This window comes from Bos indicus, chromosome 29 (assembly GCF_029378745.1).
Source record: "Bos indicus isolate NIAB-ARS_2022 breed Sahiwal x Tharparkar chromosome 29, NIAB-ARS_B.indTharparkar_mat_pri_1.0, whole genome shotgun sequence".
Classification (NCBI taxonomy): domain Eukaryota; kingdom Metazoa; phylum Chordata; class Mammalia; order Artiodactyla; family Bovidae; genus Bos; species Bos indicus.
In genome coordinates this window covers 27,299,896-27,371,984 of record NC_091788.1, presented here as the reverse complement: position 1 = coordinate 27,371,984, position 72,089 = coordinate 27,299,896, and the positions used below count along the sequence as shown (strand labels likewise).

Below are 72,089 nucleotides of genomic sequence, written 5' to 3'. Positions count from 1 at the left end.
CAGGCATCACTTACTAAAGTATATCCAATTCAATATTAAAAATAGTGATAGACTTTCAGCTGTGCTCAGACTCTGTGCTGAACCACTGCATGGGACACAAAGATGGGCTTAGTGGTACAAGATATATGAGACAATACAGTACCTATTCTCAGAGAATTCACCAGCTACGAGGTGGAGAAGACAAGTATAAAGATAACTATAAAAACTATGGAGGAGGATTCAGGAGAACACATGTATGCCTATGGCCAATTCATGTCACTCTATGGCAAAAACCCATCACAATATTGTAAAGTAATTATCCTCCAATTAAAAGAAATAAATAAAATTTTTAAAACTTATTCTAAACAGACAAACTCAGTATAAGATTTAGATCCTAATTTAGATACCAATCCATCCTTTTAAGTGAAGCTGCATTGGAGAACAGAGTCCCTAACTTTTTTCTCACTTGTTCCATGTTATTTTATGTATGTTGTTTGGGCTCTCTGGATTCAGTTGCCTCATTATATATATAAAATGAAATCACTGTTTTCATTTTATATTGAAACTTTCATTTATATTGGTTAAATTATAAAATTCATTTATAATTATAAAATTCATTTATAATTATAAAATTCATTTATAAAATGAATTTATAAAATGAAATTTATAAAATGAAATTATAAAATTCATTTATATTGGTTAAATTAATTTATAATTTATAAATTTATATAATTTATAAATTATATGAATTTATAAAATGAAATTATAAAATTCATTTATATTGGTTAAATTAATTTATAATTCATAAATTATATATAATTTTCATTTATATTGGTATGATCTTTAAGGTCTCATAAATTTCTATCTTCCTATGTCTTACAGGACTTAAGAATGTAGCTCTTTGTTTTCATAGAAATGGTTTGTTTATTGGCATCCCTAAAGGACTTTTATATTCACTTTAAAATAATGAATTTCATTCTGTTGGTATATTATCAGAATTATTGTCAGTTCCATTGATTGTATCACGTGTGTGTGTGCATGGGTTTTGTGTGTGTGTGTTTAAGGAAATTAAATATTCCTTAGCTCTCTCAAAATAACTAAGAATGTAAAATACTTCTAAATTTTGGGTATCAAAACTGCAGGCAATAACATGAGATACAAATTTTCATAGCAGCTACTGATGGAAAGAACTAGCAAGTATCGGATTGATTTAAGCCATGAGAACTGTCAGGGCTGATAAACTGAACCTTCTGCATTCCATCTTAAAATTCACTCTGAGTGTCAGATTGCTCACCCTGGCCCTGCTCTTTGGTCTAACTGCCTTGCTTTAATTCTGCTTTTTATTAGGTGCTGGGCAAAGCCAGCTCTGAGCCCTGGAATGTGATTGAAAGATTCCAATAGTGCTTCTTTGAGATAAGAAGATTCCATGCTCAGAATATGTAGCCATTTGAAACTCTGAATTATTTTAACTGCTTTGTCTAGACCATATAATTGCATCATAACTGGCAAGTGACATTTTTATCACTAACTCTCACAAAAAGGTAATATCATAGAATCTCTCTCTTTTAATGCAATAATTTAGGAAGAAATCAGTCTCACCTTAGAAATGCTAGAAAAACTGAGGTGAATGAAATTTTGCCTGAACGTGTGTGGAAAGTAGGCTGTATGTTGTGTGTGTTTGTGTGTGTGTGTATACACATACGCATATACACATGTATGTTACACTCACACTTAGTTCTTCCCTGGAATACTAATTGCAGAGAAAACCCAGACCATAAAACTAACAAGCCTTCTTGTACTTCCAGTATCAATTCCCAATCTTATTAATCCACTTGGCCCTGATATGCAGCTCTGAAGTGAGAACTAAAAATTAGAGGGCAAAAATAAAAGCCAAAGTCATAATGAGCAGGAGAAGCATCTCATAAGAGTGAGTACCTTTGAGATTAATTAACTAGAGAATTCTCTTCACAATGATTCCCTTAGAGAAATCTTACAGCTTGGCGTAAGTGGTAAGAAAAGTTTTATAAATGTGTTTCTTATCTGGAACTTTCCATTACCTCCTTTGGGAAACAAAGATCATTTCTGAGTCTCAAACAGTGATGTTAATAGGAATGAATATAGAAAGAGCATGCTGTTATCAGCAGCACAAATCATACGCTGGATATGGGAGGCATTAGAACAGATCTGGGCTTGGAAGTCTCAGTTTTCTAGGACTATGGGGACAAAATACTGAACCACAAATTGGGTGGCATAAAAAACAGACATTTATTTTCTCACAGTTCTGGAGTCTAGGAGTCTAAGATCAAGGAGACAGAAGGGTTGGTTTCCTCTGGGAGGACAAGGGACCCATTTCAGGCTCTGTCCTTGATGACTTGCCGATGGCCACCCTCTTGCACATCCTCATGCCGACATTCCTCCAACTGTATCCCTGGTGTCTCTTTGTATCTGCATATTACCTTTCTCATAAGGACATCAGTCATGTTGAATTGGGGTCCACCCTAAGAGCCTCATTTTAATTTAATTACTGCTTTAAAGGTCCTATCTCCAAATTACAGCCACATTCTGAGGTATGGGGTCTGGCAGGGGACAGTTAAGACTCCAACATGTGAATCTGGGGGGAAAACACAATTCAGTCTATAACAGAGAGTAAGCCAAACATGAAGAAGGCAATGGCACCCCACTCCAGTACTCTTGCCTGGAAAATCCCATGGATGGAGGAGCCTGGTGGGCTGTAGTCCATGGGGTAGCTAAGAGTCGGACACGACTGAGCAACTTCACTTTCACTTTTCACTTTCATGCATCAGAGAAGGAAATGGCAACCCACTCCAGTGTTCTTGCCTGGAGAATCCCAGGGACGGGGGAGCCTGATGGGCTGCTGTCTCTGGGGTCGCACAGAGTCGGACACGACTGAAGCGACTTAGCAGTAGTAGCAGCAGCAAGACAAACATAGGGCTGTACGGCAGCCAAGGTACACGTGACATGTATGGTTTTGAACAAGTTTCCCATGCTCAATCTCATATTTCTAAACTGTAAAATACAAAAATACAGTAATAACAAGTATTTAGCTCATAGGGTCATTGAGTGAGTGAAAGTCGCTCAGTCATGTCTGACTCTTTGTGACCCCATGGACTATAGAGTCCATGGAATTCTCTAGGCCAGAGTAGTGGAGTGGGTAGCCTTTCCCTTCTCCAGGGGATATTCCCAACCCAGGGATCGAACCCAGGTATCCCACATTGCAGGTGGATTCTTTACCAACTGAGCCACTAGGGAAGCCCAAGAATACTGGAGTGGGTAGCCTATCCCTTTTCCAGGGGATCTTCCCGACTCAGGAACTGAACCAGGGTCTCCTGCATTGCAGGCAGATAGGATCATTACAAAAATAAAATGATATAATAATGCAAATAAACTAGTATAGTGCTTAGTACATGATAAATGCTCTATAAATCTCCATTTATCACATTTTCTTGGTCTCTCCATTCCTGGTGTAGCTTCAGTGTATCTTTTTCTGTCTACAGTTATAATTTAACTATTGTATGTCTGTTTTCTCCAGCAGGCTATGACATCATTTAGGTAAGATCATCTGTGTCTTCTTTATCTTTGCCTTGCCCACTCCTAGCAGAGTTATCTATCAGATGACATCTGAATGAGTGAAAATGAATAGGAATTTGATTCCATCTTTTATTATTACAAATTGTGCTAGGTTGACCCTCTGAGCTGTTACAACCAGGAAACTGAGGAATGGGAAGAGATCATGTAGACTCAGAGAGGCTTAGAAGGGTTTGTGTATGCATGTGTGTGTGCTTAGTCGTGTCCAACTCTTTGTGATCCTCTGGACTATAGTCCACCAGGCTCCACTGTCCATGGAATTCTCCAGACAAGAATACTGGAGTGGGTTGCCATTTCCTCCTCCAGGGGATCTTCCTGACCCACGGGCGAACCCACATCTCTTATGTCTCCTGCATTGGAAGGCAGATTGTTTACCACTGCACCACCTAGAAAAATTTGGGATATATTAAATTTAGAGCCATTTGAAGTGTATTTGAACCTTCCCCTTTAGACTCTTGTTTACTGAGCAGCAAAAAAATAAAAAGGTTTTTAAGAGTTTAAGAGAAGAGACCAACAAGAGTTTGTCTCTGATCCAGGAGTGATTGCTAGCTCACACCAGTGCCTGGAGGTACAGACACAACAGTGCTAGTCTGGTCTGGAAGTTTCCATGGCTGCTGTCTGATTTTGAGAAGTACAGAGGCAGGAATAAAGACTCCTCTCTATCTCTGCCCCCTTCTCATTTATCACCCTCTTTCCAGTGTCCTTCCATCCCTGCGTCTCCGTTAGAATGTTTATTCTAGTCACTAGATTCCCCAAGTGTGATAGTAATGCTCAATCAGTTCAGCTGTGAAAACAAACTGTATTGAAATAGCACATTTTTCAACCTTCCCATATTTCAGCCAAAGCAAAAAGAAATGTGGGCATGGGGACCAAACTCAAATTCTTTCCATAAACAGAGAAGTCAAAGGTACAAAACAATGACATCTAGGGTGCCACATTGCCTCCTGGCTGTGCTGAGGAATACAAAACCAAGTCCAGATTTTCTGAAACAGCATCACAGTGCAGTCACGGCTCTGTGGATTCTCCCCATCTCCCCATTCCCCTTCACATGCTGCACATTTCCAGCCAGGACTGCTTCCCAGCTGAGCCCGGCAGACAGGGTTTGTAGAAAAGAAGTTCACTAGTCCCTCTGCCTCACTCGTGAGAGACCTGCCTCAGGTCCCAGCTACTTGGGCTTCCCTGGTAGCTCAGGTGGTAAAGAATCCACCTACATTATAGGAAACCTGGGTTCAATTCCTGGATTAGGAAGATACCCTGGAGAAGGGAATGGCTACCCACTCCAGTATTCTTGTCTGGAGAACTTCATGGACAGAGGAGCCTGGTGAGCTATAGTCCACGGGGTCACAAAGAATCTGACACGACTGAGTGACTAACACTATACACTATACTTGTAACCTTGGGGATGTAAGTCTTTCTTTTTTTTTCAACAACTCCTAGACCAATAAAATGAGGACTTATTCAATGAAGACACTGGCGGAATCAAACACTGCGGCCAAGGTGAAGAAGCACCAGGGCAAAGGGGGAAAGAAGAGGAGGAGGGGCTGCAAGAGGATGACAGAAACAGATCTTGAGAAGCTGAAGAAGCAAAAAGTGGTCTCCCTCCTTCCCTTATCAGCAGCATGATAACACACACGTCCCAGGGTCAGAAAGCCAGCCCTCGAGTCTTCTTTCTGCCATTCACTCCTTATGTGTCCTTGCACACACGCGTGCGTGCTAAGTCACTTCAGTTTGTCCAACTCTTTATGAGCCCATGGACTGTAACCCACCAGGCTTCTCTGTCCATGGGATTCTCCAGGCAAGAATACTTGAGAGAGTTGCGGTGCCCTCCTTCAGGGGATCTTCCTGACCCAAGGATTGAACTCCCGTGTCTTATATCCCCTGTATAGACTGGCAGGTTCTTTACCACTACTGCCACCTGGAAACCCTGTGTGTCCTTAACAAGCCATTTTATCGCTTCCAGTCTTAGTCCACACATCACAAAATGGATGTAATCATAGTAGTATCTGTCCTCTCAAAGATGTTTGTGAATATTACCATACAGTAATATTCCATAAACTATGAAGTACAGTTGAGGTAGTAGCTACTGATTTCTCTACCTCTGCTCAGGAAGGAAGTCCAGCTGATAAAGGACCTTCCTCAGAGATGACTTCACCTCTTTATTCCTGAGGCTGTAGATCAGAGGGTTGAGCATGGGGGTGACCAGGTTATTCAGGATCTGAACAGTTGCATCCATCCAAGGGCTTGGGGTTGGCCATAGGTAGATGAGGACCACTGGCATGTAGAAAAGCAGGATGGCAGTGAGGTGGGCGCTGCAGGTGGAGAAGGCGCGCTTTCGGCCGTCTGCAGAGCGGATCTGCAGGATGGAGCAGACGATGCGGCTGTAGGAGGTGAGGATGAGAAGGAAGCAGCTGAGGGGCATGAGGCCCACACTGATGAACCCCACCATCTCCAGGGCTGAGGTGTCTGCACAAGCCAGCTTCAGCATGACTGGGATATCACAGAAGAAATAATCCACTTCATTGGGGCCACAGTAGGGCAACTGGAAGGTGAGTGTAGTTAGAAATGTGGCCTGAATACAGCCAAAAAATGAGGTGCCCGTGGCCAGGATGGCACACGCTCTGTGACTCATGATTATTGTGTAGCGCAGAGGGTAACATATGGCAACAAAGCGATCATAGGCCATTACCGTGTACAGGAAACACTCGGTACAACCCAGGAAGTGGTAGAAGAAGAGCTGGGACACGCAGCCTGCGTAGGAGATGGCTCGGCTGTTCCCTGCGAGGTAGAAGAGCATCTTTGGGGAACTCACAGAGGGGAAAAACATGTCACACACAGACAGTTTACACAGGAAGAAGTACATGGGAGTGTGCAGCGGAGCGGAGGAGACAATTGCCAGTAGGATGAGCAGGTTCCCCATAAGGGTGAAGATGTAGAAGGACAGAAACAGGACAAAGAGCATGGTCTCCAGGTCCTCTGTGTGCGGGATGCCCAGCAGAATAAACTCAGTCACCACCGAGGCGTTCCTCATAGCTGTGATGAAATCAGACCTTGAAAAGGGATCAGGAACACTGAGGTCTAAACACCAATATCAAATTATTAAGCTTTTTGCCAATGAGCACATTGGCTGTTTTTAACAAGCAACAACCTGCCTTCCTATGAATGGCAGGTTAAAAATATCATGTATTAAATATATCATATATTAAAAATATCATGTATTAAGAAAAGGCTATTTTACAGCCAGTTTATCAATCTCTTGGAAGGAATGTCTTGAGAGGCTGATGGTTGTTTATGACAAGACCAGAAGTTCCGAGATATATTCAAATCATTTTCCAGTCAAGTTAGAAACCACTTTACAGTTGTTTAATTCATGGATTCACTCTTTTCAGGAATACTTATATTTTGAAATCTCAAAATATCTTCGAGAGGCAAACTCCCACTATGCATTACCCTCTGAAAAATAATCAGGAAAAAATTGTGTTAGGAATCAGAACATTTAATTTTAATTCTGGCTTTGCCACTTATTAGCTATAGTAGTTCAAATAATTTATACAATATCTTCCATACATATACTTTTTTCATATACAAAATGAAAATAATAATTACCTTAGCAAAAACATCAACAACAAAGATACTCTGGTGCCATAATAAAGTTAATGCAATTTCTATGAAAGTATCTGGGAAAAACATAAATCCTAATGAAAAGCATATTTTTATGTTTCTTAAATATATGTTTAAATATCTTTCTTCAATGTTGGCATTCTAAAATTATTTGCAAATACATGTTCTATGAAATAATATTATTAAATAGACTTACATCACATCCTCTTCAGATTACATCCTTCCAGACTTGGGAGGTACAATGTCCCCAACTCTATCAGGAGATGCTGCTCTGGTTCTTCTAGTCCTTTTAGCGTTTTCTGAGTGGACTTAGAAATATTAAGTCCCAAGGTGAATTTGGAATATTAAGTAAAAGAAAGAATAGCAGCAAGTAGTGTACCAAATACTACAATAACTTATGGTTCTATAATACTATTTGATTTTTAAAGTCCATTTCAGGAAAAAGAAGCCTCAAGGACCAGGAAGGTCCCTTTATGTGGTCCCCAAGTGTGGGGGGTGGCGGCAGAAGTTAATGGTAAGACATGGGCATGGGCAGAGGTTGAAACACTCACATAGTCCATCTGAGAATGGAGTCACATTCTCCAGTGTTATAACAGGACCACATGTTTACTGCCTCTGAGCAGAGAACAGAGTGCTCCAGCCAAACACACTTTAGTTCTCCTACTTATAAGGAATTGAATCTCTTAGGGTTTGTGCATTCGAGACCTATACACACTCCTGCTTCCAGGAGTGCTTCCTTGGAAGTTGATTCAGATCCCCTGAAGCTTTATTTGGGAATGAGTGATAGCTCTGAGGGAGCAATTAGTCCGTTGATCTTATTCATCATCCAGCTGTGAAATAATAGTAGTGTGATCATCAGAAAGGAATTCTCTGAAGTGGGAAATGTCTGTGTTCCTCCAGGAGTATTTGCATGGTAGCATGAGTTCCAATTCTAAGCTTAGATCACCTGCAATGCTATCTCTTTTTTGGTTGTCTTTTACACCTTCAAACTTTTCCTTGTGATATCCTTTGTCTACTGTTTTTGAAATTATCTATATATCCATGCAACTACGTGGTTATCTCTAATAAACATCACTTTTCCAGGTAGAAACTTCATCAGTTATTATTTGCTTTATATATACTATTATTATTTGTCCTTCAGGTCAATATTCCTAAAGAAAAATATACATTCATGGAGGGTGATCAGTGTAAATAAAGGGGTTGGCTGAAAACCTTCTCCCCCCAAAAATGATTGACTAAATAGCTAGTGTTCAGTTAAAAATTCACAGTAAGCATTTGCCACATGCTAAAGAAAAGTGAAAGTGTTAGTTGTTCAGTCGTGTCTAACTCTTTGCAACCCCATGAACTGTAGCCTGCCAGGCTCCTCTGTGCATGGAATTCTCCAGGCAAGAAGACTGGAGTGCGCTGCCATTTCCTTCTCCAGGAGGTCTTTCTGACCTAGGGATTGAACCCCGGTAAGTGTTACACTAATTCTTAAAATTTATTATTACATTTAATCTCCCAAAGAAACCACATAACAAAGAAACTGAAAAGCAGGTTAAATAACTGATCACACAACTAAAAACTGACTGCACTGAGACTGTAATCTTAAAGCCAGTGTTTTTAAGCTCAACACTATGATGAACTCCAGAGATTTGAATTTTGTACCCAGACAGATTTGGGAGAACGGCATTGAAACATATATAATATTATATAAGAAATGAATTGCCAGTCCAGGTTCGATGCAGGATACAGGATGCTTGGGGTTGGTGCACTGGGATGACCCAGAGGGATGGTACGGGGAGGGAGGTGGGAGGGCGGTTCAGAATGGGGAATACATGTACACCCATGGCAGATCCATGTTGATGTAGACATTACTTTGCCAACAAAGGTCCGTTTAGTCAAGGCTATGGTTTTTCCTGTGGTCATGTATGGATGCAAGAGTTGGACTGTGAAGAAAGCCAAGCGCCAAAGAATTGATGCTTTTGAACTGTGGTGTTGGAGAAGACACTTGAGAGTCCCTTGGACTGCAAAGAGATCCAACCAGTCCATTGTAAAGGAGATCAGCCCTGGGATTTCTTTGGAAGGAATTATGCTAAAGCTGAAATTCCAGTATTTTGGCCACCTCATGCAAAGAGTTGACTCATTGGAAAAAACTCTGTTGCTGGGAGGGATTGGGGGCAGGAGAAAAAGGGGACAACAGAGGATGAGATGGCTGGATGGCATCACCTACTCAATGGACATGAGTTTGAGTGAACTCCGGGAGATGGTGATGGACAGGGAGGCCTGGCGTGCTGCGGTTCATGGGGTCGGGAAGAGTCGGACACGACTGAGCGACTGAACTGAACTGACTGATGGCAAAACCAATACAATATTGTAAAGTAATTAGCCTCTAATTAAAATAAATAAATTTAAATTTTTTAAAAAGGCTTCCAGGGCTGATAGATAAACATTGTATGCACTCTTCTATGTGATGATTCAGGAATCATGGGTATATCTGGTAGAAAGACAGATTTATTTTCAATGCCAAAAATTTAATTACTAGAAATTATACATCAATGAAGTAAACAATCCTTATGATATAGTTGTTTCCTTGTCTGGAAATATCCAAGAAAAATGTAAAACAAATCATCCTTCAGGTATGCCATTAAGGCTTTTCTCAATTTGAATGAATCAGTCACTTCAGTCACTCAGTCGTGTCCGACTCTTTGCGACCCCATCGCAGCACGCCAGGCCTCCCTGTCCATCACTAACTCCTGGAGTTCACTCAGACTCACATCCATTGAGTCAGTGATGCCATCCAGCCATCTCATCCTCTGTCGTCCCCTTTTCCTCCTGACCCCAATCCCTCCCAGCATCAGAGTCTTTTCCAATGAGTCAACTCTTCACATGAGGTGGCCTAAGTACTGCAGTTTCAGCTTTAGCATCATTCCTTCCAAAGAAATCCCAGGGCTGATCTCCTTCAGAATGGACTGGTTGGATCTCCTTGCAGTCCAAGGGACTCTCAAGAGTCTTCTCCAACACCACAGTTCAAAAGCATCAATTCTTTGGCGCTCAGCTTTCTTCACAGTCCAACTCTCACATCTATACATGACCACTGGAATTACTTTTAAAGAAATCTGGAACTATCTTAAAAAAAAAAAAAAACTTTATTAATCTTATACATGACCACTGGAAAAACCATAGCCTTGACTGGATGGACCTTTGTTGGCAATTGAGTTCAAGTTCTTACTAATTTTGAAATTATTTTATTTATACTGGAAAGTTTATGTCCATTGAATTGGTGATGTTATCTAACCATCTCATCCTCTGCTGCCCTCCTTTCTTTTTGTCTTCAATCTTTTCCAGCATCAGGGTCTTTTACAATGAGTCAACTCTTCACATCAGTAGCCAAAGTATTGGAGCTTCAATTTCAGAATCCATCCTTCCAATGAATATTCAGAGTTGATTTCCTTTAGGAAGGACTGGTTAGAAATCCTTGCTGTCCAAGGGACTCTCAAGAGTCTTCTCCAGCACCACATTTCAAAATCATCAATTCTTTGGCACTCAGCCATCTTGATGATCCAACTCTCATATCCATACGTGACTACTGAAAAGACCATAGCTTTGACTATGTGGACTTTTATCAGCAAAATAATGTCTCTGCTTTTTAATATGCTGTCTAGGTTTGCCATGGCTTTCCTTTCAAGAATCAATAATCTTCTAATTTCATGGCTGCAGTCACCAGCCATGATTTTGGAGCTTCCACACCCTGAGAAAAGAAAATCTGTCACTGCTTCAACATTTTCCCCTTCTATTTGTCATGAAGTGATGAGACTGGAGGCCCTGATCTTAGTTTTCCGAATGTTGAGTTTTAAGCCAGCTTTTCACTCTCCTCTTTCACTCTCATCGAGACTCTTTAGTTCCTTTGTGAATATACCACAGTCTTAATAATAACTTATATTTATTGTGCACTTCCTGTATGCCAGAATTCTGCTGAGTGCTCTCCATTAAGTAAACACTATTATTTCCCTCATTTCTAGTAGAAAATTTAGTCTCAAAGAGTTTAAGTGACTTATCTAATGTAATCGAGTCGATTAATGGATCCAGAATGATATGACTCTTCCCTTTGAGTTATAAAGAAAAAAATAATTCAATCTTAAAAGAAATCAGTCCTGAATATTCATTGGAAGGACTAATGCTGTTGAAGCTCCAGTACTTTGGCCACCTGATGCAAAGAGCCAACTCATTAGAAAAGACCCTGATGCTGGAAAAGATTGAAGGCAGGAGGACAAGGGGATGATAGAGGATGAGATGATTGGATGGCATCACCAACTCGATGGACATGAGCTGAAACAAGCTCCGGGAGATGGTGAAGGACATCACCATCTCCTCGCATGCTGCAGTCCATGGTGTCGCAGAGAGTTGGACAGGACTGAGCGACTGAACAACAGCAATTCTGATTTTCATAACTAATATCACCTTACATTTGTGGTGGGTGAGTTTTTCAATGCAATTTCATGTTTTTAAAGTTAATTTTCTCAATAACTATGTAAGGTAGTTCTTATTAACTGCATTTTACAAGTAAAGCCATTGGACTCAGAGCACCTGTGACTTTCCTAAAATAAAGTTAGACAGCAGAACACAGTCATGTCCAAGCTTAGCCCTCTTTCACTGCATTATCACTGCTTCTCAAGACGACCCCGTGCAGAAAGCAGCTGGCCCTGTGCGAGAGAATTAATAGATTCACTCGAGGGTTTTGGAGGAGTGTTGTGTATGCTCTTAGTGTATGCCTTATTACCATTTTTATCGTGTATTCCATGGCAAGATGATATGAGAGAGAGAAAGAGAAGAAAACCTGTTCAGAATATGTCTTGTTTCATAGGAATCAAGTCTCAGAAATTTCAGTAGGTATTTCTCAAGGGAGCTGTCTTGCTACAATTTATTTGTAGGAAATCTTGCCTTATTTGGATCACTCTTGTTTTAATCAGAAAAAAGGCCCTGCCTTGTTTAATGCCTTTTTTCCTCTACTCCAAAACTCAAGTAAGTCACTAGCACATTCTTGCAACAACTGATTTCTCAACTAATCACTCAGCAGAACTTTCTGATTATAAATAGCAGGGCTAAGTCCAGGCATTCTCGGTCCAGTGACAGGTGCTTTATTGTTTGTTGGTAGGGATGGGGTCTGGCATGAGTAACCAAGTGAAAGTTCCTTCTTTCATCTGCAAAAACTCAGCAGTGAAGAAGTGGACTGTGAGCCAAAATGGAAGAGTAAGATATGGCTACTTACTTGGTCATAAATTTCTTAATCTGTTTTCCCCCTCCTTTCTTTTTCTTTTTTTCCTTCTGGTAAGAAAGTGTTCATTTGCTTTACTGGGCTTCCTAACAATTTAATGGTTTCTATGAAAGAAGTGGAACCCAGTTAATGGAGGAATTAAGTTAATAAATATAGGAATGAAACATACTTTCTGCATTTTTGTTGGGGAGAGATGGGTATGACAGAAATATCAGGGACTTGAATCCCAGGAAACTCTCTTGAGTGGCTTGGCATCCTTAGTTATTACCAGTTCTTAAGCGATTCCTTGCATTTCTTTGTGGTCCCCATTCCCATGATGAGAGCCGGTCAACTGCTGGGATATGGTTCAGGTACCCTCAGCAGGCTACAGTACTGAAACAGCCCCTGTGTGTGATGGAGCAGACCAGGTGCTCGCAGAAAGATGACTGACCTAGCAGGTTTGAGATATAGCCCAGTCTGTCAAGCAAACTGCAGTATCCAGTTTCCATGGAACAAGCAGACAAGTAGGCCATGGTTCAGAAAGAACAAAACTTTTAGTAACAGCTACCCTGAAAGATACAGGTTCAGGATGGGGAACACATGTATACCTGTGGCGGATTCATTTTGATATTTGGCAAAACTAATACAATTATGTAAAGTTTAAAAATTAAATAAAATTTAAAAAAAAAGAAAAAAATATGGATAAAAAAGATGCATCTTTGTGTCACATATATGTAAATATATGTGTGTGTAACTATATATATTCAGGGTTTAATTGCTTAGCTTTTTATGTTTATATTCATTCCTGTTTTGCTCTCATTCATTCTAACAATATTAAATCCTGTCTTCATTCACATATTTATATTTCTAGTCCAGTTTCCCCCCTTGAATTCTAGACTTGTTATTCAATATCTCCGTGTAGGGGTCTGGATGTTAGGCATCTCAAACTCACTGTAACCAAAGAGGTACTCTTGTTTTTCCATTCCAAGCTTTCCCACAACTATCTCTAGCTTAGTAAATAAAATGCTACAAAAAACAAAAACAGAGAAAATCTTGAAAAAAGTCAGAGTCAAGCAAAACACTTTATCCACTAAGGAAAAAGGATAAGAATTACAACACATTTCTTGCCAAAAATTATACAACCAAGGAAAAAGTGGAGTGAAATGTTTAAAGTGTTGAAATAGTTAAGCACAGCATATTGAATTCAATAGCCAGTAAAACTATCCTTCAGAAGTGAAGGAGAAATAAATACTCTCAGACAAACAAAATCTGAGGAAATCTATTTCCAGGATAACTATTCTGCAAGAAATGTTAAAAGGAATTCTTCAGAAAGAAGGAAAATAATGTAGGTCAGAAACTCAGATCTACATAAAGAGAGAGTGTCAGAGAAGGAATAAATAAAGGTGAAATAAATCTTTTATTTTTCTTAATCTAAAAGATAACTTTTTAAAGTAATACTAATGCATTGGATAATTATAAAGAAATGAAAAACAATGCCACAATGAATGAGATGAAAGAATTATGAAAACTCTCTAACTCATCAAGGTACCTGAACTACATGTAAAGTAAGATAGTGCTATTTGAAGGTGGACCTGATTTGTTTTAAATATATATTGCAAATTCTAAGGAAACAACTAAAAATACATATAAAGAAATATAATCGATATGTTGAGAATGGGGATAAAATGAAATCACATATAATGCTTAATTAAAACCAAAAGAAGTGGGAAAATGTTTAAAAACAGATGTAAGAAATAGAAAGCAAACTTAGTAAATATTAAGCCAATTATATCACTGATTACAAAATGCGCTAACTAAAACTCAAAGATGGTCAGAGTAGCTAAAAACACGAGTGAAGTGAAGTCACTCAGTCTTGTCTGACTCTTTGCGACCCCATGGACTGTAGCATACCAGGCTCCTCCGCCCATGGGATTTTCCAGGCAAGAGTACTGGAGTGGGGTGCCATTGCCTTATCCAAGAGGATCTTCCTGACCCAGGGATCCATCCCAGGTCTCCTGCATTGGCAGGAGGATTCTTATGAATCTGAGCCACCAGGGAAGCCCTTGGTGAAAATAGCAATGGGTTTACTAATAAGTCTCTGTAGAACAGCGTACCCTGCCCTGAAGGCACTGGACTCAGTCTGAGTAGAAGAATCTTGAGGCCATGTTATCTGCCTTCCTTCTGGCCAAGTCTGCAGCAGCCAGGAAACAACTAGAGGAACAGGGTAAGGAAAACCAGTATGAGAGCAGCTTCCTTCCCAGGCTCCTTGCCCAGATCATCAGTTCCTGACAGCACAGATGGTGTTTGATATTTTTCTAAAACACGAAGCACCAGCCTTGAAAGTGGGCTTCGGTGCAGGTGATAAAATATCTTTGTTGGTTCTGAAGATAGACACTTGTTTAGATCTGAGGAACTGATAGTTGGTACAACATTCCATAACACAAGAGCACAACTAGAAAAATAAAAGCATGGGCGTTTATAGTTTATACTTTAAAATGGGAGTTGATTCTGCAATTTAAAGAAGACGTAAGTAAGATTATCCTTTGTTTTGTTTTTTGGTTTTTGCTCAGTTGCTCAGTCCTGGCTGACTCATTGCAACCCCGTGGACTATAGCCCAGCAGGCTCCTCTATCCATGGGATCTTTCAGACAAGAATACTGGAGTGGGTTGCCATATCCTTCTTCTGTTTTTTGTTTTAGAAGTTCCTAAGTCTCAAGTCTGGAAGCTGAGGGTGACAAAGGAGAGACGAACAATGAATGGAATAGTCAACGTCCCACACAATAAATGTAAAGGACTGTCATTTTGTGGAAGAGGGTAATTGTGCAAGAGTCATGGTCCTTAAGAACCTGTCTTTTCTCTCATTACATTGATAGGGACTATCTAGATCATGGGTCTCCAGCTTCTGGGATCTAATGCTTGATGATCTGAGGTGGAGCTGATATAATAATAATAGAAATAAAGTGCACAATACATGTGCTTGAATTATCCTGAAACCAACTATCCCCGTCCCCATCACCCCAGGTCCATGGAAAAATTCTTCCACAAAACTGGTCCTTGGTGCCCAAAAGTTGGGGGACCTCTGATCTAGATGACAAACTTAATGCAAGCCTATTTTATGAAAAGACTAAGCCCTTATTTCTCTAAGTTCAATGTGTGTACAAATCACCTGGTGAACTTGTGAAAATGCAGATTTTGATACTGTAGTTTTGGGGGTTGCCTAAAATTCTGCATCTCTAGCAAGCTTCTCGGTGATGTCAGAGCCATATTGTGTGGGTTGCACTCAGCCATAGTAAACTTGGAAGAAAGTCTTGGGAGGTGAGTCACCACTGGCAAATCTTCCCAATGCCAGTTCATGCAAGAGCCAAACAGGACTCAGCTCTAGGTCATTCTCCACCTAAGTGAACAGACATTGTAGTCTTGCTCAGAATGCTTGACTATTCAAGATGAAAGTAATAATAGAATTCTAGTTTAATCCCTTAGTTGTAGGATGGGAATTCTAAGATCCTGAAGGTAAAATCATTTGTCCCTCCTCACATGACTAAATGTATGGTCAGGATTCCAACAGTGGTTTTCTGGCCAGTGCTCTTTACCTGCCTCATATAAGATAGGAAGCCAGGGACTCCCCTCGTGGTCCAGTGGTTAAGAATCCACTTGTGGTGCAGGGGACTCAGGTTCAATCCCTGGTCAGAGAACTAAGATCCCATATGCCTCAGGGCCACTGAGCCCATGCACCATGACTAGAAAGTCTATGTGCTGGAACAAAGATTACACATGATACAGTAAAGACATACACACCACAACTAACACCCAATGCAACCAAAAAAAAAAAAAATATATATATATATATGTGTGTGTGTGTGTATATATTTCTCATTAAAAAAAAGATAGGAAACCAGCCTACAACAGAAGATAGGAGGGAAGGACATAGCATGAACAGTAGAGGCACCAGAAAAGTTGGCTGGAAAAAACAAGGGATAATAAAAACTGATGCAGGTTCAGTGAGTAACTCTATAAATAAAGACCAAATACAACAAAGTGCAGGGTAGAGATGGCCATTTTAATATTGATATGATAGCATTTTAGAAGGCAACACATCAAAAAGGGTCATTTCCACCAGGATAGAGTATATGGGACGTAAGTTTCAGAAACACAAGGAGCTTCTTTCTTCCTCATGGGGTGAGTGTTCTAGGTTGAGGTCTCAGAGAAAATTGCCCTTCAACTTGTTTTTTCCTATATTATATGGGGTCAGATCTGGACTTAGAAGCCTCAGGAGTTCAGACTAGGACTAAGGAGTCCATTAGTGCTTTCTTACTAAGATGTTTAAGGATTAAAGAAAGACAGGTCTCTAACAGACATAACTCAACCCAAGTCACCAAGGCAGTGGGAGGAAAGACATGTAGCAGAGGCGAGCAAAGCCCAAGCAGGATCAATCAAGAAAGTCCCCAAGAAATAAAGGGTGGGATGAACTGGGATAGTAGCGTTAAAACATACATATTACAATATGTAAAGCCAATAGCTAGTGGGAAGTTGCTGTATAATGCACGCAGCTCATCTCGGTACTCTGGGATAAGCTAGAGGGGTAGGATGGGGTGGAGGGTGGGAGGGAGGTTCAAGAGGGAGAGAGGCCTTATGTATACTATGGCTGATTCACATTGTTGTATGGCAGAAACCAACACAACACTGTAAAGCAATTATTCTCCAAATTAAAAAAAAAAAATTTTTTTTTAAAAAGAAGCTCCCCAAGTGCCAGACCTCACAGTGGACCCCTGAGTCTCCCTCTTTGTGATCTTAAGCTTATATTCATCCCAGTGTTGGCTTTCTACCTCCCCTCCAACTCTTCTTCCTATCTAAAAATAGAAAACTGCAAAGTCCTGGTCCAGTCTAGTCCTGATGAGTACCTAAGAACAAAAATAAACAGGAAAAAAGTGCAGAGAATTCTCTAATTCAAGCGTTCCCTGAACATCATTGCTTCAATCTTTAGTCTGGAGTCTACATCACCTGTGTTCCATGTGGTCATTCTGGAAAGTTGAGAAGGAACGTTATAGCCTGGGAATGCTTTGAATTCCTCCAAGAAAGGGAACAGATTCTGGGACCCGTGACACTCAGCTGAGAGTATGAGCTGGGGAAGGAAAAGCACATTCGAAGAGAATCTGGCACTGAGAGGCAAGAGGGTGTGGCCGCCCACTATTCGTGTGATAAGAAGCTGCCAGGATAGGTGTAAACTACAGAAACATCAGAGCAGAAGAGACGGTGAAGGCAAGGACTGTAGCAAAGCAGAGGCACTTATTCTTCTGGATGGTCTCTTCAGGGGCCAAAGATGGCAGGATCCGCAGAAGATTTCATGAAAGCAACTGCAGCTTTCACAAGCTCGTGCCTGACGGACCCTGGTAGAAGGAGGAAACAAAAATGAGGGCTGAGGGACAGCGATGAGAGGACAGGCTCTCCTCCCAGGCTCCCCTAAACTCTTCAGCATCTTCTCTGAGCCCTACTTAGCTGTCTTCAATACCCCTGACTTTTTTCTCCCTACTGCCCAGGCTCCCTTTACTCTTCTCTGGCCCCAGAAATATTCAGCAGCATTGAAACGATAAATACCCAAGGAATAAGGGCTCCACAGCCAGTCCTGCACTCAGTACAGCACACTCTCACTTCACGTCCTTCTCACAGCTCACACTCCCCACCCATGTCCCCTTCCCTCTGCACCTACCTCCTCCACTCCCCCAATTTCAGACTGCACCCTCATCCAACCAGTTCGGGCATCAGGAAAGGTCTGAACCAGGATGGTTGGGAAGGGAAATATGGGAACCCTATCTTGGTAACCCTCTATCAGGCTTGGAGGCTCAATGCCTGGGATGATGGCTAGCTTCCTAAACACGGGGAAAGATGGGGTCTTAGGACTGGGTTCCTACCTGCGTGGATGTGAATCCAGGCCACTGCCTTCCTTTCCAGAAGTTCCCACTCACAAGCCATGTCCTTAGCATTGTCATGCAGCCAGAGTACTGCCAGGACTGTGGCCCAGCTTGAAGAATTCGCATCCTGTACCATAGAGAGAGATTTCCCTGAGGCCCCCACGTTAAGTTCAGGGACTCCCCTCAAGGCCCAGTGGTTAAGAACCTGCCTGCCAATGCAGGGCATTTGGGTTCGATTCCTGGTCAGGGAACTAAGATCCCATGTGCTGCAAATCAACTAAGCCCGTGCACCCTGCAGCTAGAGTCTGTGTACTGCAATGAAAGATCCCTCATAATGCAACTAAGACCTGACACAGTCAAATAAATAAGTATTTTTTAAAAATTCAGATTCCTCATTGAAGGACTCTTTATTCCCCTGATTTATTGATCCAGTTACCACGAGAAGGAAGGAAATGTTAGTCAGACATGTCTTGTTCTCAATGAAACCAAGTTAGAACTTCATGATTCTCATATCTTCTTCCACTTATTTGTAAATTATCCCTTTAATTATTTGTTTTAGAATAGTTATTTCAAGAGAAATATAATGCTAGACACATATATAACTTTAAATGCCCAAGCAGCCACATGTAAAAATAAAGACATAGAATTATTTAATATATTACATTTAACTTAATATATTCAAAATATTATTTTAACATGTAATCAATTTAAAAATAATTATCAAGAATGGTTTACATTTTTATGTTGTCTTTGAAATCAGTTTGTCTTTCACAACTATAGTACATTTCAGTTCAATGGAAAATTTAATTTCTCACTTGCAATTGTCACATTTCAAGCTCTTAGAGGCCACAGGTGACTAGTGGATACTATATTAGATGAGGCAATTATAGCATATTTAAAATTTATTTAATCACCTTCCACATTTTGAAAATTCAGAATGATGGGTGTCCTTTAAGTTTTTGGCATTTGTCTCATATGCCTCATTTGGCATATATCTCAATATTCAACAATTTCTCAATTAGAGGATTCAGTAAGTTACCTTGAAATTCTTGAACATAATTTGTCCTCATCAGCATACTTGAACACATTTGAAATAACTAAGTTGTCCCTATTAATACTTCACCTATCCTAACTTTGGTTAAGATAACTTCACCTATCCTAAGTTCTAGACCACTCTGTTTAGAAGAAAGAACATAGATTCTGAAAACAGATAGTCCTAGATTGAATCCAGCTCTGCCACTGACTAGCTGAGTACACTCAAAGATATTGTCATACTTCTTTGAACCCTGGTTTATTCATCTATTAAGCACAGCATGAGTAGGATTTACCATATTTAATTGATTGATGAATAAATAAGGTCATGAAGGGCAGTGCAATGCACAGGGGCTGGCATAGAGTAATTGCTCAATAAATGTAAGTAATTATAACTAAGATGACTGGCAGAAAATGTAATTAAAGAGGATTTTTGCTTTCCCTCTGTCATCCATCAACTCTAAACCGTCAACTTCTACTAGCAGACTAATTCCTTGTTCTTTCTGCTCCAACACAGCCAGAAAAATCTTCAACTGCTATTTCTCAGAAGTTAATTTAGTCTATGACTTCTTGTATTCTCCTTCCTCAGGTGAGTCATGATTCACCCCAATTCTCAGTACTCACCTCAACCTCACAAAAATATACACACTCTCTTTTCTTCTCTAAACCTCACCTTGTCAGGAAGTGCAGCCTGTATGTCTTCCAACTTCATACCCAGGACCAAAGCCAGACCTTCATTCAGATCCCAGGAACCATCTGCCTTTTGAAGGGAAATCAACTCTACAAGACGATTATCTTCAACAACTGTAGGGGAGAAGAAAAGAGAGGATGAGAAATTATGGCGCTAGTGGCCCCTGAGCATCCTGAGAGACAGGTCTGAATTCAGAGACAGGATGCAGTGAGAGCCCAGCACTAAACAGATACCACAAGATCCTCATTTCAGTCGTGTCCCCTAGGACGCATGCCCTCTCTCTGTGACAATGCAGGCCACTCAGGTGACATACTGACTGCACTGAAACATTCAGTAACAAGGGAAAGATACAGGCCACTAAAGACCCACAAGACGGTGCTGTTTAGGTCTTACCCAGTCCCGTTTATTTTATTTTTATTTTTTAAATTAATTTTTATTAGCATGTGTTTGCTTTACAATGTCATGTTAGTTTCTACTCTACAATAAAATAAACAGGACTGGGTAAGACTTAAACAGCACCATCATGTGGGTTCTTTAACGACCTGTATCTTTCCCTTGTTGAATTTTGAATTTCCTTCCCATTTAGGTCACTAGAAAGCATTGAGTAGAGTTCCTTGGGCTACACATTCGGTTCTCACTAGTTATCTATTTTATACACAGCATCAGTCATGTTTAAATGGGTTTAACTTTAGGTATATTAAAAAAATTCTAGACAAATGTAGCTTGGGTTTCAATTATCAAAATTTCCAAAGAAAGCAGATATAATGGAAGCTGTCAACAGTCTATCTCAAAGAATAGCCTGGTGTCCAATCCTGGTGGTATGAAAATTGCTTAAAGGCCACAAAATTTTCATAGAAAGTATCTCACATCTGGCTATTAATCCTATGAGATGATGTACTTACAGCATCTTGGAAAATTAGTAGGTAAGAAAAACTGTAACCAGAGAAACAGTTCCACTTCAATGGAAAAAGAAAAAAATACCTAAGGCTCTGATTTCAACAGTCTTAGTTTGAAACTCAGCACTGTTAACACTCAAAATGTAACAGTTCTTTAACAGGAATCTCAGCCTTCTCTGTAAATTCAAGACAATAAAGCCTAACACATGACAAAGAATGTAAAGTACTTGGAAGGCCACTAATTAGCTCTCTACAAATAGTAATTGCTAATTAATTCATAAAAACCAGTACCTTATTTTCCTGGGTAATTTTTCTTTCTACTTTGGTAAAAGGATTCATAAGTTAGAAAGCTCAGAGTGGGGATATTCTAAGTTACTGAGATAGTACGACACTACAGACAACCAACACAAACTATTGGTTTGTCCAAAAAGTTTTTCAAAACATCTTATGGAAAAACCCAAATGAACTTTTTGGACAACCCAAGAAGGTTCTTGTGACAACCCAAGGAGGTGAGAAGCTGTGCAGATGAGCGAGCTAAGGCACTAATAAGTGAACTAATGTGCCTAAAACTCCACAACAAATGGGAGTACAGAGCTCTGAATCCACCTTAGACCCTGAAGCTGTGATAATCTAATGAGAATGAGTGCAAATAAGATTTTAAAGAATGAAATAATTGTACAGCACACACTCTGGCTACAAAACCGGAGAGACTAGAAAGAAATGTCCTATAGGCCTATTTTAATAGAAAAGACCTCCCTTCATGGTGAAATGTACTTAGATTCCATTTGTTATGTACATGAAAAGCCAGCTACTTGAAACAAAAGGCAGTGACCAAGAACACTCTTTGGTGACAGACGATCATCAGACAGTATCAGGAAGACCCATTTGTAAACCCAGTCTGTACAAGAATGGCAGTGTAGCAGGGGCCCACGCATGGTGGGTTGTGCAGGAGGAGGGCCCCAGCCCAGAGGCAAGGAGTGTGAGCTGAGATGGCAACGTGGTTTATTTATCTAGGGCTCAACTCAGACTCTACTGGGTAGGTTTCAGGGTCATAAGCTGTAGGGACTGACCCTGGCAAATATAGGGACTGGACAAATCTCACCCTCTGCCTGCTGCTTTTCAAACAGGTAACTCCTGGTAGAGAAAGTTACAGGGCTCCCCAGCTGGCTCAGGTGTAAAGAATCCACCTGCCAATGGAGGCGACACAGGTTCAATCCCTGGGTCGGGAAGATTCCCTGGAAAAGGAAATGGCAACCCGCTCTAGAATTCTTGCCTGGGAAATCCCATGGACAGAGGAGCCTGGCAGGGTACCGTGCAAAGAGTCAGACACAACTGAGCGACTAAATAACAACAACAAAGAAAGCCACAAGATAGCAGAGAATTGAAGATCTGTTCTTCAGTTCCCATAGAAAAGAGGATAAGACTGAGGCCCATCTCACCTGGACCATGAGTTTCCACATTGGTCTTTTTGGCAGAAGCACGAGACTTTGGCTTCTCAAGACGGGCCTCTGATAAGGAAGTGCATTTCTTCTCTTTTCTATGACCAAGACCCAGGTGTGTTCTTCGTCCTATACAGGTGGTAGACAAACACTGGTCAGAAAAAGTCCCTGGAAAGATGCTCACGTAGAGATAACAGGCTCTGTTTAATCACAGGCTTAAAAGGATCAGGATCACAATTATTCTGCTGGTGGGATACCCCTCAGTAATGAGTGATGATCAGTGGGACAAGAAGGAAGATGGAAGTAGGACAAGGCCTCTGAATGAGCTGAAAAACACCAGTGAAGACATAAAGACCAAGGCGCCCTCTATGTTCGGGTGTAGCCAAAGGCCCTGGATAATTTGAGACCCTCCTATCCAGATCAGTTCAGCCACTGTCTCTACTGTGCATTTTTTCTTCTATGATGAGCCCACTTACTGCACACAACATCACCCTCTGAGCGCTTTGTACTTTGTCTTCTGGAACTCTTGACACAGGACAAAGACCTCTTTTGCATCTTAAGTTTCATCACAAGAGGCTTCTTCCGACTATTTATCTTAACTTAAAACTGTTAAAACCTGTTCTTGCCCTACCCCCTCAAATTGCTCGAGGTGCCATATCCCAAGTTCCCAGGTTTGGGAGGTGTGGGTGGAAACCACTTCAGTCCCAATCGTTGTAGCCAGGTCACCAGTCTGCCAATCTCACCTGGGTTACCCTCCTCATATCCTTGCTGCTGGCAACCTCCAACCTCTCTGTCACTTCCCATCACCCACTGGAGTGTCTGAAAGATCACAGACTTGCACTTCATTGCAGGCTGCATCACCTTGAGAGATGTCAACACCTATCTATGCAGATAACCTGTCCAACACCTAATTTAAAACTTCTTGACTTCTTCAACCAAATGGCTTCAGCCTCCCCTTTACTTCACCACTCCCTCCCAAGTCAGAATCTTATTATCAAGCAAATTGTTCCACTTATACAAAATAAACTTTAAAAATATTCTACTTTTAAAATACAGGATCCAGTTCTTCCAGTTTCTTTTCTTTTTTATTGATTATGTTTTTTAATTGGAGAATAAATGCTTTAGAATGTTGTGTTGGTTCCTGCTGTACAACAATTCAATTCAGTTGTAACTGTGTGTGTATACGTATGTATCTCCTACATCTGGAGCCTCCCTCACCCACTATTCCACCCCTCTAGGTCATCGCAGAGCACCGGGCTGGGTTCCCTGTGCTATGCAGCAGGTAGCTATCTTACACATGGTAGTGTATATATGGCAATGCTACTTTCTCAACTTGATCCACACTCTCCTTCCCTTCCTGTGTCTATTATGTCCATTCTCTACATCTACGTCTCTATTCCTGCCCTGCAAATAGATCCATCAGTACTATTTTTCTAGATTCCACATATATGCATTAACATAGTGATATTTGTTTTTCTCTTTCTGACTTACTCCACTCTGTATAACAGGCTCTATGTCTTTGACCTCATCTGGATTCTAAATCTGTTTCCTCTATTTTTTTTTTCCAATGTAACACTTCCTTCTATCTTTACTTTCTTCCCCATTTAGCCTAAATCTCAGGTCCAACACTATACTACTCTCTTATCAATATCAACTCTATGTCCCTAATTTCCTTTTCATCACACCCATCTGACAAAACCCCAACCGCAGTATAAGCCAACAGTCTACCTGCTTCATTCTTATGCCAAAGCTCCTGATTCCTTTTAGTAGTCTGGTGCCACTAAAAAAGTCAAAGAATCAAAACTAAACTGGACCTTCAACACCGTGCTGAGTCTCCATTGCTGTGTGTAGGTTTTCTCAAGTTGCAGCACGCAGGCTTCTCATTGCAGTAGTTTCTCTTGTTGTGGATTCCAGGATGAGCAGGCTTCACTAGTTGCAGCACATGGGCTCAGTGGTTGAAGCTCCTGAGTTCTAGAGCACAGGTTCAGTGGTCGCGGCTCATAGGCTTAGTTGCTTCACAGCATGTGAGATCTTCCTGGACCAGGGATCAAACCCGGGTCTCCTACACTGGCAGGTGGATTCTTAACCACTGAGTCATCAAAGGAGCCTCACTTATACCCTTTGTCATCCTGTAATATGGACTGCTTCCTGATCCAAGCCAATAAAACTGTTCTTCATTAGATTGACAAGGGCTTCTTTGATATTTATCCAGTAGCTCTTTTTCAGCTTTTACCTTGACTTTTCTGCAGTGTCTAATATTTTGATGACCCCATCTGAATATCCTTTGTTTTGAATACACATTCATTTATTATCTTCCCATTAAATTTCTTCTTAATTTCATTTGGAAAATCCTCTGCCATCTATCCCTAGATACTTGGGATACCTAGTCCATGGGATTGCAAAGAATTGGACATGTCTCAGTAACTGAACAACAAGGACCTTTCATAAACTTTTTCTTTAAATGCTGTGTTCAGATGTCCAGAGGCCCTTCTTTTGCATGAGTTTGAATGGGGTAAAACTTACCAGTTCCACACCTCGGTGGTGACAAGGATTGCATCACTGGGGCAGCATACATCAGCATTGGCCTTGGAACATCCCGAGGAGCCAGTGGCCCCTGAATTGGCTTGTTGAGATCCTTGTTGACAGCAATGAAAGCTGTGTGGGAGCTTATGACTCCACACTCCATGCTAACTTTCAACACATCTTTTTTATCACCTGCTGCAGTTTCCCTGAGGCCCATGTCCTTGGTCTGCAGAAAGGATTTGGCTGCAAGTCGGTGAATAGTGAGGCTAAAAAAAAAAAATCCTGTGATTTAGGGACAAGCACACAAAAGTCAGTTGTACAGGACCCTCAAAAGTTAAGGCTGAAAAGGAGGGAAAAACCACATTAGGGGAAGAAAAAGAGACAAATGGGTTAGGAAGGAGAAGTGATGGTAGGGCCACTACTGAACCCCAAAATAAGAGAAGGAAATCAACCCTGAAGGATGGCAGAGACCAAACAAGAAAGAAAGAAAATAGCAAAGGAACACTGAATTCTCACTTGGCATCAAGCTTGGGTTGTAGGGAAAATGTCACTTTATTCTCCAGACTCTCTCCTTGGAGTGTGTACTTGAGGCAAACTTCTCCTGTTGCCTCTGCTGGCTACAAATTAGAGAAGGGTAAAAATGGCAAAGGAAGAGATTACCATAAGAATGGATAGATATGGGGCAACTCTCCAACCCAACCCATTAAATTTCTGATAGGGAACCAGGCAATTCAAGAAATCAGAGACTTGAAATAATAGAGAAGGGCCGGGCTGACTCTACCTGGCAAGGGAAATCTCTTGATGAAACTCTACCAGCTTTCATGGGCTTGCCCAGAGCAGAGTTTAGGACAATAGCTACTCTGACTAGAGGAACAGACAAGAATGAGAACTCACCGGCATTGTCCCAGTCAACTGGGCATACAGGATTAATCTCTGACCCCTAAAGAGGACAGTCTGTTCTGGGGAAAGCATTTTAGCAGACAGACCATCAGGCAAATCCCAGCTCAGAGAAACATCGTCTACCACGGGCTGCAGAGAACGTTTCAGGGCTCTAAGTGCCTGGGGAAGGAAAAAGACCAGAATAAGCACAAAACATAGAAACAGCAACAATACTACTACTAACTGAATATCACATGCTAGGTGTTATGCAATGCAATACGTGATACACCCATTCCTTAATACCATCTACACCAGGACATGGGCATTATTACTCTTTCTTTACAAATGAGGAAACTAACATTGAGAGATTGAATGACATAATTATGAAGGAAGGAAGGAAATGTCTGGGAAAGGAGACCCAGGAGAGGTAGGGATTAGATAAGAGATCTGGGAAAGAGGAATTTAGAAATATAACCAGAGGTGGAAGATGCCTTCCCTTGTGGATATGAAGCAAATGGACTATCAATCTACCACCTCTTCCAAACTACCAGACCTATTACTGCTGTTCTTTCATCTTTACTTTGTAGTATTTGTACAAAGGATGGGGTACAATACCAAAAGAGGCCCTAAAGCAAACACCTAGAATCTCAGTCATGACATTCAAAATTCAGTTTCTCTGTTTTAGGTCTTAAACCTAAAGCCCTAACCTATTCCAGCATCTTGGCTCTGGGCTTCCAACTACTAGAACAAGATGCCATTTCTCCCAAAACTATATACTGGGCTCCTTCTGCATAAGGCTGAAAGTAGTCCCATTAAGTATATAGCCCAAGTTCTTGGGGATATAAGAAAACGAATGCTGGCAGGGAGTTGTTGCCGCACTCTGCTCCACACTCTGCTGATACTGCCACCTCTAGACACAAGGCCTGTCCCTCACCTTGGCCTGCATTCTCTCCTTGCCTGTGATAAATTCTGAAGTGCCCCGTGACGCCCGGGCAATGCCTTTTACGAGGCTGGTGGAGACTCCTTCACCAATACCAAATGAAAAACATCTGGAATTATAAAAGAAGATGTTAGAGACAGGCACTAAAAAGTGAATTTATAAAATTAACACAAAATGATGAAAAATACATAAAGAGATAGTTTTCTTCCTTGACCAAAAGTATAAGCTACCATTTATGGAGCATATTTCAGGGGACCAGATGCCTTAAATTAATGATGCAATTTAATCATCACAATGTTCCTAAGAGATAGGCTAATATCTCATTTTTGCAGGTAAGGAGCTAAGGCCCGAAGAACTTAAAAAACATGTCCAAGATCACATATCTACAAAAAAGCAGAAATTGCATTGAGCACTATTCTGGTCATATGATGCTCCTGGCAAACCATTATATATTACACTGATTCTAGAAGCAGAAAAAAACAAATAGGACTGCATCCTCATCAATTATTTTAATAATCAATCCAAAGAATGAATCAGAAATCAGAAGTTAGGAAAAACAGACACTGCCATCAGTGCTTGACTAACACTGTACCGAAACCACATCTGCCCTCAAAAGGCTAGTCTTACGAGAAGGGAAAGTGTCAGTTGTTTAGTCATATCCGACTCTTTGCAACCCCATGGACCATAACCCGCCAGGCTCCTCTGTCCATGGAATTCTCCAGGCAAGTATACTGGAGTGGGTTGCCATTCCCTTCTCCAGGAGAGCCTCCTGATTCAGGGATCAAACCCTGGTCTCCTGCACTGCAGGCAGATTCTTTACCATCTGAGCCACCAGAAAAAAAGTGCCTCCTGCTCTTTTAACTGGAGGGTCCTCTCCCCACCCTTGTCGATGTGCACCAAATAGCTTTTAAATCACAAACAGATTTCCAAATAAGACTGTCTATAAACAGAGATACTACAAATACAAGCATTTTTAAGGGTGTGACAAAAAAAGTTATCATTATATGAAATTAATGCACTATAATTTTGGCCTATATATCCATCTCTTTTTAATCAGGTTAATGGGAGTCATCATCTCCATATCTAGTGATATCAGCCTCAAGATTAACGCTCTAAACATGGAGATCTAAGAACCCGACATCCAACTGTAGGAACCTAACTGTGATCAAGCCCTCCGGAGATCACAGCCTGCCAGCATACTGGTATTATCTTCTTCAAATTCTCAACATGAACTCTAAATTGGTTTTTTGTTGTTGTTGTTTTTCGTAAGAAAGAACATATTCACAAAACACAGACATGTGAAAAAAGACACAGGAGCAAGTTAAAAGGGCTTCCACTGACCAAACCTAGAAATTCTGAGAATCTAAATAGATAATGAGAGCAATGAATCTTTAAAAAATGAAAAATAATAGAAGAATCCAAAAGTACACATTGATACGACAACAACAAAAAAGGTGGTCGGGGGGTGGACGGAGGTAGTCAGGAAGAGAAAATTCCTCTTTACAGTAGGATGCCAAGTAATGGAATATGGAAAAAATATGGAAAAGTTGACAGAATTGAAAAAATCACCATTTTGTAACCACTAACAGCAATCTGGGCAATAATCGTCAGTGAATACTAAAACTACTGGGTAAACATTGGCTGAAAACAAGATGTTTACAAAAATGTCAAAGTTATATGTCAGATATCACCTTTAACTAAGTGACAAAATTCACAGCCAGGCCCAAATTCACTGTGGAACATTTTTTGCAAAAATATTTAATATTAATCTAAACATAAACTTAAATAGTCAAACAAACATAATTGAAATTTTACAAAAATAACTAGCTAGTACTCTTTTAAAATATCAGTGTCATTAAAGATAATGAAAAGCCAAGAAACTACTCTAGAGGAAGAGAGATTAAAGAGGCATAATAACTAAATAAAATACTTATTATTGGATTTCCTCCTGAACAAAAATAAAAAAACAAACAAAATTCTATATGACATTATTAAAAAATTGGCAAAATGACCTATATTTAAATAATGTATTATATAAAAACTAAATATCCTGAATTGAGTGTTTTTTTAATTTACTTATTTCTTTTTGGCTGTGCTAAGTCTTTGTTGCTGTGTGTACTCTCCTCTAGTTGCAGTAAGAAGGGGCTACTCTCCAGCTGTGGTGTGTGGGCTCCTCACTGGAGCGGCTTCTTTTGCTGTGGAGTGCAGGCTCTAGGGCACACAGGCTTCAGGAGTTGTGGCATGTGGGCTCAGGAGTTGTAGCTCCCGGGCTCTAGAGCACTGGCTCAAGAGTTGTAGCCCATGGGCTTAGTTGCTCTGTGGCATGTGGGATCTTCCTGGATCAGGGATTGAACCCATGTCTCCTGCATTGGCAGGTGTTTTCTTCACCTCTGAGCCACCAGGGAAGCCCAAGCAGTTTTATTCTGGCTATTTGTTAGATATTCTTAGTTCTTAGAAGATGAATGCAAAATGATATGCATAAGAAAAGTCATGGCATCTGTGGCTTGCTTTCAACTATTTCAGACAAAAAAAAATTAAGTGAAATCAATATGTTAAAATGTTGATAACTGGTGGATGTGGGTGAACGGTATATGAACATCTATTGCTTTATTCTTGCAACTATTTGCTAAGTTTGGTAAATCTTTCAAAACAATACATAGGAAACACATATTTAGAAAAAATAAAGAAAGACCCAAATGAAAGGAAGGACATATCATGTAGATAGAGGAAATGTTTGATACAGCAAATACTAAAGTTCTCCCAAAACTGACTTATAAAGAGAATACAATTCTAGTCAATATCCAAACATGTTTCCTCTTTTGGTAAAAACTGACAAGCTAATCATAAAATACAAAAAATCCAAGAATGACTAGGTCTTGAAAAAGAGCAAAGCTGAGGACTTACTCTACTAGAAATGAAAATTTATCAGAAAGTAACATTAATTTATACAGTGTATTGCTGGCACATGTCCAAATAAACAGACCAACAGAGGATCCAGAAACAAACCACACATGTATAGATGCTTGTTTGTGACAAAATGGCTCTGTACATCACTGAGGAAGGGACAAACTTTTAAATAAAAGATACAAGGTCAACATAATATCCACATGAAAAATAAAGAGAGAGAGAGAAAAGAACCCTGACCCCTGACTCATACAATTCACAAAAATAAATTTCAGATCAACTGTGATTCTAACTGTGAAAGAAAATACAATAAATCTTCAAGAAAATGGCAAAGGCAAATAGCTTGAAGACCTTGGATAACAGAAGACTTTATAACAGAATAGAAAAAAATACTAATCATAAAGCAAATTACTAAAAGGGAAAAATATATCAAATTAAGAACAATTATTAATCAAAAGATACCCTCTTGAGGGAAAGCCATAAAACAGAATACTATATTTCTAGAACTTGTCAAAAAGTGTTTGTACCTAGACCATAGAATGAACTACAGATCAATTTAAAAAAAAGAAAATCTAATAGAAAAAAATTGGAAAGAGACTTGAAGATCACAAAAGGACATCCAAGTGGTCAATAAATATGAAAATGTGCTCAACTTCATTAATTAGGAAAATGTAAATTAAAACCATGATAAGATAGTACTATACACACCCACAAAAACAGTTACAGTTTTAACAGACAAATAATGCCAAATTTTGGATAAGTAAAGAGGCAACTGGAACCCTGATACAATGCTGGTATGTATTATATTAGCACAATAACTTGGAAAACTATTTGGTATACCCCCAAAATTTCACAACTATGTCAGTGTGTTTGAATTCTATATTATATGAGCATAGATATGTATGTATGTATTCATATATATGTATACACATGTTCATGTCCAAAAAATGCATGTAAAAGAATTAAAGAATGTTCAAAGAAGTATAATTTTTAACAACTAAACCAAAGACTATCAGCAGTAGAATCAATAAATAAATTATGGTATAATCACCCTATGGGATACTATATACCAATGAAAATTATGGCTCCATGCAAAATATGCATGAATCTCAACACACAGCTGAGGGAACAAAGCCAGATACACAGAAATAAAAAACATACATGGGGAACACGTGTACACCTGTGGCAGATGCATGTTAATGTATGGCAAAACCAATACAATATTGTAAAGTAAAAATAATAATAATAATTTAAAAAAAGGGAAAAAAAACAAAAACATACTGCATAACTCATTTATTTTCATTCAAAAACAAGCAAAAATAATCCACAGTGTTATTTTATTTCCTCTTTGGAGAGGAAAAAAATGAGTAGAGAATAAAATTAGGATGTGATGGAAATGGATAAAGAAGTAGGAACCATTCTGGGTCTAGACTTGTGTGGTGGTTACACATGTGTGTCGCTCTGATAATTCACCCAGCTGTATATTTAAAGTTGTGTAATTTTCTGTATTATTTTGATTGCAATGTTTATAATAAAGAAAAAAATCCTACTGTTCAGTTTTTGTTTCCATTGTGGTTTAGAGACACCACAAGATAACGATTTCATTGTGTTGTTGATATTATTTAGAAAACTACTTTTTTCTTTTAGTAGGAAGTAGATTAAATAGAAAAATATTTTCACTATTAAAACTAAAATACTTGAATCATTCTGTCGTCTGAAAGGAATATGAACACTGTTAATAGGTGGCACTAGATTGCATGTGACATTATGTGGGTCCAGGCACATTAAGTCATACCTGTGCCTTAGACGGTGGCTCTTAACTTCTCTAACGACAGTAAATGTATCAGTAACTTCTCCATCCGTAAAGACAAAAACCTGTAGAAAGAAAACATCCATCAAGTCTCTGAAGTATATTTAAAGACACCAGAACTTGCCCTTCAAAAACCTCAACTATTTCATTCCAGAGACTCATGTCACTTTAGACAGGTCAGTTCAGTTCAGTTCAGTTGCTCAGTCATGTCAGACTCTTTGCGACCCCATGAATCGCAGCACGCCAGGCCTCCCTGTCCATCACCAACTCCCAGAGTTCACCCAGACTCACGTCTGTCGAGTCAGTGATGCCATTCTCTGTCGTCCCCTTCTCATCCTGCCCCTAATCCCTTCCAGCATCAGGGTCTTTTCCAGTGAGTCAACTCTTCACATGAGGTGGCCAAAGTACTGGAGTTTCAGCTTCAACATCACTCCTTACAATGAACACCGAGGACTGATCTCCTTTAGAATGGACTGGTTGGATCTCCTTGCAGTCCAAGGGACTCTCAAGAGTCTTCTCCAACACCACAGTAGAAAAGCATCAATTCTTCAGTGCTCAGCTTTCTTCATAGTCCAACTCTCACATCCATACATGACCACTGGAAAAACCATAGCCTTGACTAGACGGACCTTTGTTGGCAAAGTAATATGTCCGCTTTTCAATATACTATCTAGGTTGATCACAGCTTTCCTTTCAAGAAGTAAGCATCTTTTAATTTCATGGCTGATTTCACCATCGGCAGTGATTTTGAATCCCCAAAAAGTAAAGTCTGACACTGTTTCTGCTGTTTCCCCACCTATTTCCCATGAAGTGATAGGACCAGATGCCATGATCTTCGTTTTCTGAATGTTGAGCTTTAAGACAACTTTTTCACTCTCCTCTTTCACTTTCATCAACAGGCTTTTTAGTTCCTCTTCAATATTCCCATCTCTTTCAGAATTTTCCACAGTTTATTGTGATCCACACAGTCAAAGGCTTTGGCATAGTCAATAAAGCAGAAATAGATGTTTTTCTGGAACTCTCTTGCTTTTTTGATGATCCAACAGATGTTGGCAATTTGATCTCTGGTTCCTCTGCCTTTTCTAAAACCAGCTTGAACATCTGGAAGTTCGCAGTCACATACTGCTGAAGCCTAGCTTAGAGAATTTTGAGCATTACTATACTAGCGTGTGAAATGAGTGCAATTGTGCAGTAGTTTGAGCATTCTTTGGCATTGCCTTTCTTTGGGACTGGAATGAAAACTGACCTTTTCCAGTCCTGTGGCCACTGCTGAGTTTTCCAAATTTGCTGGCATATTGAGTGCAGGATTTTCACAGCATCATCTTTCAGGATTTGAAAGAGCTCAACTGGAATTCCATCACCTCCACTAGCTTTGTTTGTAGTGATGTTTTCTAAGGCCCACTTGACTTCACATTCCAGGATGTCTGGCTCTAGAAGAGTGATCACACCATCGTGATTATCTTAGTCGTGAAGATCTTTTTTGTACAGTTTTTCTGTGTATTCTTGCCACCTCTTCTTAAAATCTTCTGCTTCTGTTAGGTCCATACCATTTCTGTCCTTTATTGAGCCCATCTTTGCATGAAATGTTCCCTTGGTATCCCTAATTTTCTTGAAGAGATCTCTAGTCTTTCCCATTCTGTTGTTTTCCTCTATTTTTTTGCACTGATCGCTGAGGAAGGCTTTCTTATCTCTTCTTGCTATTCTTTGGAACTCTGCATTCAGATGCTTATATCTGTCCTTTTCTCCTTTGCTTTTCACTTCTCTTCTTTTCACAGCTATTTGTAAGGCCTCCTCAGACAGCCATTTTGCTTTTTTGCATTTCTTTTCCAGGGGGATAGTCTTGATCCCTGTCTCCTGTACAATGTCACATAGTTCATCAGGCACTGTCTATCAGATATAGTCCCTTAAATCTATTTGTCACTTACACTGTATAATCATAAGGGATTTGATTTAGGTCATATCTGAATGGTCCAGTGGTTTTCCCCACTTTATTCAATTTAAGTCTGAATTTGGTAATAAGGAGTTCACAATCTGAGCCACAGTCAGCTCCTGGTCTTGTTTTTGCTGACTGTATACAGCTTCCCCATCTTTGGCTACAAAAAGATAATCAATCTGATTTCGGGGTTGACCACCTGGTGATGTCCATGTGTAGAGTCTTCTCTTATGTCGTTGGAAGATAGTGTTTGTTATGACCAGTGTATTCTCTTGGCAAAACTCTATTAGCCTTTGCCCTGCTTCATTCCGTACTCCAAGGCCAAATTTGCCTGTTACTCCAAGTGTTTCTTGACTTCCTACTTTTGCATTCCAGTTCCCTATAATGAAAAGGATATCTTTTTTGGGTGTTAGTTCAAAAAGGTCTTGTAAGTCTTCATAGAACCATTCAACAGCAGCTTTTCAGCGTTACTGGTTGGGGCATAGACTTGGATTACTGTGATATTGAATGGTTTGCCTTGGAAACGAACAGAGATCATTCTGTCATTTTTGAGATTGCATCCAAGTACTGCATTTCACTCTTTTGTTGACCATGATGGCTACTCCATTTCTTCTAAGAGATTCCTGCCCACAGTAGTAGATATAATGGTCATCTGAGTTAAATTCACCCATTCCAGTCCATTTTAGTTTGCTGATTCCTAGAATGTTGACGTTCACTCTTGCCATCTCCTGTTTGACCACTTCCAATTTGCCTTGATTCATGGACCTGACATTCCAGGTTCCTATGCAATATTGCTCTTTATAGCACTGGACCTTGCTTCTATCACCAGTCACATCCACAACTGGGTATTGTTTTTTCTTTGGCTCCATCCCTTCATTCTTTCTGGAGTTACTTCTCCTCTAATCTCCAGTAGCATACTGGGCACCTACTGACCTGGGGAGTTCCTCTTTCAGTATCCTATCATTTTGCCTTTTCACACTATTCATGGGGTTCTCAAGGCAAGAATACTGAAGTGGTTTGCCATTCCCTTCTCCAGTGGACCACATTCTGTCAGACCTCTCCACCATGACCCACACAGCATGGCTTAGTTTCATTGAGTTAGACAAGGTGTGGTCCGTGTGATCAGATTGGCTAGTTTTTCTGTGATTATGGTTTTTGTGATTCAGACAGGTATGAGGTTCCTAATGTTCACATCCCTCACATGGTCTGATCAGAACCCTGAGAATATTCAGCATCTCCTCTGCTAGTTTCATGTAAGGCTTCTGTCGCACTTCCCAAAAGAGCTTCCTTCATCCATTGTCCATAGTATGGAGCTAAGGGAGAGGAATTCCATCAAATGCCTCATCTTAGTCTCTTTATTATGGGACATAAAGCTAAATTTTGTTGTTGTTGTTTAGTCATTAAGTCGTGTCCAACTCTTCTGTGACCGGGGATTATAGCCAGCCAGGCTCCTCTGTCTACAGGATTTCTCAGGCAAAGATACGGGAGTGGGTTGCTAATTCCATCTCCAGGGCATCTTCCTGACCCAGAGTTTGAACCCAAGTCTCCTGCATTAGCAGGTGGATTCTATACCACTGAGGCTCTACCACCAATGATTCTATACCATTTCACCCGGGAAGCCCACGGCTAAATGACTACCACTTTTCAACAATCCTGTGATGAAGCCCAGAGCTATGGATTCTTGAACAGGGATTCCATTCCATCCCTTTTTTGATCTCTGTTCCAACTCTTACCTGCAGGGGGTGGCCTGGGACAGAAGGCTGCTTGTAAATGTGTTGGAGTGCTGTCAAGATTTCCGTACCCCTGAGGTTAGCCCTCATAAGCTTAACTCTCCGCAGTGCCTCCTCCACGGTACTCTGAGCATACTTCACACTATTCCTGAGAAAAACAAACACTCCCCAGTGAAATGAAGGCTGGTGGACATAGCCCAGTATTAAGTCCCTGAATTGTAAACAACTTTAACTTGAAATCTCCAAAGCCAAAGTCAATTCTACAGCAACCCCTTTAACAATTTAGTCCTTTCTTTAAAGTAGCCTTTTTAAGATTTTTATTTATTTTTTAATTGATGGAAAATTGCGTTGATGTTGTGTTGGTTTCTGACATACGACATGAATCAGTCATAGTTTTATATATATATATCCCCTCCCTCTTAACCCTCCCTCCCCTGTCTCCATACCACCCATCACAGAGGCCAGGCTGGGCTCCCTGTGTTACATAGAAACTTCCCACTATCCATTTTACACGTGATGTTGTATATACTGTCAATGCTACTTTCTCAATTCATCCCTCCCTCACCTTCCCTCACTGTGTCCACAAATCTGTTCCCTACTAGGTTCATCAATATCATTTTTCTAGACTCCATATGTATCAATATATGATACTTGTTTATCTGACTTACTTTACTCAGTGTAAGGGGAGAGAGGAGTCACAACAACTGACTCAAATCTGTTCCTTTTCAGTAATATTTCATTGTATAAAGTAGCTTTTTGAATTCTCTATGGACTTTCTGGAAACTTACGGAAAGAATGCCTCATAAGTAGATCCAAATTCATAGATGTTGAAATAACAGCCTAGAGGCAAACTCTTCAGAAGCAAAATCAGTGTTTCCTGAAAGAAGACCATGTAAGAAGACAGTAAGAAAGGATCCTCTCAATCACATGACTCTGCTAATCTAACTCAGGAATGTGTCTTCACCCTTTCATTCCCCCAGACCCTTCTATTCCAAGGCTAACCTCAGAGTAGTCATGTTAACCGTAACTCAGATGGGGAACAGACCTATAGCTCCAATGGACCCTAATTTAATCCCCAAGATTCACTCCCACTTGAGCAAGTGACCAGGAAAAGAAAGAAACTACTTTTACCTTGGCTACATCTATGCGCAGCTGAGATTTACTCTGTTTACTTATGGGGCTCTGCATGCTTCCTGAGCAGTCCATGAGGAAGATAAATTCTCCGCAGGCAATTGATGGCTGAGCTTCTGGGATATTCGGGTAGAAAGTCACCATTGCAGCTGGATCTCCCAACACACCATCTACTCAGAAAGAATAAAGACGTGGTAAGAAACAGGGAACTCAAGAATCAATTGTAGTGAGTTACCCAAGGAGCTAAGAAAACACAAATCTAAAACAGCTTAATCTTTATACCATATCTGCTGGCAAAGAGTTTGAGGTGAGTTACAAACATATAAAAGATACAGATGTGTTACAGATATGAAAGAGGGTAGAATTTACTATATACAAGCAATATTAAAATACTATATCTGGATGTAAATCGCCTAGCAGTTGGGAATGAAATACATCGTTAAAATGTCCCAGGATTTGTCAGAGGAATCAAGCTAATTTATTTGATATCTTCACATCAAATCAAAGGGAAATTTATTTACATGGGGTCCTTAATTCTATTTTTTCTAAATAACTTTTTAATTTATTTTTGGCTGTGTGGGTCTTGGCTGCTGCACGTGGGCCTTCTCTAGTTGTGGTGCATGGACTTCTTGCAGTGGCTCCTTTTGTTGCCCAGCATGGGCTCTAGGGTGTGCAGGCCCAGTAGCTGCAGTTACCAGGCTCTAAAGCACAAGGTCAATAGCGTGGCACATGGGCTTAGTTGCTTTGTGGCTTGTGGAATCTTCCTGGACCAGGGATCAAACTGGTATCTTCTGATTGGCAGGTCGATTCTTTCACTGAGCCACCAGGGAAAAGAAACTTTTAGTCGCTGAGTTGTCTCCGACTCTATGCCACCCCATGGACTGTAACCTGCCAGGCTTCTCTGTCCATGGAATTCTCCAGGTGAGAATACTGGAGTGGGCTGTCATTTCCTTTTCCAGGGGATCTTCCCAAACAGGGATCGAACCCAGGTCTCCTGGCATTGCAGGCAGAGTCTTTACCATCTGAGCCCCCAGGAAAGCCTGTCCTTAATTCTTAATTACAGCTTTGAAAAAAAACAATGATGACGGTGTGGATAATTTTTATGCTGACAATTTACAAGAGCTGAGAGTGTAATGAGTGTCATACAGGACAAGGAAATCCATCTGTGCTTCAGTTGGGTACAAAGCACTTATGATACTCTCCAGAACAAAGAAAGAGAGGTACGTAAATGTGTGTTGCACTCTAATACTAGCATCATCCAAATAATGGTATGGAAGAGATCATGGGCGTCTAGCCTATGTTACCAAGTTGCAAAAGCCAGAGCTGTGATTCTATTTTGAGGAACAAGTGAAAACAGATACAGGAGATGAAATAAGAATGGGTGGGTTATACTAACTCTAGTTTTACTGTTCAGAGAATATAAAAAGACACAGAATTAAATTCCAGCATCCCATTTTTATAAAGTGATTCTAGGATTACAGTTTTAAATTATCAGTACCCCAGGATTCAGAATGTTAACAAGATCTGGTTCAGTTTAACCTCTTACCTCTGAGATATCTCAATAACCAAAATGGCTTCCAAATAAAATGGGTGTGGCTCAGCAAATACTTGATAGAGCACTGATTCAAAAATAACTTTTATACAATCCTGAATCTCTGGATATAAAGGAGTAGCTTTTTTTTTTTTTTTTTTTAATGAGCAAGGTAGATTACTTTCCATTCTGAGAGACAACTCTTTACAGTGGGACTGGCACTGTACTAAGAGGTCAGAGAGGTTACCACAACAATGAAATGAGTCAATATATAACTTTAGAACAATGCCAGACACATAGGAAATACTATATATATATTTCATTTACCATTATTCTTTTGTCATGGCTCAAATTATTTTCATCTCCAGAGTCTCGAGTTCCTCTTTTTTAAATGAGGCATTTCAAATCCTAGCTCCTCTGCTTGCTATCTTGTTTCCTGTGAAATCAAAGTAGTAATACCTGCCTCAAGATTATTTTAAGAAACATGAGTAGAGTCATGGATGTAGAAAACAAACTTATGTCTACCAGGGGATAAGGTGGGGGAGATAGATAAACTGGGAGACTGGGATTGACACATACACACTACCATATATAAAATAGATGGCTAATAGGAACCTGCTGTATAGCACAGGGAAATGTGCTCAGTACTCTGTAATGGCCCATATGGGAAAAGAATCCAAAAAAAGAGTGTATATATGTGTATGTGTAACTGACTCACTTTGCTGTATACCTGAAACACAACATTGTAAATCAATTATACTCCAATAAAAAAATTTTTAAATATTATTTTAAGAGTTAAGTGAGGGAAGTCTGATGTAATACCCTTAAGGAACTCAGCCTATGGTTCAACTTAGATTAAGAATAGTTTTATAAAATTATTTATAAATTGTTTTATGTGATTATTTTTATTAAATTATACATCCTATTTTTAAAAATATCATGTTCTTAATATGGAAAGTACAGCCTATGCATTTCTGTCATCTAGTGGTATGCTTCATTTGGTCGAACTACAAACTGTTTTAGTGAGTCAACCAGTCAGTTGTCATTTGCTTCTTTGTATGGATGGAAATAGCATGTCATCTTGATCAAATACATGATCTAGAAAGCAAGATGTGAATGGCCCTGCTGGACGGGATTCTCTAGACTTGTAAAGCATCCCCTGAAGTCCTCCTATGGCTAATAGAGCTTGCAAGAAGAGGGCTTGACATTTGAATCCTTACCACTTGAGATTCAACATCACAGAACTTTCTCCAGGGGATTAAAATAACTGAGTAAAGATGAGGTCCAGCTTCCCAGGTGATTCATTAGTAAAGAATCCCTCTGTCAACACAGGAGTCATGGGTGGGTTCAATCCCTGGGTCAGGTAGATAGCTTGGAGAAGGAAATGAATTTCCCAGTATGCTTGCCCGGGAAATTCCATGAACAGAGGAGCCTGGCAGGCTACAGTCTCTGGGGTTGAAAAGAATCAGACACAACTGAGCATATGAGCATACACATACTCACACAAAGACCAGGTCACTGTTGCAGGAGAATTTCAGGGGCACTCAAGGGGGAACTCCCCAAAAGGAAAGGACAAAGCCAGGCAACTAATGTACAAAGATGGAGCACAGGGCTTCCTGGAAGAGGAGCTGCTGTAGACCTCTTTCAGGTCCCTGCAATCCAGTGGCCTGGCAGCCCAAGAAGGCCCCACAGAACAAGAGATGGATATGGGTTATACCAGTTATAATTATAAGGAAAAGTACACATATATTAAGAAAAATTTAGAAAATAAGATAAATTGCTATTAATATTTTTTAAAGATTTTTTATATGGACCATTTTAAAGACTTTACTGAATTTGTTACAACATAGATTCTGTTTCATATTTTTGTTTTTGGGGCACGAGGCATGTAGGATCTTAGCTCCCTGACTAGGGGTCAAACCCACACCCCTTACATTGGAAGGCAAAGTCTTAATTACTAGACCACAAAGGAAGTCCCCCAAAGAAGACACATTAAAGAAATTACAATAATAATTTGTATATAATATATTATAATATAATAATAATAACTAAGCAGTAAGAAACTAAACATAGTCTCAGAAATTAAGTAACTAGGACAAGATGAAAAATATCTGCAGATGGATGGTGGTAATGGTTGAACAGCAAGGTGAATGTATGCAAGGCAATGGGATTTTATATTTAAAAATAGTTACAAAAGTAAAGTTGATTATATAAATTTACCACAAAAAAAAAAAAAGAATTCCAGGTGAGATTACGTGAAGGTATATGAATCAAAACCAGGAGAAATTGTTAGATCTAAAAAGTAAACTTACTTTTAAACTAATCACAATTACTTCTTGCATACTTTCTCTGTTTTAAAATGGTTTTTCCCCATGCATAGATTATTTCCTAGTGGTAATCTACTTCTACAACTCATTTTTACTTTAACAATGTTTGGAAACCTTATTTGCATATTATTTCAATCTGTTGATGTGTATTATTTTAGTAGTTACATGGTAACTCATCAAATATACCTAGCATAGTGAATTTAACCACTGTAAGACATTTTGATTGCTTACCGGTCTTTGATATGATTAAATTAAAAGAGAAGAGAACTTTTCAATCCATATTTTTACTTATATTTAGATTTATTTTCATATGTAAGATTCCCAAACCTAGAATTACCAAAATAAACATTTATTTTGACGCTTATGGCCACATTTCCCCTCAAAAGCTTGATACCAAATTATTTTGGTTCAGGCAATCTCTGAGTACCAAATTCACCACACCTTTTAAAGCATCATTTGGAAATCTCTGATAACTTGAAAAGTGAAAATGTCACATTATTACTTTTATTTTTATTTGCCTTTGTAGAGACTGATCATCGTCACATGTTTGTAAACTAGTGTTTCCTCTGGGGAATTATTTGTTCATGTCCTCGGTTCAATTATGTACTGATGTACTTAGATTTGCCTAAAAGATATAACCACAAGATATTCATTGAACTTAACCATTTCTTTCACATCATAATGTAAGCTGTTTCAATGTTTCACCCACTACTGGATAGAAGGCAATAAAACTGAGGATAATTTGAAGATAATTCCAAATCAGAAAGTTACTCCTCAGGAGGTAACCGCTGAGAGAGAAAGACAATACCTGACTTTGTGGTAGATTCTCCCATCTCCACGACTACACTAGGGGTGTGCACTGCTCTGTAGTAAATCAGGAACTCCACATCCCTATCAAACTTGTGTCCATCGGCCAAGGAAACCTGAATTGGGAACAGACAAAGATGCCATGTTAGGACTATCGCTGCCTCTGCCCAGGGCTGAGGTCAGTGCTGAGGGCTACAGGCTTCTTCCACGAAGGAGAACAACACAGAGCAGGAGCAAGAACAGAGAGAAGGCTAGGGAGATTAAAGGAGGGTGGTGAGGAGGAAGCACAGTGTGATCCCCTCTGGGTTAATAAGAAAAAATAAGGAGGAAGAAGTGAGTGAGGACCAAGGTCAGGGTCTAAAGGAAAAGGGTACCAGCAATGATAATGCTCTCTTGTGAATTACCTGAGCAGAAGTCTTGTTATCTCCAAGGTACTCAATAGGACTCAAAGAGCAGTTGGATTGAATCCTGTCAATGCCATGCTGGGAACTGATGGTCGCCACCATGCTGATTGTGTAGGGCAGGTCCTCCAAAGAGACTACAGGAGTCTTCATATTAAGGCAACTGTCCTCGGAACATCCTAAAAAAAGTTATTTTAGTTCTGTGTTCCCTCCCACACTTTCTAGCACCCTACAGCCTTGAAGGGGTTTCCCCAATTACATCAACTCCCCCAGGAGTATTTGGAGGGAGAGGAGACTGACCAGAGAGTTGGTACCGAGGATTCAGGATAGCAGGGAGCACGTAGCGCAGAGCCCCGTCTGCTTCCAGGGGCAGCTCCTGCACATACTTCAAGGTGAGTTCTGCCTGCGACCCGGGGAGGAGGTTCCCCACGTTACAACAGAACACATCCCTGGAGCACATGTCCTCCTCTAACAGAAAGGCTTGGTGGCCACGGATGATGGCGTTCTCATAGTTGGTGTGTGCCTGAGGACAGAGAAAGAAAGCCAACACAGTCGGTGAAGGTACACAGGGTACAGAAGACAAAGACTAGCAGGGAGAAACGGTGACTGGTATTGCCAAGTTCACACCTGTACTTTGTTTTTAAATTTTATTATTTGCTTTTATTTTTGGTTTCAGTGGGTCTTTGTTGCCTGCTCGGGCTTTCTCTAATTGTGGTGAGTAGGGACTACTCTTCACTGTGGTGCTTGGGCTTCTCAGTGTGGTGGCTTCTCTTGTGGAGCACAGGCTCGCATGTGGGCTTCAGTACTTGCAGCTTATGGGCTTAGTTGCCCCGTGGCGTGTGGAATCTTCCCAGACCGGAGATTGAACCCATGACCGTGCATTGGCAAGCAGATTGTTATCCACTGTGCCGCCAGGGAAATCCCCACAGCTGTACCTTAAGTGACTCTTATTGACTTTCCCTCCAAATGATTTTAGGAAAATAGCAGTTAGAGGGGAATAGAGGAAAGAGCATTCAACATCAGCATTTTTTGTGAAGTTGCATTTGCTAGAGATCCTGAAGAGTATGCATTAGGGAAAGGAGGAAGGAGGTAATATACTTATCCTCAGTACCGTCATCTTGTCCTGTAATTCTGCTTTAATTTTCTTTCCATCCACCATGGCCTCGAAGCTGTAGACAGCTGAGTCTTCATCCATGGGGAATATAAAGAAAGCCTCCAAAGGAACTTCCTCCTCATTCTTGTAGTTTAAGGTTGCAGACACACCAGCCACAAACTCACAGATGGACAAGGTCACAGAGATGCTCTTCAGTGGCACTGGAGACAGACCAGAGTTCAAGAGTTCAACAGAATGTAATTGAATGCCTCCTGTAGGCCAGGTTAGGTACAAAGGCAAGTAAGAGTTATGAGTCCGACTTACCTGGCTTCTCCCGGGGGGTTAGGAGGCCTCCTGGGTGCACCATGGTGACACAGGGATACTGTGGAAAAAAACACATGATAAACAGAGTAACATGCTGGGAACTATTCACTCGAAAATGAAAGTGAAAGTCGCTCAGTCGTTTTTACTCTTTGTGACCCCATGGACTATATAATCCATGGAATTCTCCAGGCCAGAATACTGGAATGGGTAGCTGTTCTCTTCTCCAGGGGATCTTCCCAATCCAGGGATCGAACCCAGGTCTCCCGCATTGCAGGCTGATTCTTTATCAGATGAGCCACCAGACAAGCCCAATCACTCAAGTACCAGCATTATATTTGCTTCTCTCTGGCATAATGGTAGAGGAAGGAACCTAGAAAAAGACTGGATAGGTGAAAAAGTTGCTAATAGTAAGAAAAGAGTCAGTTGCTCAGTTGTGTCTGACTCTTTGTGACCCCATGGACTGTAGTCCACCAGGCTGCTCTATCTATGGAACCCTTTAGGCAACCCCTTCTGGAGTGGGTTGCCATTCCCTTCTCCAGGGGATCTTCCTGACCCAGGAATGGAACCCAAGTCTTCTGCATTGCAGGCTGATTATCTACCATCTAAACCACTGGAGAAAACCCAGTAGTAAGGCTCCTTCTAAATGTCAGACCCAGGTGGGGAACCTGTAAGGTTCAGTGCTGCTGCTGCTAAGTCGCTTCAGTCGTGTCTAACTCTGTGCAATCCCATAAATGGCAGCCCACCAGGCTTCCTCGTCCCTGGGATTCTCCAGGCAAGAACACTGAAGTGGGTTGCCATTTCCTTCTCCAGTGCATGAAAGTGAAAAATGAAAGTGAAGTTGCTCAGTCGTGACCGACTCTAGCAACCCCATGGACTGCCGCCTACCAGGCTCCTCCGTCCATGGGATTTTTCAGGCAAAAGTACTGGAGTGGGGTGCCATTGCCTTGAGTATATACTAAATAGGAAATCTCTGAAAAACCCTGAGGCTTGTTCAAAGGCTAGCTCCAGTTTTTTCCAAAGCATATTTAATACACCACTTGTTAGATATATTGAATCAGTGTAATTAGTTTAACCCCTCTGAATCTCAGTATTCTCTTGCTAAAATGAAAACCATAATACCTGTATATCATATATGCACATATGAATTAGTATGTGTGAAGTTCCTAGAACAGTGCCTGACTTATAGGAAACAGTTAATCAATGTTAATAGACATAAGTATTGTTTCTATTATTCCTTTTACTACTATTAAATAGACCTCTGCTGTTACTTTGATCATGCTATTCAGACAAGTAGGAAGCTGCCAAATTCAAAATGGACCCCCTTACAATTTGGAGCAATTACCTTATAGCTTTTCTTTTGTGGCTCATCATTGAAATTGCTGATGGATTCTCCTGTTGATGATACATTTGTATGTGTGTGTGTGGTTTGTACACATGTTTGTGCCCAGTTGTGTCCAGTGCTTTGGACTGTAGCCTGCCAGGCTCCTCTGTCCATGGAATTTTCCAAGCAAGAATACTGGAGTGGGTTGCTATTTCCTTCTCCAGGGGATCTTCCCCACCCAAGGATCCTTGTCTCCTGCATCTCCTGAATTGATAGTGGTGATCCTTTATAACTGAGCCACCTGGGAATCACCTATTTGTAGTGTGTGTGTGTATATATATAGTATATATATATGTGTATATATATATATGTATATTACATGCTACATGTAGCATGTCCTCTATTTTAAATCAGGCCATTCTAAACATATCTTCCAAGTTTTACTATAACCTTAGACAACCATTTCATGTGACATGTTAACAAAGAAATCAATGTATTTACATATACTGTGATTTACATTATGATTCCTTTATGCAGAGAAGTAACAGGTGGAGCTGGTTCTACCATTGAACATGCCCTGGAACTTTTCTGAACCCAAGCATTTGTGAGATTGCCTGTAAGTATTCAAGGCCATCTATGCTCATCCCAATCACCATTTAAAATATATCACACACTATCCACAATCCAGAGCAAAGTCCAGGTTGCCCCTCCAGATGATAGCAATCCTGTTTCTTATCATGGTGCCCCTCCTCAAAAATCAGAGCCAATAAAACAGGCTCTTCCTTCCGTGTCTGTTTTTATTTTGAGCAACTGAGTAAAAACTGAGCATGGTAAAATAGCACACTATCCGACAGAGAAACACAGAGCGCAGTAGCAGCTGTGAGGGAGGAGAGGTTTCCAGGCAGACTCCTGACTGGGCTAAATTCCCTGGTAGAACAGGCTGGAGCTGGGGGCAGGAAGAATTTCTAACCACACCAGCAGGGAGCTTAAAGCAGGAGAAGGACACCGACACCGGGTACAACAGCTGAAGAAACTGCGTCAGATGTCAGGCCGCCCATGCTCCAAAATTAGGTAATACTCACCCAGGGTGGTTTTCAGATGGGGTGAGAGAAGCAGAGGGACGTCTCCTATAAAGAAAACAACACTATTTTCTGATTATGACCCCAGATCAAATCCCTCTTTGCCAGACATTTGATTTCCTGAACCCTCTCCCCTACCCTTCCCCAAATAAATGATGCTGCGTCAGAATTAGTTCTTCCTTCAAGAAGGCACTTCAGAAATGCACCCAGCAACAGGTAGGCAGACTGGCCACAGCGGCTGGCCAAGGTCAAAGCCTTGAATCCCAGGCAGCAGGGAGAGCAGAGGATGGCTCATTGAGCCGGGGGCGGGGGGCCTCATGCTAGGCGGACCCTCTGGAATGCAGGAGCCCCGGCAGAGCGGGGGCGGGAAGGAGCAGCGGGCGGTGGCGCAGTGGGTCACACCCCTGCAGCCTGCTGCAGGGGAGAAGTGGAGAACCCGGAATCCGGGGGAGTGGGTGAAAGCGGGACTCCTCTAGAAACGGAGAGTGACTGAGTCCTTATTCAGTCCTAAAATTTCAGCATCCAAATACTAACGGAAGGGATCTGAATTTTTATATAGAAAGCTTTAGGGGCTGCAATACGACTGGGGAGGGGGTGGGGGGTGGGGGGGGTGGGAGGACTTAGAGAGAGAGGGCTTGAAGCTCCATTTCCCCAGCATAAAATCACATAAAATTGACAAAGCATCAAGTGTCCACAGGAAACAAAGGAAGGAAGAAAGAACGAGAGAAGTTGACCAAAAGTAAAATGAAGTAAAAGAGAAGTGAAGTCGAAAGAGGGGTCTTGGGATTATCCGGAGATGGCTACATCCCCCTTCCACATTCAGCAAGATTCCCCAGAACCACCAAACCCGCAGATACCCTCAAGGCATCGCACTCCAGGACTAAGTTCCCTACCCTGGGCTTGCAGTTAAAACGAGCCCCGAAAGATTTAAAGATGGGGAAAGGGAGTTGGAAGAGGCAGGTCTCAATCCTCAGGAGCAAGGGTGCCATTCAGCGCCGGCGCGGGCACCCTAGTCACTTACCTCCAGCTGTTCCCAGCACTCTGCGTCGCTGCAGGCAGAAAACAGCTGCAGACAGAATTTTCAGGAAGCCACGCCCCCTCCTAGGGACCGGATGTAAGGTAGTGACTACGTGACTAAGGGATCGATGGAAAATTCTTACACAGAATATTGAAAATTTCACTTCTCTCTGGTTCAAGTCCTCAACCCTGGAACGTTTGTTTTCTTTTCTTTTTCCTTTGTCTGGTCTCAGTTAAGGAACAATCAGAGGAGAGGCACAGGGAAGGGATTTTTCCCTTCCCTGTAGTTAATGTAGTTAATGAAACTACATTAACATCAAAAATCACATGTTTTTGTAATAGACTGAATTAGCATTTCTTCATTCTTACTGTGCTAGGCACCAAACTATATTGGTTTTATATCATTGATTCATTTTTCATTTGAGTCGTTTGTTCCAAGATTGTATCCCCTCCTACAATATGTGGGGAAAATGAGGAGCCAAGGAAAGGCACCCACAGACCAAGTCTTTCAGTCATGAGTCACTTGTGGGTTTTTCATTCTGACTATAAAATCAAATGCTGGGGGCTAACAGTGCAAATAACTGAGAATATTTGTGCTCATTCAGGCCTTAGGTGCATTTTGGAATTCAAAAGCAATTTAGCAATTTAAAAGCTACATTTTTAAACATTTCCATGTACTACATACTACTATTAAAACTATGAGAATTGAAAAGTATTTTTTCAAAAGTGAAGTCTAGATCATGATTGCTCAATAGAAAGATAATGCAGGGTCTTCCCTGGTGGTCTAGTGGTTAAGACACCACCCTTCCAGTGTAAGATGTGCAGGTGTGATGTGCCAGGGCCGGGGAACTAAGATCCCACATACCACATGGCCAAAAAACTAAAAAGAAAAAAAAAATTAGAAAAGGAAAGATAATACAGTCACATGAGTGATTATAATGTCCTAGAAGCCCATTTTTTAAAAGCAAAGAAAAAAAAAAGTAACTGAAATCAATTTAATGCTGTATTTAATATGGTATATACAAAAACTTCTATTTTAACATATAATGATGTAAAACTCCTTATGAAGCATTTTGCGTTTTTGTGTACAAATTTTTGAAATTAATAATGTATTTATATTTACACTATACCTAAAATCATACTACATTGTAAATGCTCAGTGACCACACTTAGCTAGTGACTATAATATCCAACAGCACGGGTCTAGAATATAATTTTTTAAAAATCAAAGTTGACTGTCAAATAATTGCCCCCTTTTAAAGAAGGGAACCATTAACACAGAAGTGGCAGAAACAGCACTGAATGACGAGTTAAATACATTTTGTTTCAGTACACAGGGTACCGTCTGATCCATCAGAGAGGCTCTCTGAGCTCATGTTTTAACCTGTAAAAAATAAATAATAAATACTTCTAAGAATTGCCATACAAATTAAACAAGACATTTTGTGCATTGTCCATTGTGTATAAAAATATTTCTAGAATTAAATTTCTATTTTAGAGGCTGATGATGTCACACACTAATTCACACATTAGACACTATGTGACTTAACTAAGCATTAAGTGGACACTACACATCTGAGTTTAAGATAGGTGTCCACAGGCTCTTCTCTCCACTCCTATGGCTCGGTGGCCTGCAAACATCAGAACCTCTAGCTTACGGGAAAATCAGGAGTTAATTTAGAATCTTTTTGTTTTAATTCCTATATAACATGAACATTGTGACTATGAAACTCACCTTCCTCCTCTGAAACTAGCTGGGTATCTTTTCTTTCCCTAATCTCATCATTTTAAGAGGAAAGATGTCAGTTATTCCTTTTCATCTTTACATTAAGAAGAAGCAGGTTTAAATGAACGTGACTTCTGTTCTCAGTTCAAGTATTTTATGCCGAGAAATATAAAAGCAAGTGTCCCTCAAGGAATTCTGATTTCTGGGGTTTAGTGGCCTGAGTATTTGTAAGAATATATCCTCTAATATTCTTTTTACAAGTGGAAACCGTGTGATATCACATTTCCTGAACAATGCAATTAATATAGCCTAATATCAGATACATATTTAGAACACAATGATGAAGAAATAGAATGTGTAAAAGAAAGAATGTAATATTCTCTTAAGTATTTTAAACTATAGTGGTAGATTTCCAGTCATATTTTTTAAGTAAGACATGGATAAAGTTTTAATTTAAAAAATATAAGAATAATTCAAATATTACATAAATTTATTCCTACCCCAAAATTATATAACTATTCTTTCTCCCTTAAAAATTTTTGTTGACATGTAGTTAATTTGCAATGTTGTATCAGTTTCAAGTATACAGTAAAGTTATTTAGTTATATATATATATGTATGTATGCTTTCTTTTTCACATTGTTTTCCTTTATAAATTATTACAAGATATTGAATATTGAGTATAGGTCTCTGTGTTATATGGTAGGTCCTTGTTGTTCATCTATTTTTATATGTAATTCAGTTCAGTTCAGTTCAGTCGCTCAGTCGTGTCCGACTCTTTGCGACCCCATGAATCGCAGCACGCCAGGCCTCCCTGTCCATCACCAACTCCCGGAGTTCACTCAGACTCACATCCATCGAGTCAGTGGTGCCATCCAGCCATCTCATTCTCTGTCGTCCCCTTCTCCTCCTGCCCCCAATCCCTCCCAGCATCAGAGTCTTTTCCAATGAGTCAACTCTTCGCATGAGGTGGCCAAAGTACTGGAGTTTCAGCTTTAGCGTCATTCCTTCCAAAGAAATCCCAGGGCTGATCTCCTTCAGAATGGACTGGTTGGATCTCCTTGCAGTCCAAGGGACTCTCAAGAGTCTTCTCCAACACCACAGTTCAAAAGCATCAATTCTTTGGCACTCAGCCTTCTTCACAGTCCAACTCTCACATATATGTAGTAGTGGGTAGCTACTAATCCCAAACTCCTATTTTATCCCTCACTTTTCAAACCTTTGGTAACCATAAGTTTGTTTTCTATGCCTATTTCTGTTCTGTAAATGAGTTCATTTGTATAGTTGTTTTCGATTTCACATATAACTGATATCATATTTGTCTTTTTCTATTGGACTTTCTTCACTTAATATAATAATCTCTAAGACCATCCATGTTGCTGCAAATGGCATTTTTCATTCTTTTTTAATGTATGAGCAATATTCCATTGTATATATTATATATACCACATCTTCTTCATATAGTCATCTGACAATGGACATTTAGGTTGCTTCCATGTCTTTTTGTTGCTGTTGTTTAGTCACTAAATCATGTCTGACTCTTTTGTGACCCTATGGACTGTAGCCCGCCAGGCTCCTCTATCCATGGGATTTCCCAGGCAAGAATTCTAGAGCAGGTTGTCGTTTCCTCCTCCAGAGGATCTTCCTGACCCAGGAATCGAACCCACATCTCCTACTTGGCAGTGGAAATCTTTACCACTGAACCACGTCTTGGCTATTTTTAATAGTGCTACTATGAGCATGATGGTGCATGTATCTTTTCAAATTAGTTTTTGTCTTTTCTGAATATATGTCCAGGAGTGCAAAAAATTCAGTCACATAATTGTAAATGACAAATGATGGAATCTTTTAAATTTATTTATCAAGTATTTTGGAGGTTCTCTCACAGTCCAGTGATTAGGACTCAGTGCTTTTACTGCTATGACTTTTGGTTTCACCCCGTGGTTGAGGAACAAAGATCCCACAAGTCACAGAACATGAGCAAAACAAGTATTGAGGATGTCTACTACAGATGAGCACACTGAAAGATGATGCAGCATCATTCTCTTCACAACCTTGCAGTCTAGTGAGGAGAGGACTGGCCAACACATGCCTCATCCTGATCAACAGCTGAATGAGTGAAGCACCATATCCAGTGCTTTCTTTGACTTAGAACCATCACTCCTAATGTATCAAACCCATCCCTGAGGAGACCAACAAGTCATTATAAAAAGCAGTAGGAACTGGTTGAGTTTCAGAGATGAGGCAGACCACTACTGTCTATAGCGATAACAGCCGTCTTTAGGGAAGGGTAGATTTTAAACTGTATTCAGAAGTAGGGAGAATTCACTTAGGCTGAAGGACACAAAGGGATATTCAGATGTAAGATAAAATATTCACCACCAGATACCTAATTCAATCAGAATACTTTGTTTTTCTCCAGCTTAGAGATCCATGGCCTGAAAAAGAGGTAAGATACACTAATTTATATAAGAAGTTTTTCGTTTCCTAGAAAAATCACAAAATGAGATTGGGTGTATCCCCTAGATTTACTGACAAAAAACTGATAAATAAATATTGTGTATGCTTAAAGTGTAAGCTTCCCAGGTAGCCCAAGTTTAAATGTATCCACTTGCCAATGCAGGAGATGCAAGAGTCAAGGGTTCAATCTACAGGTTGGGAAGATCCCCTGGAGAAGGAAATGATAACCCACTTCAGTATTCTTGCCTGGAAAACTCCATGGACAGAGGAGCCTGGTGGGCTATGGTCCATGGGATCTCAGAAAGTCAGACAAGACTGGGCAATTGAGTACACACACACATACATACTTAAAGTGTACAAACTGATGATTTGGTATATTTTGAGATGATTATCACATTAACACATCAACCACCTTATATGGTGACTGTTTTAAAAAGTTTTAAGTTATAAGATAAATTCCTGGAATCTGATGTACAGCATGTGAATTTTATTCATAATGCTATTTTTTATACTTGAATTTGGCTAAGAGATCAGCTCTTAATGAAAAGAAATGAGTCCTCAAAGATGATTTATGGTACTAGAAGAGTAGATATTTGACACAGTATTCTTGCTTCTCCTTAAAATAAAATATTACAGATAAACATCTGTTCTCCTTATATATCTTCTAGCAAAATTATTGTGTAAGGTATACTAGAGTCAATATTTTATTTTTTATTTTCATTTAAAAAAATTTTTTTGTGTTAAAATACACAAATTTTAAACACAAAGCTTCAAGCATACCTAAGACCTATATGAGCCCTCTACCACCCCATGAATCACGCATATTGTGAATAATGTTTAGTAAAATAAATCTCATAACAGACTATTATGATCCTGTGTGAGTGTGTGTATGTGTCACTGTCTCACCATGCAAGTAGTTTGTTTGGAACTAAAAATTATTTGTAATTTGCTGCAAAATTATCTTGAGGGGTGATGCTGCTGCTACTAAATCGCTTCAGTCATGTCCGACTCTGTGCGACCCCATAGACGGCAGCCCACCAGGCTCCCCGGTCCCTGGGATTCTCCAGGCAAGAACACTGGAGTGGGTTGCCATTTCCTTCTCCAATGCATGAAAGTGAAATGTGAAAGTGAAGTCGCTCAGTCGTGCCTGACTCTTATCGACCCGGTGGACTGCAGCCCACCAGGCTCCTCCGTCCATGGGATTTTCCATGCAAGACTACTGGAGTTGGGTGCCATTACCAGATTGCAAAAAACAATAAATGTAATTCAAAGGCAAGGAGAAGTGTTCAAACTATCTCATATTCTTTTTATAACATGGATAAGTCAAAGTGAAATGAGCTAAAGCAATGTCTTCACAGTTATGCCAGGCACATATCTCATGTGGAAGGAGATAATTTAGGTAATTCTCTCTGTGTTCTAACTTATGTTTGTTGAATTAAAGGTGAGCTAAGTCCCTATACATAATTGTTAATGTGCTATTTGACTTAGAATAATTATTTCAAATATATCAAATCCTTCTCTGTGGGGCAAAGCAAATCATTGATCTTATTCCCATACAGATAATTACATAATTTATTTTCCACCACGGTTGGAAATTCTTCTGGAGGAGGGCATGGCAATCCACTCCAGTATGCTTGCCTGGAGAATCTCCATGGACAGAGGAGCCTAGCAGGCTACCAGTGCATGGGGTTGCAAAGAGTCAGACATGACTGAGCAACTGAGCACATATTCCACCACTGGCATGGTGCAGTCATCCAAAAAAAATACTAAGGGGTACATGTACCTCTAGGAGATATTTTTATTTAATCCTTAGACAGAAAATAATATAGGACTTGGGTTATTAGGATTATGTGAAAATCAACTCATCTGCTGCTTTGGGGATATCAATATAGAAGATTTTATTGACTTTATACTTGTCACCCTCCTTTGATTCTTTGGGGAAAGTTTCTGAAGTGGAATAAAACTTAGAGACCAAGAAGTTACACAGAGAGACAAGCACTAAGAGTAAACACAGAGAATGACTTAGATGCCATCTCTCTTCTTCCTCTTTTCCTTTATCCAAAAGCCATGGTTTAGGTGCTGTCTCAAGGTAGAGGAAAGAAGAACATTTAAAGTCATGTGAGCTAGGGAAAAGCCTGGACACTAGAGAAGTGGTTTTTGTTTTTTCATCCTTTTTTCAACTCTTTAGCTCTTTTTAAGCTATGACCTTCTGAAGCTTTCTGTTGGGGCATTCAGGTTTGGAAAGAACCGCTGCTCCCTTCAAACCCTGCTCTCACTGTCCTAAGTACAAGCCACCAGGGAGAGTGCCCACTCCACCACCACCCACAGTGCCTGGCAGCCCCCATGGGCACCCTGGGCTTGCTGCTGCTCCACCAGACACAGCTGCTTTAGTCTGAAGGGATCTGTGGTCGGTGGAGTGAAAACACGTTCTTACACTTGGTCTGCATGACTGTTATGCTTTGCTGGTATTTATCCTACAAATGGTAATGTGCAGCAACATCTTGTAGAGATTTCTACCAAAATCAAATGTGGGGTTTTAGATCCCTCGGATACTGTGAAAATGCAAAAAGGAAATGGTCCAGAGTCCAGTCTCAGTGAGAGCTTCACACTGTCCTCAGGTTTTACCTGTCGGAGGGGAGGCAGAGCTAAAGTGGCTCCCTCTAATCCCAGTTGTCTGATTATGCAAATCTGGGGTTGGAAAATGAAATTTTTAATTTCCGTAGCATTCCAGTTCAGTTCAGTCACTCAGTCACGTCCGACTCTTTGCGACACCATGGACTGCAGCATGCCAGGCCTCCCTGTCCATTACCAACTCCCGGAGTTTACCCAAACTCACGTCCATTGAGTCGGTGATGCTATCCAACCATCTCAGCATTCCAGAGAGGTACATAATCAAGAAATCCTGGGCTAGAATGTAGCAAAATGCCACCGCCCAGTTCTGCAGATCAGAGTCTGTCCTGAAGGTCAAAGTCCACACCTCAGAAAGACATCTGATAAAGAAGGGAATGGGGAAGCCAAGTGACATGAAAAGTATCTGAGTGCAATACAGACATGGACCATAGAGATGCTGTATAGAGACTCTCCACCCGTAAACACTGCAATCGTCACCTTCACTAAGTTCCAACAGGCAGAAGGGGATCTTCTGCCTACATACGTGTGCCGCAGGGTTCGGGTTGACCCTCTGTGCCTTTCTCTTAAAGATGATGTTAGGAAGAGCTATTTCAGCTATGGGGATCATGATAAAGAGCTATGTATTCAGTTACCTAGAATACATATCCCACAGGCAGGAATCAGACCATCCAGGTCTCAGGTAGTGAGGAGTATTAGCCTATGGTCTCTCACTCCCAAACTGAAGGGTATTCCAAGTAGAGCAGAGGAAGGTAGCTATCATACTTTCATTTAGAAAAAAAGGAAAATAAGTGTCCATGAGAGAGACCAGAAACAACACAGTCCTAGACTTGTCCATGGTACCCCAACCCAGGGGACAGAGTCTTAGAGGATACTCTTCTCTTAAAATTGTTTGGCTCACAGAGCTCTGCACCTAATCATGCTGATAAGTGACACAGACACTGCTTTAGATGAATAATTATTCCTTTTTTTTTTTTTTTTGGTCTCCAGAGTTCCTGGTGTTTAGGAAAAGATTCTGTTTTTTGAGGGGAAGTGGGAGGGGAGCTGGGCTCCAGGGAGGTTGGGGCAAGGGACACAGAGAAGGGCAAAGAAGAGAGGCCCAGGTAATCTGGGCATTGATCTTCCTGCCCCACTGAGAATCTGCATTCATTCCTGCCCTCAGGTGTATGAGAGGAGCTGGTTTCTTTTTGAAAATAATTCACTTACTTTATTTATGGCTGTGCTGGGTCTTTATTGCTGCATGCAGGCTTCCTCTAGTTGCGGCAAGTGGGGGCTACTCTTAATTGCAGTGGACAAGCTTCTCATTGAAATGGCTTCTCTTGTTTCAGAGCAAGCGCTGCGTGTGCACGGGCTTCAGTGGTTGTGCTGCACTGGCTCAGTAGTTGCAGCTCACAGGCTCTCCAGGGCAGCCTCAGTAGTTGTGGCTCACAGGCTTAGTTGCTCTCAGCATGTGGGATCTTCCCAGATCAGGGATCAAACCCATGTCCCCTGCCCTGGCTGATGGATTCTTATTCACTGTAGCACCAGGTAAGTCCCAGGAAAAGCTTTAATTGTCCCAGATGGGACTATGTTCAGTTATTTACTAATGAATCTTGCAATCATGAATGCTACAATTGTATAGTTTCTACTTTCCAAGATATATTCAAGTGGGAAACATTTGTACATGTGAACACAGTCCCAAATAGATTTCAATGGTGAAGTCAAAATTAACATTAAAAACTGTCTAATGTGGAAATATATGAGACATAAGCCAAGAGTGAACCCTCACATAAACCATGGACTTTGGACAATAATAATATGTCATTGTAGGTTTATAAATGTAACAAATGTACCACTTTGGTGGGGATGTTGAGAACAGGAAAGGCTGTCCCTGTGTGGGATATACAGGGAGTATATGAAAAATCTCTGCATCTTCTGCTCAATTTTGCTGGAAAAACATAACTGCTCTTTAAAATATTATTTTCTTAAACTTGTTTAAATAGGAAAAATTATATGAGATATAGCAAACTCTGTGCACAGATAAATATAGGTCACCTTAAATCCTGGCATATTAAAGAAGTTTTAACTATTTTAAGAAATTTGAGGGATAAAAAATTAATCTGAAAGGGAAATAATGAAGTAAAAACTTAAAGTAGTAAATTCTACTTAAAATAATATTTTCAAATGGATAAATATGTAAAGGGATCTTGAATATTATCAACAAATTGATAGCCCTCTAATAAACCAGATTAAGAAAACAAAGAGGGAGAGTAAGTAAATCTATGAGGAAAACTTAATCCTTATATTTTAGTGAAACCAACAAATATTTAAGGATGAAATTCTCTGAGTTTCTTTCAGAATAACTCAGGGATGAGCACTGAAGCAGGGTAAAGGGTACACGGGAATCATCCCACTAGTCTCTTCTTTTTCAAAATTTCATACTTACCTTTTGAAACTAAAACTCTAATTTTCTTTTTCCATTTATTGTTATTTCTTTAATCTAGTTGTCTATTTAAAAAAAAAAAAAGAAAACATAAAACCTAACAGTCTCCCTTCTACTTTCACTTCTCCCATTGTTCTGCAGAGAATGCCATGCCCAAAACCACCAGTGACATTATAATCATCAAATCAAGTGACACATGTTCAGCTTCCACCTAATTAGATTTCTCTGCAACATTAGGAATCTAATCTCTCCTCAAAACTCAAGCTTCCTTAATTAGTCAGCAGCATTTGTATTTTTCTAAGTGGCTTTAGTGGTAAAGAACCCACCTGCCAATAGGAGATATAAAAGACAAGAGTTCGATCCCAGGGTAGGGAAGATCCCCTGGAGGAAGGCATGGCAACCCACTCCAGTATTCTTGCCTGGAGAATCCCATGGACAGAGGAGCCTGGCGGGCTACAGTCCATAGGGTTGCAACGAGTCGGACACGACTGAAGCAACTTAGCATGCAAGCACACACACACAGCCTTGCTCTGACCTCTACTTCTTTGCTCTTTCTCATAAAAGATGATATTAATCAGAATTTTCTTCACTGCCTCTTGTCACCTTCCGTGTGATATCCTCTCATGGTGATATACACACCTATGCTTCAACTGCCATTCCTAGGTTGATAACTTTTAACCTACTATTAAGTTTCAAGACTAATTCTATCATATGCTTTCAAGGCACTTTAAACTTAACCAAAACTTGTACTTACTAAATTCTTTCTCATAAGCAGGCTTGTGCTTGTTCCCATGGTTTACATCTTATTTAATGGCATCTTGACTCCTGTTTTCCCTAACTACATATATCATTTCTTCTCTGACCTGTGTCTCACTAATCCCTCACCTATCTTCAAAACACCCCAAATTATGAGTGGTCATTCTCTTTTGTGATGCTAGCTACTTGACATCTCACACAGTGATCCAATTACCTTTTTCATTTCCTTGATCCCTAATGTTCATCAATCCTGGAACATATAATCCTGATGTCTTCCATCATACACGTCTAACTTCTTTCAGGCCTCTAGTTGCTCCTATAGCTGACAGTGTTTTCTATGTGTGATTTCATACGTCCTTCTGTATCTGGTTCCTCTTTCAGGGCCTCTGATGCTGCTGCTAAGTCACTTCGGTTGTGCCCGACTCTGTGCGACCCCATAGACGGCAGCCCACCAGGCTCCGCCATCCCTGGGATTCTCCAGGCAAGAACATTGGAGTGGGTTGCCATTTCCTTCTCTGATGCATGAAAGTGAAAAGGGAAAGTGAAGTCACTCAGTCATGTCAAACTCTTAGCGACCCCATGGACTGCAGCCCACCAGGCTCCTCTGTCCATGGGATTTTCCAGGCAAGAGTACTCGAGTGGGGTGCCATTGCCTTCTCCGTCAGGGCCTCTAGGCCCCTTGGTGATTCCACTGTAGTAGGTCTCAGGGTCAAGGGTCAGACCAAGATGATTCCATGGTAGTTGGCAGCCGTGACAACAGACTAGCCCAAATGGAGGAGTGGGGAACAGTAGGATTTATCTTCTCTGCTCCATAGGCTACTTCACTTTCTACCACTGCCATTGCGTCAGCAATCACTAAAAGATTTTCCCCTATTTCTTGTGACTAATCCTATCGGAGAAGAAGCATGTGAGATATTGGTGACAGTCTCTGCTAGAAAACCCCAATCACAATGGTGCACATACTGGTCAGAAAGGTTGAGGCCACCAACCTGTTCTTTTCCTCCTGGGTCTTAGTCCTCTTGGCAATAGGACTCATCATAGAAGAATGGGCTGAGCTGAAGTTGGGACCCCAGAAACCTATGATAAACCGCAGTCTGTGGATATGTTGTACTTCACTGTGGCCATCAGGTCAGAGCTATTATATGGAAAGAGATAGGTGGAGAATGAGGGTTCATCCTTCCTTGACTTCCATTCATCTCACCATTAGCCTCTAGTGCAACCACCTATGGTTGCAGTGTGCCTACTTCCATGATCAACACAGTCAAGGTCTATCCCAAAAGCTCAGCATTTGTACGTTTTGGAAAAAAGTTTAGAAGCTCACAGACTTAACTGATGGATCTCTGAGAAGCCCTGACAGTAACAACAGGGTATCTAGCACATCTAGAATGTAAGGATATAAAAGAAAGATGACTGGCAGCAAAGAAAACATGTTACATTGTCACTAGAGGAAGACAAGAGTGTTTAGCAAGAAATACATTTTGAAAAAATAGAAGAGAAAGAAGTTTACAGAGATAGAAAGAGAACAGCTTCTTTTGGTTCCGTCTCCCATTTAGCTTAAGACCTCGACCTCTTTCTTGCCCCATCTTTGCTCTTTATTATTTAATCAAATGTTTCACCTCATTCATGTTTACCTAGAGATTTGTGTGCCCCAGGTAGAAATAAGCCTAGAAGAAATATCTGTCCTTGCCTCAATACAGCTTCTTCTTTTCAACAGATGGCCTGGAAGTGGTCAGGAACATTCTGATTGTGTTGTTCAGCCTTTCCTTCATGCATAACTTACTCCTGGGTTTTGAATTCACCTATATGATTCCTCAAACCATATATACTCTCATTATGACTGCCTGCCTCGCTTTCCTCACAGGTAACTTCCTGTCTTCAGTCACAAGTAACTTCCTGTTTTCCCTAACATAGGATTGGAGGCATACTTGGTTTGTAGATCCAGGCTGTGGTCTCTGACTAACTCAGCCCTCCCAGTTCTTTGGCTTAGATACGCAGCTGCCAAATTGGATCCACCACTCAAGTGGCATTGGCCTTTGGACAAGGTGCAGTTGTGAGTGGTAGGGGTTGGGAAGTCAAGCATATCTCAGGTTAAGACTTAAGTACGGGAGCCAGGGTCCATCAGAAGGGACTTTTCTTTCTCCTTTTGTCTGGACATCAGGCATCCTTCTGCTCGCTGTGCCCCTACTGTATCACCACATGCTAATTCAAGGTGAATCCATGTATTATTCAAGTTACAAGGTCTCCTGGGTCATTTTTACTACATACTTAAACGTTTTATTGTTATTCGCCTCTGGTGAGTGTCTTCAGGGCCCTTGATGGGTGCTAACAACCAATCCATCTCTGATAGGCGGGAGAGTGAGAGGATGGGAAAGAAGATAGAGGTAAAGTTACCAACCTTTGCATTTTAAAGGGCTAGTGGGGAGTTAGACTCACTCTGAGGACGGTTCCTACAGGATGTGGGCTGAGTGAGATTTTCAAAATGCTTGCCTCCAAGGGAACCCTTCCTTTCCACCTTTTCTGTCATACCTGCCCCATTCAGAGTGGAAATAACCGCTAACTTCAAGACTAAAGAGAATGGCTGATAGGGAATGTTCACTCATTTGGAGGCAGTGACCCTGGGGGCAAAGTGTCCTGCCAGGACAGCCTGAGGTCAGAGAGAATCACTGTCTGATGCACGGTGACCACCTACAAACACCAGAGAGTCTTCTAAGAAGTCTTTAAAATTTCCTTTGGAATTAAACTTCCTAACTCAGAAGTATGTCCTCTGTCAGAAAGAATTCTCAATTGTGTTGAGTTGAGCACTGCCTGTGTGTGTGCTCAGTCACTCAGACATGTCTAACTCTTCCGAGACCCCATGGACTGCCAGGTTCCTCTGGCCATGAGATTTTCAGGCAAGAAGACTGGAGTGGGTTGCCATTTCCTCCTACAGGGGATCTTCCCAACCTAGGGACTGAACCCAAGTCTCCTGCATCTCCTCCATTGCAGGTGGATTCTTTACCTGCTGAGCCATCAGGGAAGCCCCAAACCTTGTGCATGTGTGCCCAGTTGAGTCTGGCTCTTTGTGACCCCATGGACTGTAGTTGGGCTGTATTTAAGCTATTCTTCACACACTTTTAAAGTGAAAGAAAGAAAGTGAAGTTGCTCAGTTGTATCCGACTCTTTGCAACCCCATGGACTGTAGCCTTACCAGGCTCCTCCATCCATGGGATTTTTCAAGCAAGAGTACTGGAGTGGGTCGCCATTTCCTTCTCCAGGGAATCTTCCCGACACAGGGATCGAACCCGGGTCTCCCGTATTGTAGGCAGATGCTTTTACTGTCTGAGCCACCAGCACTCTTCTGCTAAAGCATCCCCCTCCTGAATGGCTTGGGACAGTTCAAAGGGAACCATTAGGCTTTAGATCTGGGCCTCGTGGTGCATAGGGAAATAAGTGTTTCTGTGACTTTTCTATTGTTCCTTCATCACCCTCCCCTGGCTTCTCTTTCTCCCAGGATTCCTCTCTCTCTTACAGTGCAAGCAGTCCATAAATGGTTCTGGCAGCCTGATCACCATCCCCAAATCTACCAGAGAAAGTCAGGTTGTGGAGAAACATGGGGTTTCTATCAAAGTTGTCGCTTTACCAGCTGGTACTGCAATGCCTCATAGTACTGTCTGGATACACTCTGCCCACATGAAAGAAGATTCTCCAAAAAGACCACACATCCAAGCACGTGATGTAACCTGGGCTCTATGATTTGACAATTTATCTTTCTATATATGTTCATCTTAATAGCAACAGCTTGTGCATATGTGGTGTGTGAAGGTCCAACTGTATGGTGTGGTTTGGAGTTACATAAATGACTATAACTGGATTGGGGTCTATAAGAAGATCCAGAAGCCTTTAAAAAAATTGTTTTACCCTGACGAGCTTTTATTTGTTCTCACCATTTAATAGCATATGTTATTAATATAGTAAATATCATCATATAACTGATAGTTGCTGTATTAACTTTATATATCACAATGATTTGGAATAATGTATATTACCTTTAGTCTCACTGATTTTATTGTAAAATATTTCAACCCTTCAGAAAAAATACAAAACAACATGATAAACACCTGTGTATACATCACCCAACTTTCACATTATAGACATAACTGATATTCCCCTAATTGTTTTTCTAATCTTAATTCCCTCATTTGTTTCACTGTAAAACACCTTTAATGATGCATTGTTGATAATTTTACATTCATGTCATCTTTCCTACAACTTTATGCATCTATAAAAATTGTAGAAAGTAGCTCTCCAAGCATTTAAAGATCATTAAATATTGTACTGTACAGATCATTTTTAGCAACTCACTTTTTTCACTTGACTTTATGGTTTTGTAATTCATTGATAAGTTTTGTTCTACTTCATTCATTCAGGCTACTGTTAAGTTTTTCCCTTTAGGGATATAATGTGAAATACTCATTTTCCACTTGATGAAAAGCTAGCAGTTTTCTTTTGTTGTTTTGTCGCTAAGTTGCATGCAACTCTTTTGTGACCCCATGGATGGTAGCCCACCAGTCTCCTCTGGCCATGGGATTCTCCAGGAAAGTATACTGGAGTAGGTTGCCATCCCTTTTCTAGGGGATCTTTCTCACCCGGAAATTGAACCTATGTTTCCTACATTGGCAGGCAGATTCTTTACCACTGAGCCACAAGGGCAGCCTTGGTTTCTTTATTCTGTTAAAAATAGTGCTGCTATGAATATTCTTATACACAGTTCTCTCTGACCATGAGCTAGAGTTTCTCTTGGGTGTTTAGGACTAGACCAGCTGTATCAGAGAGTGTTTTCAATATGATAACTACATGTGTTATTGTTGTTCATTTGCTGTCGTGTCTGACTCTTAGCAACCCCATGGACTGCAGCACACCAGGATACCCTGTACTTCACTATCTCCCACAGTTTGCTCAAACTCACGTCCATTAAGTCAGTGATGCTATCTAACCATCTCATCTTCTGCTGCTCCCTTATCTTTTTGTCTTCAATGTTTCCCACATTATAGTCTTTTCCAATGAGATGGTTCTCCACATCAGGTAGCCAAAGTATTGAGTTTCAGCTCCAGCCTCAGTTCTCCCAATGAATATTCAAGGTTGAATTCCTTTAGGATTGACTCATTTGATCTTCTTGCAGTCCAAGAGACTCTCAAGAGTCTTCTCCAGCACCACAGCTCGAAAGCATCAATTCTTCCACGCTCAGTCTTCTTATTTGTAACAAATACTAAAGTGTTTCTTTTTATATGTGTACTTTTCTTAAGCCATAAGCTCCTAGAAGGCATAGGATTGTCCCCTAATAATTCCTCAGCATCTGAAATAATACCTATCAGAAACCCACAAAAGTGTAGGGCCTAAGAACTGAGGCCCCGAGGCATAACTTACTGATGTTTTTCCTGCCCTACACTCAGGTCTACAAAGAAAAACATTGACTTAATGCTATATAAGCTTTTGCCTGTGGGGTAATAATTCTATTGGATCAGCTAAAATTGGTTTCAAGAAACATGGGAAAAAGGGATTTTCATTCCTTCAGTGTTTGTTAAGCAAATATTTATTCAATACCTACTATATATGCCTGGTGTTACTCTAAATTGCTACAAAAATAGCACTGAACAAAAAAGACAAAATCTCTGCCCTTATGGAACTTAGATTCAAATGCACCTGAGCATATCAATGTGTGTGTATGTGTTGTGAGAAAACGAACTAAGTAAACAAATAAGTGACAAGTATTTCATAGAGGGGTAGGTGCTGTGTATTCAGGAAAGATCACCTGCTTTTCTATTTGAGGATGTGCCCCATTTGGCAACAACAAAAAAAATATGCAAAATGGTTTACTTCCAATACATCACTGTTATAGTGAACTCAGCTTAAATGCAGAGTAGGTAATTTCTCTTTGCTACAAATCATGATCTCTGGGGAAAAGACAATGAAAACCTAAGACTTCTAAGTTTTAATCAGGTCCCTAGGATTTCACAATAACCCCTGGGTCATATTAGCAGGTGGCTCCCTGGGCACCAGCAGATGCTATTTCCACCCCCTGGACTGGAGAGGACACTCTGGCAGAGCCACCATCAGAAACCATGACCTGTAACTCGTGGCACCTCAGAGCCTGGGGTACCGAGGTCTGTGCTCTGACTCTCTCAGTCCAAAACGCACTCAAAACAGAAACAATAGCAAAGAAGAAGAATCTCTGTTCTGGGCTGTTCATCTCTAAAATTCATCAGAGCCACTTGCTCTTCCTTGAGAATAACGAAGCAGAGGTAGCAAGTCCCAACACTGAAGTCTCCATACAGAAGGGTGAGTGTTGAATTTTATCTGCCCTGTTACTCATCTTCCAAACCTCATCTCTGGAAGCCAAGGATTCCCTGAAATGACAGCCTTGTCTCTGCTCAGATAACCACTGATCATTGGGTGGGTCTGATAAACTGTCAGAGCAGAAGTGGAACAGAGATGCTGTTGTCATGAGTCCACGGATTACTGAATTTTATCCCTGTAGAACTTGCCCGATAGTGTTTTTTATACACTTCTTTAAAAATTTCCCCAGCCTTTATACAGAGCATAAAGCAAAGACACACAGAAGGGTGGGTGGGGGTTCTTCTCAAATTCTGGGACTGTCTCAATAGACTGGGATTGGGTGGAGAGAGCGGGGTACTCATTTTTAACGTTATGCTCTGTCCTGTTCCCACAGGTATGTCCTAGGGAAGAATGGCCCCAGGGAATGAATCTTCAGTGACTGAGTTTATCCTGCTGGGTTTAACACAGCAGCCAGGACTCCAGCTGCCTCTCTTTTTCATTTTCTTAGCAGTTTATGCGGTCACTGTGGTGGGGAACGTTGGCTTGATTATTCTTATTGGTCTGAACCCTCCCCTGCACACTCCCATGTACTACTTTCTCTTCAACCTTTCTTTCATTGATCTCTGCCACTCCTCTGTCATTACCCCTAAAATGCTGATAAGTTTTGTAAGCCAGAACATCATCTCTTATGCAGAGTGCATGACTCAGCTCTGCTTCTTCTCCTTCTTTGTTATTGATGAGTGCTTTATTTTGACATCAATGGCCTATGACCGATACGTGGCCATCTGTAAGCCCCTGCTCTACAAGGTCTCCATGTCCCATCAGGTCTGCCTCATGCTGACGGTGGGTGTATACGCGATGGGACTTGTGGGTGCCATGGCCAATACTGCGTGCATGCTGCGACTCTCCTTCTGTGATGGAAACATCATCAATCACTACATGTGTGACATCCCTCCTCTCCTCCAGCTCTCCTGCACAAGCACCTCCATCAATGAGTTGGAGATTTTCATCGTGGTGGGTGTCAATGTCATAGTGCCCAGTGTCACCGTCTCCGTTTCTTACACCTTGATCCTCTTGAACATCCTTCGCATCCGTTCTGCAGAGGGCAGGTCCAAAGCCTTCAGTACCTGCAGCTCCCACATAATTGTGGTTTCTCTTTTCTTTGGATCATCTGCATTCATGTATCTCAAGCCTTTTCCTGCTCGGTCTCTGGATGAAGATAAAGTGTCCACAATTTTTTATACCATTGTGGGGCCAATGGTGAATCCTTTCATCTACAGTCTGAGGAACAAAGATGTCCAAATTGCATTGAGAAAGACCTTGAAGAAAAGAGTAGTCTGAACTAAAATTTTGTTAGTTATTGATGCCACATCTTAGTATGGACATACAATGTATAAAGACATGGAGAACATAGAAATTAAAGTAGAAATGTAAGTGATTTAAATCAGAGCATAAATTAAGTTCATTATATAAATCACTTCATAAGAAAAAACACTGTATGGAAAAGGAGGATCAACCCTTCATCCTTTCATAGAAAATAGGGGAAGTAGTCATTGTGTCATTGTGCAGCTTATTTTCAGAGACTATATGGTTTTAAATTGAGAAAATTGAATGATGATGTACCAAGGAATGCTAAGATTGTCAGATTTTTCAGGGTGAGTAGGGAGAATTGAGAGAGTAGCATTGACATATATACACTACTGTGTATAACATAGATGGCTAGTGGGGAGCTGCTGTATCGCACAGGGAGCTCAGCTTGATGTTCTGTGATGACCTAAAGGGGTGGGGTACAGGGTGGGAGGGAGGCTCAAGAGGGAGGGAATATATGTATACACATAGCTGATTCATGATATTGTACAGCAGAGACTAACACAGCATTGTAAAGCATTTATACTCCAATTTTCAAAAATAAATAAAATTTTAAGTAAAGATTTCAGAAGTTTCTCTTTAGGTATCCCAGGGACATTAGGTACAAATAATATAGTTTATTTAATCAACAAATTGAAATTGAGCAACTATTTTGCATCAGTTTGTGTTTTTAAACAGCAGAGATACCATGGTGAACAAGGCAATGTTTGTGGTCTCATCAGGCTAATTGTCTTATGGGAAGGTGGAGATGGGGTGCAAGTGGGCAGCAGGAGGAGTCAGATTATGAGCAAATAAACAGATACATATGTATAGATGGGAAATGCCATGTAGAGTCTTGAATTAAGGAGATGGTACAAGAAGTAACTATGGTTACTTCAGACTGGGTGTTCAGGAAGGATTTTTCTGAGAAGGAGACATTTTAACTGAGAAGAAAATTGGACACACAGAGAGAGAAGAATATTCTTCATAGGGGAAAATCCACAATGGGACACTGGAACAGAGTAGCCATCTGCAAGCCAAGGATAAAATCCTGGACTTAAAGCTTCTAGAACTGTGACAAATAAATGCCTATTTTTAAGCCACCTAGTATGGTATTTCTTTATAATAGCCCCAACAAACTAATGCATGGACTATTTACTGAACACTATGAAATATTTTTAAAAGAGGTGAGACTCACGATATAAACATCTCTTTTTAATGCTAAATATAGTCACATCAAATTTGATGGTCAAAAAGCCGTACCTAACAAACTTACTTTTACTGAAAGACTAGTCTCTCTTTATTTGAGTCTTTTCCTTAATTCACTGAATTTCAAGACTGTATTAAAAATAATATTCATCAAGATGTCAGGAAGTGAATAGTTTTATGCTTGTGCAGAATTAGTGCTTTTGGAGCAAATTTCCCTGGAATTCAGGTCATGGGACAAGTCTTGGAAAGGTCAGAATGGAGGAGGCAGGCTCCACTCCGCCCCCGATTTCCTGGAGGGACGGCACAGGAAGGCCAGTCTCAGAGCCAGCAGGCTGCAGCAACCTCTTTCCTCTTTCTGATGTTCTTAGCTACCGCAAGCATCCAGGCTGTGGGTGAGAGAGAAACTTGTTCGTTGTTCCATGTGAGCTTGAGAAAAATGTACATACGGCTGTTGTCAGAGGCTATTCCATCTCCCAATTTCAATTGGATCCTTACAGTGCTGCTGCCTGCTTAATTATTATCATTCTGTAATGCCTCTTCTTTATTAAAGATTAAATGTCCCTGGTAAGCTTCCTATGTCCTTAATGTATGTTTTCTGAAGTTAATATAGTGACCCCAGCTTTCTTTTGAGTGTTACCATCGTATGTATTTCTCCATCCTTTTACTCTTAACTTAAATCTTTACATTTAAAATGAGTTTCTTCTAGACAGTGCAAACTTGGTATTTTTTTCATTATCCACTATAAAAATTTCTGTCTTTTTATTGGTGTATCTATACGACATACGTTTAAAGTGATTGCAGAGCTTTCTCAACTCACGATGGGGTTCTGGGGCCATGTCATGACTTAGCCTAGCCTCCCTTCAATGTGTTCAGCATACTTACATTAGCCTAAAGTTGGGCAAAATCATCTAACATAAAATGTTGTTTTGATTAAAATATGAATTTGCTGAATACTGTGCTGAAAGTGAAAGGCTTTGCAATTGAAAAAGTATGGGCTATTTACCGTCATGGTCAAATGATTGATGGGGAACTGCAGCTTGTGGCTTTTGACCCGTATTTATTTTAGACCCATGGTGAAGTTGAAAAATCATAAATCAAACTGTCCTAAGTCGGGGACCAGTTGTATTAATAAACCTGAGTTAATATCATGTTTATAAGTGTTTTCTACTTGTGCACATGTTGTGTTCTTTGTTTCTTTATCTTCCCCTTTGTTTTCTTATTCTCCAGATTTAATTGAGCATTTTCTATTATTCAATTTTATCTCATATCTTAATACATCAATTATCCTTCTTTTAAAATATTTACACTGGTTATCCTAAAGTTTACAATACACGTTTTAATTTAATCGAATCCACGTTCAAATAACTCTATACGATATCATCTGTAGTACAGGGAGCTTGGACAGTTTCTACTTATTTTCTTCTGTGCTAGTATGACACTGATGTTATTCATTTCACAGATCAGATCAGATCAGATCAGTCACTGAGTCGTGTCCGACTCTTTGCAACCCCATGAATCGCAGCATGCCAGGCCTCCCTGTCCATCACCAACTCCCGGAGTTCACCCAGACTCATGTCCGTTGAGTCGGTGATGCCATCCAGCCATCTCATCCTCTGTCGTCCCCTTCTCCTCCTGCCCCCAATCCCTCCCAGCTTCAGAGTCTTTTCCAATGAGTCAACTCTTCGCATGAGGTGGCCAAAGTACTGGAGTTTCAGCTTCAGCATCATTCCTTCCAAAGAAATCCCAGGGCTGATCTCCTTCAGAATGGACTGGTTGGATCTCCTTGCAGTCCAATGGACTCTCAAGAGTCTTCTCCAACACCACAGTTCAAAAGCATCAATTCTTCGGCGTTCAGCCTTCTTCACAGTCCAACTCTCACATCCATACATGACCACAGGAAAAACCATAGCCTTGACTAGACGGACCTTTGTTGTAATTACTAATGCACTGTTGCTACTATTATTTTAAACACACAGTTATCTACTAGATAAATTAAGAAGAATAAGACAAACTTTTTACGACTATTTTTTCCCTCTAATGCTCTTTTTAAAATGTCAGTTCAAGCTTTTGACCTATATTCTTTTTATGGTACAGGGATGGAGGAAGGAGGAGGGTTCAGGATGGGGAACACGTGTATACCTGTGGCAGATTCATGTTGATATATTGCAAAACCAATAGAATATCGTAAAATTAAAAAATAAAATAAAATTCAAAGAGCAAAAAAAAGAATTTCTTTTAGTATTTCCTGCAAGGCAGTTCTGTTGACATCAAACTCTCTTAGATTTTGTTTGTCTGAGAATGTCATCATTTCACTTAGAAGTTGAAGGATAATATTATCGGATTTAAAATTACGGATTGGTGATTTTTTTGTTTCAACATTTTAAATATTTCGCTCCATTCTCTTTGATTGCGTGGTTTCCAATGAGAGTCCCTCTGTAATTCTTATCTTTTTTTTTTTTTTTTTTTTCGGTTCTGATAGTTTTATTTCATGTATTTGGCAGCTCTTTTGTTTGGCACATGCACATTAAAATTGTTACATTATCTTGGTGAACTGGCTCTTTAATTATTACATAATGTCCTTCTTTATCCCTGATGATTTTCTTTGCCTGAACTTTATCCAATATAATTTAGCCACAGCAGCTCTCTTTTGATTAGTATTTGCATAGCATATGCTTCTCCATTCTTTCACTTTTAACCTACTTATACGGTTATATTTTAGATGTGTTTTTATATGTAACATATAGGTGGGTCATTTTTTTCATTCTCCCACTCTCTCTTTTAATTCATAAATCTAGATCATTTATATTTAGCACAATTTCTGAGGTCTAAACAATTACGTCTTCCATTATACTATTTACTTTGTTTTTTTTTTAATTTTATTTTATTTTTAAACTTTACATAATTGTATTAGTTTTGCCAAATATCAAAATGAATCCATCACAGGTATACATGTGCTCCCCATCCTGAACCCTCCTCCCTCCTCCCTCCCCATACCATCCCTCTGGGTCTTATCTTTGTTCCTCACAGATGAAACACTTCTCGCCCTTGGCTTCTTTAAGATTTTTGTTGTTGCTGTTTTGTTTTGTTGAAATATACTTGATGTACACATTATGTTATTTTCAGGGGTACAACTAGTGATTCAATATTTAAACACATTATGAAATGATCACCATGATGAGTCTGGTAACCATCTGTCCTCATACAAAATTACTATAGTTTTACTGACCATTTTTCTTTTTTTTTTTTTTTTTTGACCATTTTTCTTATGTTGTGTATTCCCATGACATTTATTTTATAACTAGATGTTTGTACCTCTTAATTCCCTTTGCCTATTTCTCTCATCCCCCACACCATCTCCTCTGGCAACTGCTCATTTTTTCTCTGTATGTGTGATTTTTGTTTTGTGTTTTAGAATTCACATTTTTGTTTTGTGTTTTAGAATTTTTTAGAAATTTTAGAATTTTTGTTTTGTGTTTTAGAATTCACATATGAGATCATACATTATTGTCTTTCTCTGACTTATTTCACTTAGATGCATCCATAGCATAAATGGCAAGATTTCATTCTTTTTTGTGACTGAGTGACATTGCAGTACTCCATACCAATCTTCATCCATTTGTCTGTCAGTGGACACTCCGTCACCATCTTGTCCTTTTTTCTATTTTAAACTTCTTAATTTTATATTTTACATGAGTACCTATGATTCATTTTGTGACAATGTTGTTAATGTTATGAGGTACACATTGAATCTCTTTGTATATTTGTTTGCTTTTAGTATATCTAATTATTCCTGCCTCACTGCATTAAAAGCCTGTCATTTCTCCTTTAGATTGCCTTTGTTTTTTTGTCAAAATTATTGTTTCTAATGTATGTGGTTATATTTCTGGACTCTGTACTTCATTCCACGGAACTATGCATTCTTTGGACTATTTGCATTTTTTATTATTGAGTGAAAGAGTGATTTATGCATTTTGGATGCTAAAAACATGTGCATGCATGCTCAGCTGTGTCCCACTCTTTGCAACCCCATAGACTATAGCCCGCCAAGCTCCTCTGTCCATGGGATTCTCCAGGCAAGAATATTTGAAGGGGATGCCATTTTCTCCTTCAAGGGATCTTCCTGACTCAGGGATTGAACCTGTGTCTCCTTTGAAAAAAAAAATGTGCTTCCCAGGCTACACTAGAGGTAAAGAATTTGCCTGCCAAAATATTTTGGATACCATGGGGATTAGTAACTAAGTTGTGTCTGATTCTTGTGACCCCATGGACTGTAGCCCACCAGGCTCCTCGGTCAATAGGATTTTCCAAGCAATAATACTGGAGTGAGTTGCCATTCCCTTCTCCAGGGGATCTTCCTGACCCAGGGATCGAACCCAGGTCTCCTGCACTGCAGGCAGATTCTTTACTGACTAAACTACCAGGGAAGCCCATTTGGATACTAGATCCTTATCAAACATATTTCTCTCATTCTATTTGCTATTTTTTTATTTTTTTAAACCATCTTGATGATGTGTTTTGGAGGCACTCATATTTTGAGCAGTGTGAAGAGTTAAAGAGCCTGGTACTTTCAGACTAAGAAGGAAAACTTCTCTATTAAGTATAGTATCTCACTTGACTTCCTTTACTTTTATCCAAAACGTAATCATAGTTTTGACAGTTATATTTTTATTACAATGTTCCAGTGTGCCTTTATTACAGTGTTTCAATTGCCCATTAGGTAGCTTAAGGTCACGGAACATTTTAAACTAGGAAGGAAGAGATCTGTGCTTTCAGAACTTATTCTAACAGCTGTGTACATATCCAAATAAGAGGGAGTATGTGGGAAAATCTAGAATAACAGCTGGAGTCACCATATTTCAGCATGTAGTTCAATAAAAATCTAAAGTCAGTGTGGCTGTAGACCCTAATGCTGAGCATGTGAGAAATGTGAGAAACACTCAGAAGGATTCCACCAAAGAACAACATAACTTATAGAGTTATTTATGCAGTGCCTACTGTGTACTCTGCACTATACACAGCACTGTGAGAAAAGTAATAAGACAGAAGACATGTTTGTCCTTATAGAACTTATAGTGTCTAGGGGGACACAGGAATTAAAGGGGGAAATGCCTGGTGAGTGTTATGATGGAGCACCTACTGGAAGTTTTGACAACATATATGATGACAGCTGATACTGTTTGACTATATACCACTTGACTAGTACTATTCTAACCAATTTTTGTACAGTTTTTAATTTCATCATCAAGACAATGCAATGAAAAAGATGCGATCATTATCATCACTATTTTAGAAATTATGAACCTGGGGCATGGAGTTTAAGCACTGTGCTCAAGTTAGTAAGCATGGCGGTAGGACTCAAAGCCACACCCTAAGTCTGTATCCCCCAGTCGTTTCTATGATGAGAAGGAACTGATGACCTCAGTTAATGAAATAACTTAATACATTTAAGGGCCCAGCTAGATCCTCAGAAATTTCCAGTAGGGCTTTAAACATAAAACTTTAGAGAAAGTCACTCAAAAATTTTTGAGATAACTCATGAAAAACAGTAACTGAAATTAGTTACTAGAGTCTTTGCAAAATTTATAGTAAAGATATGAAGAAACCTATAAGCACTCTCTGGAAATTTCCCATTTAGGATGTGGAAAGACACAGAGCAAGAATCTGTAAATAGATTTTCCTAAAGTAATGAAGATGATAGGAAGATGGGAGTCTACTTTTGCCTCTGCCTTGGGGGATGTAGAGTCCCTGGAGTGATGTGTAAACTGGATTCAAATACTGAGTCCCTAAAAAACTAAACAGAGAATATTGTCCAGAGTGTAAAACCAATTCCCTTTTTCTTTGCACACACATAGACTCTATTCCCTGAGGAGAGACTGAGTAAGCTTCCACCCTGTTTATAATCAAGAGCGCTACATCATTAAACCACATTCCATCTTGTGTGTCTTATCAAGTGGCAAACCTGATAACAATGCTGTTAATTTTTTCCTGATTCTTGAGAAGACTCGAAGTCATAATCTGAAATTAATACATGTAGGTCAGAAAGATTTCCAGGGAATGTCTGAAACTCAGTCTGGGCTGCATACTTTTAGAATTTAAGGAACCTCAAACCTGAAACTGCCTTTCCAGGACTACAGGGGTAAATACCAAGGGAAAGCACCAAAGAGGGTGAGTTTCTGAATTCTGTTGATTTAATATCTGTCCTGTTTTGGGATGGAAGGCCAGAGGTATCAGATCTTCCACTTTCATTCCTGTTGTGTGCAGTCCTGAGATTTAAGTGAAACTGTCAGGAGAGTATGTTCATGGGAGATAAAAGAGTGTTCAGAGATTGGAGAGGGAGAGGGTGGGATGATTTGGGAGAATGGCATTGAAACATGTATAATATCATATATGAAACGAGTCACCAGTCCAGGTTCGATGCACGATACTGGATGCTTGGGCCTGGTGCACTGGGACGACCCAGAGAGATGGTATGGGGAGGGAGGTGGGAGGAGGTTTCAGGATGGGGAACACATGTATACCTGTGGCGAATTCATTTTGATATATGGCAAAACCAATAGAATATTGTAAAGTTTAAAAATAAAATTAAATTTAAAAAAAAAAAGAAAATGCAGTATCTCAGTCAGTAAGTTCCTTCTCCCTGAATGAACTCTCACTTTTCTACATTTATGGATTTTATTCTGTGAAATAGAGCAGTAACTTAACCTCCTCTGGCCTTTTGTCCCTTAGTTTTTGTTTGGAGACAATGTGGTTCCCACTCCTCCATGTATTACTCCTCTAATAGAGGTCAGCAACAGGGAACTAGGGTCTCTGCCTTCTAATTTTACTGGTGAGGGAAGGGCTTAAGTGAATGAAGAAACGATGAGATGTGAAAAGGAAGATTCTGTCCTGGCACATCCCTCTCTCTTCTCTTTAGTTTTTTCTGGCATATTTTGCATATGGCTGCACTACCCTCTCTCTATAGGCTAAGTTTGTGATGTTCTTTGTGTAATTAACATCTTAAGCCTCTGGTAAGGGAATGTCTATGGCACTCACTATCATGATAATGGTAATGGCAGATTCTATGGGTCCAGGTTGGCTAGT

At 40.2% G+C, this 72,089-nt stretch overlaps 2 protein-coding genes and 1 pseudogene across 2 annotated transcripts; 1 reads left to right on the top strand and 2 right to left on the bottom strand.

The window, feature by feature from the left end:
* Window positions 1-5,596: 5,596 nt before the first annotated feature.
* Window positions 5,597-6,613, bottom strand: LOC109570907 (olfactory receptor 10D1B-like). The gene has a single exon (XM_019977034.2). It carries the CDS (start codon window positions 6,611-6,613, stop codon window positions 5,678-5,680), a length of 936 nt encoding a protein of 311 aa, XP_019832593.2. The 3' UTR covers window positions 5,597-5,677.
* A 9,858-nt stretch (window positions 6,614-16,471) lies between these two features.
* VWA5A (von Willebrand factor A domain containing 5A) lies at window positions 16,472-46,244 on the bottom strand. Its single transcript, XM_019955257.2, has 19 exons — window positions 46,154-46,244; window positions 45,136-45,180; window positions 42,733-42,790; window positions 42,427-42,629; window positions 41,616-41,838; window positions 41,319-41,494; window positions 40,916-41,030; window positions 36,250-36,419; window positions 35,907-35,995; window positions 35,122-35,266; window positions 31,441-31,520; window positions 26,736-26,850; window positions 25,817-25,981; window positions 25,439-25,539; window positions 24,923-25,188; window positions 22,400-22,528; window positions 20,047-20,177; window positions 18,342-18,468; window positions 16,472-17,819 (listed from the first exon to the last, which is right to left on the bottom strand). The coding sequence occupies exons 3-19, from the start codon at window positions 42,773-42,775 to the stop codon at window positions 17,740-17,742; spliced, it is 2,358 nt and encodes a 785-aa protein (XP_019810816.2). The 5' UTR covers window positions 42,776-42,790; window positions 45,136-45,180; window positions 46,154-46,244; the 3' UTR covers window positions 16,472-17,739.
* A 16,605-nt stretch (window positions 46,245-62,849) lies between these two features.
* LOC109554249 (olfactory receptor 8B3-like) lies at window positions 62,850-63,794 on the top strand (annotated as a pseudogene).
* Window positions 63,795-72,089: the final 8,295 nt, after the last annotated feature.

Bases quoted from the DNA above. Each gene is read 5' to 3' on its own strand.
- LOC109570907 (XM_019977034.2), bottom strand. From the start codon at position 6,613: ATGAGGAACGCCTCGGTGGTGACTGAGTTTATTCTGCTGGGCATCCCG.
- VWA5A (XM_019955257.2), bottom strand. From the start codon at position 42,775: ATGGTGCACCCAGGAGGCCTCCTAACCCCCCGGGAGAAGCCAG. The intron at 35,996-36,249 runs GTAAAAGTAGTT...GTCTTCTTTCAG, and splicing joins TGCGCATAGATGTAGCCAAG to GAAACACTGATTTTGCTTCT. The intron at 18,469-20,046 runs GTGAGGTTTAGA...TCTATGGTACAG, and splicing joins AGGCTGCACTTCCTGACAAG to GATGCGAATTCTTCAAGCTG.